We start from the raw sequence: 72,089 nt of genomic DNA, 5'->3' as shown, positions 1-72,089 counted from the left end.
TCTCCCTCTGACCCTCTCCCCTCTCATGCTGTTTCTCTCTCGCTCGCTCTCTAAAAAATAAATAAAATCTTTAAAAAAAAAAAAAAAGAAATCCCCCTATAGTCTTATGGGGATTTCCTTGTATGTAATGTGTTGTTCTTTTCTTGTTTCTTTTGAAATTCTCTCTTTATCTTTGACTTTTAACAATTGAATTATAATGTGTCTTGGTGTAGCCCTTTTCAGGCTCAAACTATTTGGGGTCTTTTGGTCATCCTGAATGTGGATATCTGTTTCTCTTGCATGTTTCAGAAGTTTTCAACCATATTGCTCTAAGTTTTCTTTCTGTCCATTTCTCTTTCTCTTCTGGTATTCCCATAATGTGTATATTATTTCTTTTGATGGTGTCCTGGTAAAGTCCTTTGGCTTTCTTCACTCTTTTTCTTTTTTTGTTGTTATTGTTCCTCTGACTGGATAGGTTTAAATGACCTATCTTCCAGCCCACTGATTCTTTTATTTTTGTTTAGTCACGTGATGTTGAAGCTCTCTATTGAATTCTTCAGGTCACTAATTGTATTCTTAAACTCTAAGATTTTTGTTTAGGTTTTTTTTTTTTTAATTCCCAATGTTTTTTATTTCCTGTTGAACTTCTGTTTTGTTTATGCATTGCTTTCCTAATTTCATTTCATTGTTTGTCTAAATGTTATTGTACATCACTTCTTTTAAGAGTATACTGAATTTTTTGTCAGATAGTTCATAGATCTCCATTTCTTTAGGGCCAGTTATTGGAACTTTATTAGTTTCCTCTGGCAGTTTCATGTTTACCTGATTATTCATGACCCATGATTCTTGATATCTGCACACTTGAGTAAGTTATTTCCTCTTCCAGACACGACCTGTTTCCTTTGCAAGAAACAGTCCTTCATCAGTCAGTTCAGCTTGGGGTTCTAAAGAGGTTAACAGTCAGGATCCCTGGACAAGGGGGGCTTAATACCAAGGTCTCTATTTGGGTGTGGTCTCTATTTGGGTGAGGCCACCAAAGTAGGGGTGCTACTGAAAGAAGGGGGTGGTACCATTGGTCAGACTCTATGGTTGTATAGGCCTGCTGTGGCCTACATTCAAATGGGGCCATTGGCTGGGCTCCCTGACTGGGCAGGATTGCTGTCTATGCTCCAGAGTCTGGTGGGCTGTGCAAGCACTTATGGTTGGGAAAGTTTGCTGTCTGTGTTCTCAAGACAAAGTACTTGACAAAATACAAAATCCCTTCCTGGTAAAAATTCTCCACAAATTGGGTACAGAAAGAATGTACCTCAACATAATAAACCCCATATATGACAAACCCACAGCTAACACTGTACTCAGTGTTGAAAGGTTGAAAATTTTTCCTCTAAGATAGGAATAAGACAAAAGTGACCATTTTCATCACTCCTACTCAACATAGTACTAAAACGCCTAGCCAGAGCAATCAAGGAAGAAAAAGAAATGAAAGGCATCTAAACTGAAAAGGAAGAAGTAAAATTGTCTTTATTTGTAGATGACATAATCTTAAACATATAAAATCCCAAGGCTTCACCAAAAAAACTGTTAGAATTAATAAACCAATTAGATAAAGTTGCAGGGTACAAAATCAAAATATAATAATCAGTTGCATTTCTATATACTAACAACAAATTTTCTGAAAAAGAAATAAAGAAAACAATCTCATTTACAATAGAACCAAAAACAAGGCAATATTTAGGAATAAATTTAACCAAGGACATGATAGCTCTCTACACTGAAAACTATAAGACATTGATGAAGAAATTGAAGAAGACACAAATAAATAGCAAAATATCTTGTATTTGTGGATTGGAAGAATTAAGATTGTTAACATGTCCATACTATCCATAGCCATATTTAGATTCAATGCAATCTCTATCAGGATTCCAATGAAACTTTTCACAGAAATAGGATAAACAATCCTAAAATATATATGGAGCCACAGAAGACCTGACTAGTCAAAGCAATCCTGGGAAAGAACAAAGATGGAGGTCTCACACTTTCTGATTTCAAAACATATTGCAAAACTGTAATAATCAAAACAGTATGGTATTGGCATAAAAACAGATACATAGATCAATGGAACAGAATAGAGAGACCAGAAATAAACTCATACATATACAATTAATTAATCTTTGAGAAGGCACCAAGAACACACAGTAGGGAAATCAGTCTCTTCAATAAATGGTGCTGGGAAGACTGGATATCCACATTCAAAAGAAAAAATTGAACCACTATCTTACACTACTCACAAAAATTAACTTGAAATAGTTGAAAGACTTAAGTGTAAGACCTGAAATCATAAAATTCCTGAAAGAAAACATAAGGGGAAAGCTCTTTGACATTATCTGGGCAATGATTTTTTTGGATATGACAACAAAGCACAGGGGGAAAAAAATGAAATAGGCAATGTACCTCAAACTACAAAGCTTTAGCACAGTAAACAATCAACAAAATGAAAAAGAAATCTATTAAATGGGAGAAAATAATTACAAACCATATATCTGATAAGGGGTTAATATCCAAAATATATAGGAATTCATACAACTCAACAGCAACATAACAATAATCAATAATAATAATAATATATATTATTATATATATAATAATAATAATCCAATTCAAAAATGAACAGAGGGGCACCTGGGTGGCTCAGTAGGTTAAACATCTGACTTTTGGTTTCAGCTCAGGTCATGATTTCGGGTCATGGGATTGAGCCCCACATCAGGCTCTGCTAAGATTCATCCCCACTACCTCTTCCTCCCCCTCTGCTCCACCCCCTGCTCATTCTTGCTCTCCCTCTCGCTCTCAAGTAAATAAATAAAATCTTTTTTTAAAATGAGCAAAAGAGGGCGCCTGGGTGGCTCAGTTGGTTAAGCGACTGCCTTCAGCTCAGGTCATGATCCCAGGGTCCTGGGATCGAGTCCCGCATCGGGCTCCCTGCTCTGCAGGGAGCCTGCTTCTCCCTCTCCCACTCCCCCTGCTTGTGTTCCCTCTCTCGCTGTGTCTCTCTCTGTCAAATAAATAAATAAAATCTTTAAAAAAAAAAAATGAGCAAAAGACTTGAATAGACATTTTTCAAAAGAAGATATTTAAATGATCAAGAGGTACATGAAAAGGTGTTCAACATCACTTATCATCTTGAAAATGCCAGTCAAAACCATGAGGAATCATCTCACACGTTATTATAGCTACCACCAAAAAAACCAAGAAATAAGAAATAAAAAAAGACAGCTTCTCGAAGGCTCTCGGCGCGCCCCGGCCCGCAGGCACCCAGCACCCGCCCGCCCAGCTGCCTCTATGCCCAAGAGGAAGGTCCCCTCCGCCGAGGGGGCAGCGAAGGAGGAGCCCAAGAGGAGGTCGGAGAGGTTGTCACCTAAACCTGCTCCTGCAAAAGTGGAAACGAAGCCAAAAAAGGTGGCAGGCAGGAAAGGATAAATCTTCAGACAAAAAGTGCAAACAAAGGGGAAAAGGAGAGCAAAGGGAAAACAGGCTGAAGCGGCTAACCAAGAAACGAGAGAAGACTTACCAGCAGAAAACGGAGAAACTAAAAATGAGGAGAGTCCAGCCTCTGATGAAGCAAGAGAGAAAGAAGCCAAGTCTGATTAATACCATAAACCATGTCTCATCAGTGGTCCCTGTCGTCCTTCTTGTACAATCCAGAGGAATATTTTTATCAACCATTTTGTAAATGCAAGTTTTTTAGTAGCTCTAGAAACATTTTTAAGAAGGAGGGAATCCCACCTCATCCCATTTTTTCAATGTAAATGCTTTTTTTAAGAGGTGAAATCATTTGCTGGTTGTTTATTTTTTGGTACAACCAGGAAATAATGGGATATTGAATGTGGGAGGCTTTGATTGTCTTGGGGTCAGTTCAACATTCCATAGATGGGGTAGTTTTTATATCCTATAATACCAAGCATGCTAAATGGCAATTTGGAGTCAGCCGTGCATTTACTATGTCTTGAATACTTTAAATTACTTCTATTCCCATGTTGTTTTGGTAGAATTGTTTCCTAAAGTAAACCACTCCTAGATCTAGGCTCTCCTGGCCAGAATTCTTGGGCACTTTGTAACATCTTGGTCGTGGTAGTCCAGTTTTCCTAGTAACTCTGTTAATGTGCTGTGCAAGATTGAGAATTTGAGTATGTAGTGTATATGATATTAAATTGTGAATTAATGGGCTTAACAATGTAACAGTGTATCAGCATTTGAAGATCTTGGTACTTGATATACTGTTAAGGAAAATTTGCCTCCAAATTTTAAGCTCGAAGGTCACTGGAATAACTTTTAGAAAAGAATCACAACTACATGGTTTTTTTAGATTTTCGGTAGGTACGTTAAGAAGGGTACAAATTGAAATGTCTGTACTGATCCTCAAAACAACCAATAAAAACTCAATTAAGAAAAAAAAAGAGGGCGCCTGGGTGGCTCAGTTGGTTAAGCGACTGCCCTTCGGCTCAGGTCATGATCCTGGAGTCCCGGGATCGAGTCCCGCATCGGGCTCCCTGCTCAGCAGGGAGTCTGCTTCTCCCTCTGACCCTCCTCCCTCTCATGCTCTCTCTATCTCATTCTTTCTCTCAAATAAATAAATAAAATCTTAAAAAAAAAAAAAAGAAATAGAGAAAGACAAATACTGTTGGTATCACTTATGTGTGGAACCTTAAAAAAAAAAAGTCAAACTCATAGAAACAGAAAATAGAATGGTGGTTGTCAGAGGTTGAGGGGGTGGGGGAAATGGGGATATGTTGGTCAAAGGGTACAAACTTTCAGTTTCAAGATGAATAGTTTCTGAAGATCTAATGTACAGCATGATGGCTACAGCAAATAATAGTAATACTGTATTGTATATTTGAAATTTGCTAAGAGAATAGATCTTAAGCATTTTCACCTCCTCTACCTGCCAAAAAAGTAACTATGTGAGGTAATGGATGTGTTAATTAACTTGATTTTTGAAATTATTTCACAATGTATATGTCCATCAAATCATCACATCATATACTTTAAATATACACAGTTTTGTCTATTATACTCAGTAAAGCTGAGAAAATTTTTTTAAAAATTAAATTAAAACACTTTAAAAAGTAAAAGTTTAACAATTTCAACTGTTTGTAAAATAATGGTTTTTTAGAGTGCCTCAGTGGCTCAATTAAGCATCCACCTTTGTCCAACTCTTGATTTGGGCTCAGATCATGATCTCAGAATCCTGAGATGGAGCCACCTGTCCGGCTCCACACTCAGCCAGGAATCTGCTTGAGGTTCTCTTCCTCTCCCTCTGCCCCTTCCCCAGCTTGCACTCTCTCTCTCTCTCTCTCTCAAATAAATAAATAATTAAAAAAATAAAATAAAATAATGTTTCCTCTTAACCATTACAGACAAAATCTAGAAAACAATACCTTATATTGAAGAAGCATTCATTTGAAGTATTATTTTCTTTAGTTTAATTTTCAATCTGTTATTTTCTATGAGATCTTGCTAAAATAAAATTTACTACTGTTTTGGATGTGGCAAAGTAGTAGGGGGATGCTATGTTTGCCTCATCCTTCAAACACAGCTAGATAAATATAAAATCATTCTGAACACCCAATAAAATCAATCCTTGGACTGAAAACAGACTGCACAACCAGAGGGAGAAATGGGGCCATGTAGTGGAAGGTAGGAGGTGCAGAGACGCAATTTGGGGGAGAAAAGAATTGTGGGTGCTGTGGAAGGGAGGGAGCCCTGCTCACAGAGAGAGAGAGAGAGCGCAGCACGCAGGGAAATGTTTCCCCAAAACTATTGACTGGAAAACAAGAGGGGCTAATTATCATGAGTTTTTAGAAGCAGCGGAACTCAAAAGACTGAAGTTTCAGAAGTCCATGCTATGTTGGTGGGGAGCCTGGCAGGCATAGATATGCCACTATGGAGAAGGAGGACAGAGGCCTGGGACAAGTGTGGTCAGAGAATCCCCTGGGTCACACTGGGAGAGACTGTTCCCCTTCTTGGAGTGCATTTGGGAAAGGTGGCACTGCCTCTCAGGGGACAAAAGAGCTGATGGGTGCCATTGTGCTGCCCCATTTATTAGCATAGGGGCAGAGACACCTGCTGAGGGCAGCAAGCTGGATGCTGGCTTTTTGCTTTATTTTACTAGAAACTCCAAGCCCCTGCATCTTTCTGCAACTGCCCTCCTGAAACAAACAGGCACCAGTCACATTGCTTCAAGACCCTCCCCTAGAGGCTCAACATGGGTCCGTGCCACACCAGGTCCCTAAAATTTAGAGTTTTGAAACTCATCCAGCATGCCTGAGATAAAACACCAGGAGCACTGTGCTGCTGGTTGGACACACTGCCTGGACACAGACGGTGAAGGCAGGGACCTGATGGATGCCTGGAACACACAAGGGGAGATTGTTCGCTCTTCTGTGAAGCCTTCATGGATGACAGCAGGTGTAAACTGCTCTCTTCAGGGATGAGAGAGCAGGCTGACACCATTTTTTTTCCCCTGCACATAAGCACAAATGGACTTCAGTGAGCAGCACAGCATCCGTAGTAGAAGCTTGACCCATTTACACCAAACCTCATGCCCCTGTGCTCCTCAAGTGCTTTTTTTACTAGGGCAAATATACCTGAGAGCCAGAGTAGCAATGGGCCCCTCCCCTAGAAGATCAGCACAAACCCCCTGCATGCACCAAGTCTACTGAGCATAGGGTGTTGCAAAGATTCATCTCTTGTGAAAATGGAATCTGGCCTCTATTAACAAGCAGACCAAAGCACACCTAGCTAAAACTCACCACACACTGGACAAGGTCCAAACACACCCCACTGCAGGCAGGAGAAACTCTAAAGAGGACTGACCTAAGGGAAAGAGCTGCAAAAACACAACAGCCAAGTATACAAAACTTTATGCTGGCCTAGGACAGTATATGTCCTCTTTTTAATAAAGCCATTACTCAGGAAATGCAAATCAAGACCACAATGAGATACCACCTCACACCAGTCAGAATGGTTAAAATTAACAACTCAGGAAACAACAGATGCTGGCGATGGTGCAGAGAAAAGGGAACCCTCTTACACTGTTGGTGGGAATGCAAACTGCTACACCAACTCTGGAAAACAGTATGCAGTTTCCTCAAAAAGTTAAAAAGAGAACTAACCTATGACCCAGCAATTGCACTGCTAGGTATTTATCTAAAGAATACAAACATAGTGATTCGAAAGGGCACATGCACCCCGATGTTTATAGCAGCGATGTCCACAATACCGAAACTATGGAAAGAGCCCAGATGTCCATCGACAGATGAATGGATATAAAAGAGGTGGTATATATATACAATGGAATATTACTCAGCCATCAAAAGAATGAAATCTTGCCATTCGCAACAATGTGGATATAACTAGAGGGAATTATCTAAGTAAAAAAGTCAGTCGGAGAAAGACAAGTATCAGATGATTTCACTCATATGTGGGATTTAAGAAACAAAACAGATGAACATTGGAGAAGGGAAGGAAAAGTGAAATAAGACAAAATTAGAGAGGGAGACAAATCATAACACACTCTTATCTCTAGGAAACAAGCTGAGGTTTGCTGGAGAGGAGGTGGGTGGGGAGATGGGTAACTGAGTGATGGACATTAAGGAGGACACTTGATATAATGAACACTGGGTGTTATATGCAGCTGATGAATCACTAAATCCTACCTTTGAGTCTAATAATACACTATATGTTAATTAAATTGAATTTAAATTAAAAATAAAGCCATTATTCTTGGAGTAGGAAATACAATAGGCTATCCTACCACACAGAAGAGACCTAGAAAAAGTGCAAAGACAGAGGAATTCATTCCAAAAGAAAGAACAAGAAAAGGTCAAGGAATTAATGGAAAGAGATATAAGTAATATACCCTATCCAGAATTTAAACCAACAATCATAAGGATACTAGTTGGGCTTGAAAAAAGCATAGAAGATGCTAGGGAGTCCCTTACTGCAGAGATAAAAGACCTAAAAACCAGTCAGGCTGAAATAAAAAATGCTAAAACTGAGATGTGAAACTGACTGGATATAATGAACACAAGGATGGAGGAGGACAGGAGCGAATAAATGAAATAGAAGATAAAATTATGGAAAATAATGAAGCTGAAAAGAAGAGGGAAAGAAAAATACTGGATCACAAAGGTAGATTTAGGAAACTCAGTGACTCCATAAAGTGCAGTAACATTCGTATCATATGCATCCCAGAAAAAGAGAGGGAAAGGGGGACAGAAGGTTTATTTGAGCAAATTGTAGCTGAAAATTTCCCTAATTTGGAGAAGGAAACAGACATCCAAATCCAGGAGGCACAGAGAACTCCCATCAAAATCAACAAAAGCAGGCCAACACCAAGATATATCGTAGTTAAATTCGCAAAATATAGAGATAAAGAAAAACATGCTAAAAGCACCAAGACAAAAGAAATCCCTAATATACAAGGGAAGACAAATAAGTTTAGCAGCAGATCTCTCCACAGAAATTTGGCAGGCCAGAAGAAAGTGGTATGATATATTCAACATGCTCAATGGAAAAAAATCTACAGGCAAGAATACTCTATCTAGCAAGGCTGTCATTCAGAATCAGGGATAGTTTCCCAGACAAACAAAACTAAAGGAGTTTGGGACCACTAAACCAGGCCTGCAAGAAATATTAAAGGGGACTCTATGAGTGGGAGAGAAAGACTAAAAGCATCAAAGACTATAAAGGAACAGAAAATCTCCAGAAACAATGAGTTGACAGGTAGTAAAATGGCACTAAATTCATATCTATCAATAATCACTCTGAATGTAAACGGAATAAATGCTCCAACCAAAAAACATAGGGTATCAGAATGGATAAAAAACAAGACCCATCTATATGCTGCCTACAAGAGACTCATTTTAGACCTAAAGACACCTGCAGATTAAAAGTGAGAGGATGGAAGACCATTGATCATGCTAATGTATGTCAAAAGAAAGCCAGATTAGCCATACTTACATCAGACAAACTAGATTTTAAACCAAACACTGTAACAAGAGATGAAGAAAGGCACTATATCATGATAAAGGTGTCTGTCCAACAAGAAGATCTAACAATTGTAAATACTTATGCCCCCCACTTGCAAGCACCCAAATATATAAAACAATTAATGACAAATATAAAGAAACTCATTGACTCATTGATAATAATACAAAAATAGTAGGGGACTTTAACACCCCACTTACAGCAATGGACAGATCATCTAAGCAGAAAATCAACAAGGAAACAATGGCTTTGAATGACACACTGGACCAGATGAACTTAACAGATATATTCAGAACATTTCATCCTAAAGCAGCAGAATACACATTCTTTTCAAGTGCACATGGAACATTCTCCAGAATAGATCACATACTGGGTCACAAATCAGGCCACAACAAATACGAAAAGACTGAGGTCATACCATGCATATTTTCTGAACACAACACTATGAAACTTGAAATCAACCACAAGAAAAAACTTCGTAAGACCATAAATACATGGAGGTTAAAGAACGTCCTAATAAAGAATAAATGGGTTAACCAGGAAATTAAAGAAGAAATTAAAAAACTATATGGAAGCAAATGAAAATCAGAAAACACAACAGTCCAAAATCTTTGGGACGCAGCAAAAGTGATAATAAAAGGGAAGTATATAGCAATACAGGCCTACCTCAAGAAAAAAAAAAAATCTCAAATACACAACCTAACCTTACACCTAAAGGAGCTAGAAAAGGAAGAGCAAATAAAGCCTAGAGCCAGCAAAAGAAGGGAAATAATAAAGATTAGAGCAGAAATAAATGATATAGAAAGTAAAAAAAAAAAAAAGAACAGATCAATGGAAGTAGGAGCTGGTTCTTTGAAAGAATTAATAAAATTAATATATCTCTAGCCAAACTTATCAAAAAGAAAAGAGAAAAATCCTTAACAAAGTAGGGATAGAGGGAACACACCTCAACATCATAATGACCATATACAAAGGACCCACAGCTAATAACATCTCAACTGGGAAAAACTGAGAGGTTTTCCTCTATGGTCAGGAACAAGACAGGGATGCCTACTCTCACCATTGGTTATTTAACATAGTACTGGAAGTGCTAGCTTCAGCAATCAGAGAGCAAAAAGAAATAAAAGGCATCCAAATCAGCAAGGAAAAAGTCAAACTTTCACTATTCACAGATGACAAAATACTCTTGTGGAAAACCCAAAAGACGCCATCAAAAAATTGCTAGAATTGACACACAAATTCAGTAAAGTCATAGGATACAAAATCAACATAAAGAAATCTGTTGCATTGCTATACATCAATAATGAAGCAACAGAAAGGGAAATCAAGGAATTGATCCCATTTACAATTGCACCAAAAACCATAAGATACCTAGGAATAATCTTAACCAAAGAGGTAAAAGATGTATATTTATATGAAAATATAAATTATATATATTTATATAAATACATAAATATATAAAATTATATATATAATATGCTATAAAATGCCAAAGAAAGAAACTTAAGAAGACACAAAGAAATGGAAGAATATTCCATGCTCATGGATTGGAAGAACGAATATTGTTAAATGTCTATGCTACCCAAAGCAATCTACAGATTTAATGCAATCCCTATCAAAATACCAACAGTATTTTTCACAGAGCTAGAACAAATAATCCTAAAATTTGTATGGAACCACAAAAGACTGCGAATAGCCAACACAATCTTGAAAAACAAAAGCAAGGGCGCCTGGGTGGCTCAGTTGGTTAAGTGACTGCCTTCGGCTCAGTTCATGATCCTGGAGTCCCAGGATCGAGTCCCATGTCAGGCTCCCTGCTCGGTGGGGAGTCTGCTTCTCCCTCTGACCCTCTCCCCTCTCATGTTCTCTCTCACTCTCTCTCTCTCCAATAAATAAATAAAATCTTTAAAAAAATAAATAAAACACTAAAAAAAAAGAAAAAAGAAAAACTGGGGGCATGGCTATATTACAAAGCTGTCATCAAGACAGTATGGTACTGGCACAAAAACAGACACATTGATCAATGGAACAGAATAGAGAGCCCAGAAATGGACCTCAACTCTATGGTCAACTAATCTTTGACAAAGCAGGAAAGAATGTCCAATGGAAAAAAGACAGTGTCTTCAACAAATGGTGTTGGGAAAACTGGACAGCCACATGCAGAAGAATGAAACTGGACCTTTTTCTTATACCATACACAAAACAAATTCAAAATGGATGAAAGGCCTAAATGTAAGACAGGAAATCATCAAAATCTTAGAGAACATTGGCCATAGCAACTTCTTACTAGACACATCTCCAGAGGCAAGGGAAACAAAAACAACAATGAACTGTTGGGACTTCATCAAAATACAAAGTTTCTACACAGCAAAGGAAACAATTAACAAACTTTTAGTTTGCCTTTTAGTGCAACCTAGGGAATTGGAGAAGATATTTGCAAATGACATATCTGATAAAGGGTTAGTATCTAAAATATATAAAGAACTTATCAAACTCAATACCCCAAAAAACAAATAATCCAGTTAAGAAATGGGCAGGAGACATGAAAAGACATTTTTTTCCAAAGAAGACATACAAATGGCCAACAGATACATGAAAAAAATGCTCAGCATTACTCATCATCAGAGAATGATAAATCGAAACTACCATGAAATACCACCTCACACCTGTCAGAATGGCTAAAATTAACAAGGTAGGAAACAACAGACATTGGCTAGGATGTGGAGAAAGAGGATGTTGGTGGGAATGCAAACTGGTGCAGCCACTCTGTAAAACAGTATGGAGGTTCCTCAAAAAGTTAAAAATAAAACTACCCTATGACCCAGAAATTGCACTACTAGGTATTTACCCAAAGGACACAAAACTACTGATTCGAAGGGGCACATGCACCCCAATGTTTATATCAGCATTACAACAATAGCCAAATTAAGGAAAGAGCCCAAATGTCCATCAACTGATGAGTGGATAAAGAAGATGTGGGAGTTACATATCTATACACCCTACACGGTGCTATGGTGCTTGATCCCAGGACCCTGAGATCATGACCTGAATGGAAGGCACATGCTTAACCAATTGAGCCACCCAGGTGCCCACATAAGAAACTCTTAAGGATAGAAAACAAACTGAGGGTTGGTGGAGGGAGGTGGGTGGGGTATGGGTTCAATGCGTGATGTGTATTAAGGCGGGCACTCGTTATGATGAGCACTGGGTGTTATATGGAAGTGATGAATCACTAAATTCTACTCCTGAAATCAATATTACACTATATGTTACCTAACTCAAATTTAAAGTTTGAAACAAAAAAAAAAACTAATACAATTTTAAAATAAAGCAGATATAGTATAATCCTATTTTACTAAAAACACTTCCATATTCTTTTTTTTTTTTGATGAAAAGATAGACCACAAGAGCAGGGTGGGGAGGGCAGAGGGAGAGAAAGAAGCTTAAGCAGACTTCATGCTGAGTGCAGAGCCAAACACAGGGCTCAGTATCACGACCCTGAGATTGTGACCTGAACTGAAATCAAGAGTCAGACACTTAACAGACTGAGCCACCCAGAAGACCCAAAACACTTCTATATTCTATGAATCTACCCACTTATCTATCTATATGTTTTACTGTTAGATGTTCGTAAATTGTATATACACAATGATTATTTCATGGTGATATAAAATATTTTTTATTTTTTAAAACTTTCTTCTTTATATTTATTTGCAATTTTAAGTTTGTGTAAATGGTGGGGAATGTCAAGAAGATATTACTGCTCTTTGACCCATGAGCTGGACCCAGGCACTCCGAAGGTCCTCACCCCCTTCCTTTCCTACTCCCAGGGGCTGCTCCGAGGACACAGCCTTGGGCTAGTGACATGATATTGAGAACACTTATACTGTATACGTGACTGAAATCAGCTAAGGCCTCTTTATGAACTTTTATAATTTGGCAAGTGGGTGCAGGGATCCATTCATCTTGCTGCGGCCCAGGACAAGCCTTGTAAGGTCCCCTTGCTCATTAAGCCTGCCACCTACCATCTGGAGTAGCCTGCCTCTCCCTTCGGTCTCTCCCTGACCTCCGAGTACAGGGGCTGATTTCAGATTACACCAGGAAAGCTCCAGAGAGGGCTGCAAACCAACAGTAATGAATCTATAATTTAAAATAAGACAAAACAGGGCGCCTGGGTGGCTCAGTCATTAAGCATCTGCCTTCGGTTCAGGTCATGATCCCGGGGTCCTGGGATCGAGCCCCCATCGGGCTCCCTTCTTGGCGGAAAGCCTGCTTCTCCCTCTCCCACTCCCCCTGCTTGTGTTCCCTCTCTCGCTGTGTCTCTCTCTGTCAAATAAATAAATAAAATCTTTAAAAATTAATTAATTAATTAATTAATTAATTAAATTAAATAAGACAAAACAAAAACAATTGTGAATTAAACAAGAAAATAAACAATGACTAGAAGGGAGTTTAAACAAATTTTTAAGTGATTATTGATGGTGAAATTGCTCTTCTTTGTAATTTTATGTACTGTAACATTTCTAATAATGTTGAACTCTGTCCTCCACATGTTTTAACGGCACATTTTCATGCATGTAAGAATGTTGAACAGACTGTTTTATATCTCATATGTCACACTTGTGGTCATGTGGACACAGTAGAGGGGCACGTACAACAGTTGAAAACATTACGAAACTACAAAAATGTAGTCATTAAATACAGCACATTAAAGCAGAAAAAAATGTATTTTGACCGTCGGAGATTAGGAGATAAAGAAATGTACATGTGTACCATAGATCAATTCTGTATCATTTAATTAGAGCTTAAAAATAAATATATGACACATATATGCTAACGTACTTGATAGACATATATTAAAATAGTATACATTTAAATGTATATGTATAACATTGACTATTTTAATTATATGCCATTTTAATTTAATTAGAAAATGACATATGGGGCCGGGAAATAATCCCTTAAAGAGGGGTGGGTAGTGTTAACTGAAGGCATACAGGACTCATTTGCTGAATGAAGAAAGAATATATGAAGGAACTAACATATATGAGTGAATATATAAATACAGAGAGACAGAGCTACAAGGCTATTCCTCTAGCAGTTTTCTTGTTCTCTGAGTTGTCTCCCTCTCACTCATACCCTGCAAGGCACTCTTTCTCACCCAGCCTGGGCCAAAATGAAACTAATTTATGAAGAAAGTACTTCTCCCTTGTAGAAGTATGCTTGTTGAACCTGATGTTTTCTCCCAGGCCCTGGGGAAGGGAAAGCAGAAAAGCTGAGTACAAGATGATGTGGAGATGGATTCCAACAAGAGAACTTTTGAACATAATGGAACAGAAAGCAGGAAATAACCCAGCTGGCCTGGCTCATTCATTTTCTACCACCTACCCGTTGTCTTTGGGTGATTTAATATCTCAACAGTTCTGAACACTTTTAAGCTCTCCTCCAGACAAGGTAGGGAACTTGGACATCGTATAGGGGCGTTGGAACCACAAAGGGATAATTTTGACCCCTGACCAAGATAGAACTGAACTAACTTGTTCACAAATGAGATTCTCTCGAGAAAAGGCTGCTACATAAGGAAGGAGTGAACCTTAATGAGAGGGGGAGAAAAGTAAGCCTTCATTCTGAGAGCAGATTCTATTGGGGAAATAGCATTTAATCAAAAATATGGCTCTGAAATGGAAAGGCTAATTGAGACTTTGAAGAAATGAATAGCAGTTTCTCTTGTCAGAGAAAGCAATTTCAAGAAAGGAATTCTGAGACTCACCATAGGGTATTGGTAAACATAATTAATGCTTTCACTATGAAATAATTAAAAATAAACAAGAGCAGGGGCACCTGGGTGGCTCACTCGGTTAAGCGTCTGCCTTCTGCTCAGGTCATGAAGCTGGGGTCCTAGGAGCGAGTCCCGAATCTGGCTCCCTGCTCAGCAGGGAACATGAATCTCCCTCTGCCTCTGCTCCTCCCCCGTGCTCATGCACATGCGCTTGCGCTCTCTCTCTGTCAAATAAATAAATAAAATCTTAAAAATTAATTAATTAATTAAATAAATAAACAAGAGCAGAAGGTCTAAAAGTGTGGTCCTGGGATCAGAAGCATAAGCATCACTTGAGAACTGTTTAAAATGCATTCTTGGGCCCCACTTCAGAATCACGGAACCAGGAACTGAGGTGGTGATATGTACTTTAACAAGCTTTCCAGATGATTCTGAGGCAAACTAAAGTTTGAAATCTACTGGTACTGACATCAGAAGCAAGTGAATCATAGCTATGGAAAGTCCCTGACCTTAAACCCATGAATGGGGTATATAACAAAGAGAAACTAAAAAGTCAAATAACCAGAGGTTGACCATAGTTGAGAAGTAAAGATGTCCCTGAATATAAAATTCTTCCTTAACAGTATCAAATGGGAATATGTTGAATCATTTATGTGGCATCTCATTATATTTTTATAGAATAACAACCAGGCTCAATTACACTTTATGTTTCTGCCTCCATGCCCAAATTTTGACAACTGAAAAAGGTCACCTCCCTTGGAAAAAGGTCCAAGCTAATAGCTCACCATCCCTCACTTGATGATAATATACCAAGAGGAGGCACCATACCGGCAGGGGTTCAAGTCATAGCCTACAGAGATATAGCTCTGAACTCACCTCTCAGCATCACATCCCAAAGACTTATCCACTGAGTGGATTTACATTTGCATTTTTTCATGCTCACCAGGTTTCCTACCAGCATCTCCCTCTTCTTGGCCCACCTTCACTAATTACCAATAATTGGTTAAAACTCAGAATATATCATCATTTGATATTGCTTTATCAAAGTGTATTCAACCCAATAGTAAAATATAAAATTAACACGTAAGTGAGCTTTCGATCACCTGCTGCTTGTCTATGCCAACTCAACCCTCCACCATCATAAAGCTTGCTGGAAGTCCATTATAAAAGACAGTATACAATACTCTGTGAAAATAAAACATAAAAATAGACTCAGATACTTCCTGAGAGATTATCAACATATCTAGCCCAGCAGCTGGGGGTACCTCCGGTATTTGAGCTAAAACCACACAGGAAGTCTCCAACTCAAGGAGCTCACTGTGTACCACAAGGCCCAGTGCAGAAATGTTTCGGTGTGTGGAGGCATGGTAACCCTGAGAAGGGCCTCCTCTCTTCCCTCATTTTCATGCAAGGTCCAAGAACAAGGCAAAAGGTAGATTTTTAAAATAACATCAATTCAAGATTTACCTTTAAATCCTTGGCTTACTTTAAATTTGGCCTCTTGGGTATGGATTTTTCCAGTATGGTCAGTAACAAACATTTATATGAGAATCGGAAATTGTATTAAAGTGTCTGATGCTTGAAAACGTTTTTTGAACTTGTTTTTACCTTGTTGTATTTTTGGTCTCCTTTCAATCTTGTGGAAATCTATGTTAGAAAAACTGATTCCCGTCTCACAATCCAAATGTTTGTAAACTCACATCAAGACTTTTTAATAATGGTGTTCCATACTGTAATCTACCTGAATAACAGTGTCAATAATCTATTTCTTACAGGTAGATAATATCTTTTCCAGCAGATAAATACTCGCAAATATTATTTACTCATGTCTGCTCTTCGAAATCTTTAAACAATGAACAATATGTACAAAGTTCAGTATGTCACACTCATAAATAGAATATTTGACAGTTCAAATTGGGTGAATTGAAACTATGAAAAATGTATTATACCATTATGTCTTTTGCATCTGTCACCTTACTTTACATATCTGCTTCTCTCTCTTTCTCTCTCTCCCTCCCTCTCTCTCTCTGAGTTGACCATATGTTCACTAAAGGCAGAAATCATGTCTTACTCACTTCTGTATAACCAGCACACAATGCGATGTCTGGCATATAAAAGGCACCAGATAATTACTGAATAAGTGAATATTTTTATGGTTTAACATAGTAGAGGACAAAGAATTTTAAGTTATGGTAAGTGAAAAAAACTTCCATTCCATTGCTCTGTCCTCACACTTGACTTCTTATTGATAACATGCAATGTTATTCCTAGCTAGTCGTTGTTAAAAATTGGGGCAATAAGGAAAACATGAAGAAAAAAAAACCTTAAAATTGCCTGATAAAATATATTTCTATATATTTCCTTTCCATATTTCTATGTATTTTTGTACATGATAGAGATCACACATTATTTTGCAATCCAATTTTTTCAATTAACATTATGTCAAAAGCATTTGTCATATCATTGGATACTTCATAAAAATAATTTTAAGGCTTTCATATTTTTCAATTGGATGGTTGCATCATATATATCAACCCACCCACTATTGTTGAACATGAGATTTACCATGGTATTTGGCAATTCAAATAATGCTGGGGTAAAAATCTAAGCGTGTAGCATTTGGTTCAGATATATCATTTTCTGAAGACAGATTTCTAGAAGTAGAATCATTAGCTCAAAAAGTACTACCATTTTTAACACTAAAATATATTTTGCTAAGTTTATTTGCAGTAGTGGTCTACTAACATTCCCAATAGCAGTTTATGAATATAGATAATTATTCTTAGGTGCAAGACTTTTCTCTAAATTTAAGAGCCTTGATTTTAGGGCGCCTGGGTGGCTCAGTCCTTAAGCGTCTGCGTTTGGCTCAGGTCATGACCCAGGGTCCTGGGATCGAGCCCCGCATCGGGCGCCCTGCTCCGCGGGAGGCCTGCTTCTCCCTCTCCCGCTCCCCTTGCTTGTGTTCCCTCTCTCGCTATCTCTTTCTCTGTCAAATACATAAATAAAATCTTTAAAAAAAAAAAAAAGGGGGGCGCCTGGGTGGCTCAGTCGGTTAAGCGGCTGCCTTCGGCTCAGGTCATGATCCTGGGGTCCTGGGATCCAGCCCCACCTCCGGCTCCCTGCTCAGTGGGGAGCCGGCTTCTCCCTCTCCCTCTGCCTGCCGCTCTGCCTACTTGTGCTCTCTATCTCTCTGTCAAATAAATAAATAAAAATCTTTAAAAAAAAAAAAAAAAAAGAGCCTTGATTTTAGAGCTTGGTCTGTGTGGTGATGCCATCTGGTGGTCATAGTACAAAATTACAACATCAGAAATGAAAAATCCTTTGGAAACCATAGTAAGCAGAATTAAATTTATAAAGTGTCAGCAGCTATCACAGGTCTTATAAGTTTTCAAAAAGCACTCTTGCTATTTGGATTTTTTAAATTATCAGTAACCAAATAAAATAAAGCTTAAATAAAACTCAGCCTGAATTTCTGGAGCACCTCTCACATGGTGGCTATTTTATCAAATGCTGAAGAAGAGGTGAGTCACAGTTCACGACCTCAAGGAGTTTATAGCTGGTTTTTTTTTTAAGATTTTATTTATTCATTTGAGACACAGAGATACAGAGAGAGAGAGAGCATGAGCGGGGGAGAGGCAGAGGGAGAGGGAGAAGCAGGCTCCCCGCTGAGCCGGGAGCGCGATGTGGGACTCGATCCCAGGACCCTGGGATCATGACCTGAGCCGAAGGCACACGCTTAACCATCTGAGCCACCCAGGCGCCCCAGGAGTTTATAGTTTAATCAAGTTAAAAATCGGGAAGCAAACTGACCATTACAAACCTGACCACAAGCTTTTGCAAATGGAAAATAATATTGACTAATATTTGTAATTTGGATTATTTAAAATGGCCTCCAATTATCTCCCACACCTCTTGGTATTCATGCCATTGCCTAATCCTTTTCTCTGGAGTGTGAACTGATTTCTATATCTCCCCCCACCCCCACCCCCACCCCCACAAGAAACAAACAGCTCTGATGTGAAGAGCCCTATGAAGAGACCCATGGAGCAAGAAATTGAAGTCTGGGGCAATAGCTGGTGAGGTCTAAGGCCAGCCAACATCCACGTGAATGAGCTCTGCAGCAGATCCTTCCTCATCAAACCTTGAGTTGAGACCCCAACTGTAGCCGACACCCTAAGGGCAGCTTTGTGAGAAACCATGAATCAGAGCAACCCAGAGGAGCCATGCCTAGCTGTTGATGCCCAAAAACTGTGAGATTGATTGTAGGGTAATTCATTACACAGAAATAGCTAATTCACTAACAAAGGGAATTTGAAACCTGCTTAAACATTTCAACATTAATTTCAACTTAATTGCTCAAGTCCTATACAAAATTTAAAATGCAGAGACTTTAACTCTTTTGAACACCTCAAATGCCTAAAGTGGCAAACATACGAAATAAGATTATTTCAAAATCTGTTGCTATTCTTATGCTTAAACTCAACTTAAAACATAAGAGTAGTTTTTAACCTTCATTTTGCTTGTTATAGGCAAAATATTTCAGGAAATGTTTTGTCAAACAACTGATGTTTAGTCAGAGTTTGGGACCTGTTTGCTTTAACTTTAATCTAACTGAAACCACCATTGAGTTACCTATTGCTTTAGGGTTGAACTTCAGTTGTTACAAAAATAGCACATTTTATTTTTTTTTAAAGATTGTATTTATTTATTTGTCAGAGAGAGCACAAGCAAGGGGAGCAGCAGGCAGAGGGAGAAGCAGCCTCCCTGATGAGCAGGGAGCCCGACATGGGGCTCCAATCTGGGACTCCAGGATCATGACCTGAGCCGAAGTCAGACGCTTAGTCAACTGAGCCACCCAGGTGCCCCATGTTTACATTTTTCTTAAAAGACCTTTGCTCCTCTCTTTACCCAGGGCATAGAGCCAAAAACAAGTCCCTACTAATAAGTATTTTTGACTCATAACCGGAGGAAAAAATAATAACGCAGATGATGAGATAATGAAAGAAAGGAGAGAGAGAAAAAAAGAAAAGACAGGGAAATGGGAAATAATTTGGTCAAAATTGTGACTACTCAGCTAGGAGTCTCTGTAATCATTTTGCATGTAGTTTCCAAAGGGAGCTTTCATCTTTCCCTGATGTTTGCATGATGGCAGAGAAATAAGAGGACACAAGAGTGTTCTGTCTGATAGCACCTCCCACATCAGGCAGACAGAGTTAAAGAAGAAAATGCACAAGAGAATTCTCTGCTTGGAAAACATTACAAATTCAAACTGTGGGAATAGGGGAGTTCGAAAAATTATCTCTTAATTGGCCAGAGAAAAGATTATAAATCATGAAATACTGTCATTTTAAAACTGTTCTTATGTTTTTGTTTTGTTAAATTACTGGGTAGAAAATAGCACAACTTTCTTTTCTTTCATGAGAGAATAAAAGAATAATGATCCAATATTTAAATCATATGATGAAATGTGTATTATATGTACAACATTGCCGCCACTTCTGGAAACATAAACAAACTTATATAATAAGGGTTTGCGGCTATCACTTCAAAATACCACATTACATATCTGTGCTCTGTGCTATTCCTCATTAGCAGTGTGTTATGCAAAACAGGAATTAATGTCCTACATTGATGTAACATTTACATCAGGCCCTAAACATGTTTCTGTGAAGGGTTGCTTCTCATTATTTTTGTCTCTGATTTTCAGTGTATAAATCTGCACCTTTAGCACACCCTTAAGTAATCAAGAGGGTTAATGTGTAAAAAGTAAAAGAAAATATTATCTATATTTCTAAGCTTTAGCAGCCCTGTATTTGATGTTATTTATATTCTGAACCTCTCCCTAGTTATTAATATCCATTTCTCATTAATAAGTTATTTCCTATCATGGATATTTGTTAATTAATAACCATTTGCCATTCAGCCTAGATTAGGCAGTGATGTGCATATTAATTTTAAATATCTTATACTTACCATAGTTTCCTACACACAGTAGTTTGCTTAATATTTCTTGAATAAAAATGAACTCTAAAAATTTCTTTATTTTTACCTTTGAAGTACATTTTGCATATATGACACTTTAAGTACACACTCTACAGAGTCTTATGTCCGCTGATGGTTTTACCATAATAAATATTCTGAAAGTTTTTTCAAAAGAAGCCTTGGAGCTGCCAATCCTCTGCTTATACTTTTCGCCACTGGGAAATAGTTTTCTTCATACTCATCCAAAGAAATGTCTTCTTTTTTTAAATGCTCACTGCTCTTTTAAGATATCCCTACAAAAGCCACTGATGTGTTTTGTTTTTGTATTGCTTTAATAACAAAAGCAAACTGCTACCAAGTGAGGAAATCAACCTGTTTTAAGTTAACATAAATTATGAAAGAAAGTTAAAAAATACTTCCCGATGGATTCATATGAACAAACATTTACTTAATGTGATCCAAAGTGACTTAACAGAAGACAAAGGAGTTTCACAGAGCGGTAAAGTGGCAGTTAATGCTGACTGGGCTGGAGTGTGAGCAACTCTACAAAGGTCCCATGTGAGCTGACTGCCCAGAGAAGCTAGAAAGGAAAAAGTACAGCTGGCCAAAAGAAACTCGTGCTAGAGCACATAAGGGTGAAACAATCAGCATGTAGCATAGAGAATGAATTACATTAGGGATTGTGGTGTAAAATACCTAGATTCTACTTGGAGATGAGCACAAAGACATGGCAAATAAAGTCAAAAGGAGAAAACTGAAAACAGCTCTCTGCCACAGTTGATCTGCTATATCCTTCTCTTTACATCAGGAGTTGGCATCTGCCCAGGAAACTTAGTATCAGGTTCAACTGTTCTTTTCGTTTTGTCATGTTTTGTTTTGTTTTCTTTGATCAGATTCAATTTGTATCTATACATGGTCTTACTGCTCCTGTAACAGACTGAAAGGCCTATTGTAAATAATTAGCATAGTAATTTACATGGAAGCATTGCACATACCATTTTTTTTTAAAGATTTTATTTATTTATTTGACAGAGAGATAGCACAAGTAGGCAGAGAGGCAGGCAGAAGGAGAGGAAGAAGCAGGCTCTCCGCTGAGCAGGGACCTGGAAGGGGGGCTTGATCCCAGGACCCTGGGATCATGACCTGAGCCGAAGGCAGCCACTTAACCCACTGAGCCACCCGGGAGCCCCATCACCTACCATTTTTAAACACCTATGAGAACATACACATCTGCCTTGGTACCCAGGGACATATCCATTATTATCACTAATTATTATTATCAATCATTATTCTTAATCTATGAAGACAATGCAAAGGTATCCGAGCTAAAGCTAAAGATCAGAGCTATATCATTGTCTGAGGGGAGGCAAACAGCCAGGGCTCAAACCCCAACACTAACGATTAATTAATTGACCGATCTTACTAAGCTTTAGTTTCCTCATCCATAAAATGAGGATGATATATTATCTCACGGGATTGTTACAGTGGTAAAGTGAGAAGATACATGTGTATCAGTAAGTGTCCACAAGGAAAAAAAAATGCCTCTGGGTATTTAAAACAAAGGAAATTTAATTTAGGGAATTAAGAAGGTGACAAAGATACTCAGAAACCACCCAGGAGTCAGTAAGGACACTCAGAGTTTAACAACACTGGGAAGCCTCTGTTACCCCCTATTCTAGAAGGAGGTGGTTTTCCAGAGCCAGGATCACTGGCAGAATCTAGAAGCACAGAATAGGCGTTCAACAAGAGGCAGGAACATAGAAGTAATGGAGCTCTTGCTAGAAATGCAACCTCAAGTCCAGAGGGCCTAAAACTACACTGCCTTCTCCCTCTCTCCCATCCTCCAATTTCCCATCACCCTCTCCTATTGACAAAACCCACCCTGCATCCTGGAGCCTGGTTTTACCAAACACATGTTATGTACCTTCTCAGATTCTCAGCCTCAGCTTCACACATCTCTCGGGGTGTTAACCCCTGGGCTTGCACAGTTGCCCCTGCAATGATCACCTACAGGTAAGGCTATGTGTTTCCCCCGTCTGAAGTCAACAACTGAACAGTCGGGCTCTAAATACCATTTCCAGACTCTGAGAAGCACCACACCACAGGAGATGAGATGGGGATTCACTAGCAGCTGTACACACTACAAGGGCAGGTTACTTGTTTACTCTAGGCATGAACTCTAACTAATGAGAGACAAAAGATGGAAAGGATTTGGCACACGGATTACCTCTCCACTCCTCCCTTCCATGGCCTGCTTACACCTAGGATGTTTCTGTGCAGCCACATTCCCCGTGGTCAAGTGACAGCTTCGTTGCTTCATGGAGCTGTGGCCCGCTCAGTTATGTGTCACCTTGTACTTGTTTCCTGTCCTCTCTCACCCCACTGCTCTTTTCCCTAATTTCCACTGCCCTGGAAAGCATTGATAGCACTGAAGGTTTGCCCTCAGGCTTTGTTTTAAGACACAGGGAAATGCAGCCTGGAGGGGTTAGCTGCCCTGCCAGGCAAAGTTGAGGAGGGGAAGAGCAAAGAACAGATCTGAATACAAACAGACCCAGAAGCTATTGTCATATCCTTATATTCTTATTTAAATCTTATTTAACAGCTTCAAGCTTCAACCTAGTATGAGGCCACTATCTGCTATGCCAAGAAAGAGGCTCTCACACTCTCCTCAATAAGAAGAGACACAGAGCCCCATCAGGCATTGCATCTGCCTCAAACACTGGCCCTCCAAATGATATGGAATCTTCCCCACCAGCTCTAGATGTGGCCCCTCATAATCTGGAAATCTGCCTGCCATTGATAAATTCTATTAACACTTCCTATACAAAATGGCAAGGAAGAAGAAAAGGAAGAAGGAAAAAATATATAATCACTTATCACACAGACATAATAAAAACAGTTTCCAATATCCTCTTTCCCGTGAAGGTCAGGAAGCCATAGTTGAAGTTATCACTATCTCCTCCCACCACTCATTCATTTGCTCTAATGCCTCAACTAGTTGGGATTCTTTATCTAGTGTAATGACCCCTCCTACCTGTTCCTCTCCTACTTTACATACAAGTTTTATTTAATTAGACTGTCTCCATTATGCCCTCCTTTGCCTTGGAGTCTCTGGACTATTGTACTATTAAAAAACCACCTGATAACTAATCCTGCAATACAATAGCTATCCGGGCAGGTGTGGGATGATCTCTCATTGTGATTTTGATTTGCATTTCCCTGGTGATTAGTTGTGTTGAACATCTTTTCACTTATCATTTGGTCATTTGTATGTTTTCTTGGGAGAAGTGTCTGCTCAGGTCTTTTGTCTATTTTTAATTGGACTTTTATTATTATAATTGAGTTGTAGGAGTCCCTTGTCTACTTTGGATATTAACCCCTTATCAGAAACTTAGTTTATGAATATTCTCTCCCATTCTGTCAGTTGCCTTTCAATTCTGCTGTTTCCTTTGCTGTGCAGAATCTTTTATTTTGATGTAGGCTCCCATTTCTAATTTTTGTTGTTTTTGCCTGTGCTTTTGGTAATAGATACAAAAGCCATTACTATGACCAATGTCATAAAGCTTTACCCCTATGTTTTCTTATAGAATATACACAGTTTCAGTTTTTATGTTTAAGCCTTTGATCCATTTTGAATTGATTTTGGAGTGTGATGTAGGATATGCATCCATTTTCATTGTTTTGCACGTGGATGTCCAGTTTTCCTGACATCATTTGTTGATTTCTCCATTGTGTATTCTTGGCACCCTTGTCGAGGATCAGTTGACTGTATATGCATGTGTTAATTTGGGGGCTCTCTGTTCTGTTCTGTTGGTCTATGTGTCTGTGTTTGTGATAACACCATGTTGTTTTGATGACTATAGTTCTGTTCTGTACTTTCTCAGGATTGTTTGGCTTTCTGGGGTCCTTTGTGACAGGATATGAATTTTGGGATTGTTTCTCTCTATTCTGCAAAAATTCCATTGTGAATTTGATAGGGATTTCAATGAATTTGTGGAGAGCATTGGGTAGTGTGGACACTTTAACAATACTGAGTCTTACAATCCATGAATAGACAATAACTTTTTTCTTTTTTTGTTATGTTAATCATCATACATTACATCATTAGGTTTTGATGTAGTGTTCCATGATTCATTGTTTGCGTATATCACCCAGTGCTCCATTCAGTACGTGTCCTATTTAATACCCATCACCAGGCTAACCCATTCCCCCACCCCCCTCCAGAACCCTCAGTTTGTTTCTCAGAGTCCATTGTCTCCCATGGTTCGTCTCCCCCTCTGATTTCCCACCCTTCATTTTTCCCTTCCTGCTATCTTTTTTTTTTTTAATATATAATGTATTACTTGTTTCAGAGGTACAGATCTGTGATTCAACAGTCTTACACAATTCACAGCGCTCACCATAGCACATAACCTCCCCAATGTCTATCACCCAGCCACCCCATCCCTCCCACCCCCCACCACTCCAGCAACCCTCAGTTTGTTTCCTGAGATGAAGAATTCCTCATATCAGTGAGGTCATATGAAACATATCGTTCTCTGATTGACTTATTTCACTCAGCATAATACCCTCCACTTCTGTCCACGTCATTGCAAATGGCAAGATTTCATTCCTTTTGATGGCTGCATAATATTCCGTTGTATATATATACCACCTCTTCTTTATCCATTCATCTGTCGATGGACATCTTGGCTTTTTCCATAGTTTAGCTATTGTGGACATTGCTGCTATAAACATCAGGGTGCATGTACACCTTTGGTTCCCTACATTTTTATCTTTGGCGTAAATACCCAGTAGTGCAATTGCTGGGTCGTATGGTAGCTCTATTTTCAACGTTTTGAGGAACCTCCATACTGTTTTCCAGAGTGGCTGCACCAGCTTGCATTTCCACCAACAGTGTAGGAGGGTTCCCCTTTTTCCTCATCCTCGCTAACATCTGTCATTTCCTGACTTGTTAATTTTAGCCATTCTGACTGGTGTGAGGTGGTATCTCATTGAGGTATTGATTTGGATTTCCCTGATGCCGAGGGAAAACAGTGTCTGTTGGCCATTTGGATGTCTTCTTTGGAAAAATGTCTGTACGTCTTCTGCCCATTTCTTGATTAGATCATTCGTTCTTTGGGTGTTGAGTTTCATAAGTTCTTTATAGATTTTGGATACTAGCCCTTTATCTGATATGTCATTTGCAAACATCTTCTCCCATTCTGTCGGTTGTCTTTTGGTTTCATTGACTGTTTCCTTTGATGTACAAAAGCTTTTTATCTTGATGAAGTCCCAATAGTTCATTTTGGCCCTTGCTTCCCTTGTTTGGGCGATGTTTCTAGGAAGAAGTTGCTGTGGCTGAGGTCAAAGAGGTTGCTGCCTGTGTTCTCCTTTAGGATTTTGATGGACTCCTGTCTCACATTTAGGTCTTTCAACCATTTGGAGTCTATTTTTGTGTGTGGTGTAGGGAAATGGTCCAGTTTCATTCTTCTGCATGTGGCTGTCCAATTTTCCCAACACCATTTGTTGAAGAGACTGTATTTTCCATTGGACATTCTTTCCTGTTTTGTCAAAGATTAGTTAACCATAGAGTTGAGGGTCCATTTCTAGGCTCTCTATTCTGTTCCATTGATCTATGTCTCTGTTTCTGTGCCCGAACCATACTGTCTTGATGATGACAGCTTTGTAATAGAGCTTGAAGTCCGGAATTGTGATGCCGCCGGCTTTGCTTTTCTTTTTCAACATTCCTCTGGCTATGCGGGGTCTTTTCTGGTTCCATACAAATTTTAGGATTATTTGTTCCATTTCTTTGAAAAAAGTGGATGGTATTTTGATGGGGATTGCACTGAATGTGTAGATTGCTCTAGGTAGCATTGACAGCTTCACAATATTTGTTCTTCCAATCCATGAGCATGGAACGTTTTTCCATTTCTTTGTGTCTTCCTCAATTTCTTTCATGAGTATTTTATAGTTTTCTGAGTACAGATCCTTTGTCTCTTTGGTTAGATTTATTCCTAGGTATCTTATGGTTTTGGGTGCAATTGTAAATGGGATCGACTCCTTAATTTCTCTTTCTTCTGTCTTGTTGTTGGTGTATAGGAATGCCACGGATTTCTGTGCATTGATTTTATATCCTGCCACTTTACTGAATTCCTATATGAGTTCTAGCAGTTTTGGGGTGGAGTCTTTGGGGTTTTCCACATAAAGTATCATATCATGTGCAAAGAGTGAGAGTTTGACTTCTTCTGTGCCGATTCGGATGCCTTTTATTTCTTTTTGCTGTCTGATTGCTGTGGCTAGGACTTCCAATACTATGTTGAATAGCAGTGGTGATAGTGGACATCCCTGCTGTGTTCCTGACCTTAGGGGGAAACTCTCAGTTTTTCCCCATTGAGAATGATATTCGCTGTGGGTTTTTCAAAGATGGCTTTTATGATATTGAGGGATATATCCTCTATCCCTATACTCTGAAGAGTTTTGATCAAGAAAGGATGCTGTACTTTGTCAAATGCTTTTTCTGCATCTATTGAGAGGATCATATGATTCTTGTTCTTTCTTTCATTAATGTATTGTATCACATTGATTGATTTGTGGATGTTGAACCAACCTTGCAGCCCAGGGATAAATCCCACTTGGTCGTGGTGAATAATCCTTTTGATGTACTGTTGGATCCTATTGGCTAGTATTTTGGTGACAATTTTTGCATCCATGTTCATCAAGGATATATTTGATGGCGTCCTTGTCTGGTTTTGGGATCAAGGTAATGGTGGCCTCATAAAACAAGTTTGGAAGTTTTCCTTCCACTTCTATTTTTGGAACAGTTTCAGAAGAATAAGTATTAATTCTTCTTTAAATGTTTGGTAGAATTCCCCTGGGAAGCCATCTGGCCCTGGGCTTTTGTTTCTTGGGAGATTTTTGATGACTGCTTCAATTTCCTTAGTGGTTATAAGTCTGTTCAGGTTTTCTATTTCATCCTGGTTCAGTATTGGTAGTTGATACATCTCTAGGAATGCATCCATTTCTTCCAGGTTATCGAATTTGCTGGCATAGAGTTGCTCATTATATTTTATTATAATTCTTTGTATTTCTTTGGTGTTGGTTGTGATCTCTCCTCTTTCAGTCATGATTTTATTTATTTGGGTCCTTTCTCTTTTCTTTTGGATAAGTCTGGCCAGGGGTTTATCAATCTTATTAATTCTTTCAAAGAACCAGCTCCTAGTTTCGTTGATCTGTTCTACTGTTCTTTTAGTTTCTATTTCATTGATTTCTGCTCTGATCTTTATTATTTCTCTTCTCCTGCTGGGTTTAGGCTTTATTTGCTGTTCTCTCTCCACCTCCTTTAGGTGTAGGGTTAGGTTGTGTATTTGAGACCTTTCTTGTTTCTTGAGAAAGGCTTGTATTGTTATATACTTTCCTCTTAGGACTGCCTTTGCTGCATCCCAAAGATTTTGAACAGTGTGTTTTCATTTTCATTGGTTTCCATGATTTTTTTTTAATTCTTCTTTAATTTCCTGGTTGACCCATTCATTCTTTAGTAAGATGCTCTTTAGCCTCCATGTATTTGAGTTCTTTCCGACTTTCCTCTTGTGATTGAGTTCTAGTTTCAAAGCACTGTGGTCTGAAAATATGCAGGGAATGATCCCAATCTTTTGGTACTGGTTGAGACCTGATTTGTGACCTAGGATATGATCTATCCTGGAGAATGTTCCATGGGCACTAGAGAAGAATGTATATTCTGTTGCTTTGAGGTGGAATGTTCTGAATATATCTGTGAAGTCCATTTGGTCCAGTGTGTCATTTAATGTCTTTACTTCCTTGTTGATCTTTTGCTTAGATGATCTGTCCATTTCAGTGAGGGGGGTGTTAAAGTCCCCCACTATTATTGTATTGTTGTCAATGTGTTTCTTTGCTTTTGTTATTAATTGGCTTATATAATGGCTGCTCCCATGTTAGGGGCATAGATATTTACAACTGTTAGATCTTCTTGTTGGATAGACCCTTCAAGTAGGATATAGTGTCCTTCCTCATCTCTTAGTATAGTCTTTGGTTTAAAATCTAATTTGTCTGATAGAAGGATTGCCACCCCAGCTTTCTTTTGGTGTCCATTAGCATGGTAAATGGTTTTCCACCCCCTCACTTTCAGTCTGGGGGTGTCTTTGGGTCTAAAATGAGCCTCTTGCAGACAGCATATCAATGGGTCTTGCTTTTTATCCAATCTGATACCCTATGTCTTTTGATTGGGGCATTAAGCCCATTTACATTCAGGGTAACTATTGAAAGATAGGAATTTAGTGCCATTGTATTGCCTGTAAGGTGACTGTTACTGTATATTCTCTGTGTTCCTTTCTGGTCTATGTTGCTTTTAGGCTCTCTCTTTGCTTAGAGGACCCCTTTCAATATTTCTTGTAGGGCCGGTTTTGTGTTTGCAAATTCCTTTAGTTTTTGTTTGTCCTGGAAGCTTTTAATCTCTCCTTCTATTTTCAATGACAGCCTAGCTGGATATAGTATTCTTGGCTGCATATTTTTCTCATTTAGTGCTCTGAATATATCATGCCAGTCCTTTCTGGCCTGCCAGGTCTCTGTGGATAGGTCTGTTGCCAATCTAATGTTTCTACCATTGTAGGTTACAGACCTCTTGTCCCCAGCTGCTTTCAGGATTTTCTATTTGTCTCTGAGACCCATAAGTTTTACTAGACGTCGGGGTGTTGACCTATTTTTATTGATTTTGAGGGGGGTTCTCTGTGCCGCCTGGATTTTGATGCCTGTTTCCTTCCCCAAATTAGGGAAGTTCTCTGCTATAATTTGCTCCATATACCTTCTGCACCTCTCTCTCTTTCTTCTTCTTCTGGGATCCCAATTATTCTAATATTGTTTCATCTTATGGTATCGCTTATCTCTCAAATTCTGCCCCGTGATCCAGTAGTTGTTTATCTCTTTTTCTCAGCTTCTATATTTTCCATCATTTGGTCTTCTATATCACTGATTCTCTCTTCTGCCTCATTTATCCTAGCAGTTAGAGCTTCCATTTTTTATTGCACCTCATTAATTGCCTTTTTAATTTTGACTTGGTTAAATTTAAGTTCTTTTATTTCTCCAGGAAGGGTTTCTCTAATATCTTCCTTGCTTTTTTCAAGCCCAGCTAGTATCTTTAAAATCGTCATTCTGAACTCTAGTTCTGACATCGTACTAATATCCATATTGATTAGGTCCCTGGCAGTCGGTACTGCCTCTGTTCTTTTTTTTTGAGGTGATTTTTTCCATCATGTCATTTTGTCCAGAGGAGAATAGATGAATGAGAGAACAAAATGCTAGCAGGGTAACAACGACCCCAGAAGAATATACACTAAACAAATCAGAAGAGACCTCAAACCAGGGGAAAAGAAAGGGAAAGAAAGAAAAAAAGAAAAAGAAAAAGATAAAAACAAACAAAAAAACAGAATATGATCAAATATGATCAGCCTGGTGCATAGATCAGTGCCACATACTAGATTTTGGGTGTATTTTCGTCTGTTAGAAGAAAGTGCCTCCCAAAATTTTAAAGAAAGAAAAACTTATATATGTATAAAAATAAGGGTAAATACAATGAAGGGATGGAATATGACTGTAAAAATGAAAATTATAAAAGGAATCGATAAGAAGATTTTAAAAAAGAAAAGGGAGAGAATGTGGTCAGGCAGGAGACTAGAACAAAGCCATACACTAGAGATTTAGGGTACATTTTGATCTGTTAGAAGAAACTATCTCAAAATTTTAAAGAGAGAACAACTTATATCTATATGCCAAAAATAAGGGTAACTACTATGAAGGGATAGAATATGACTCTAAAAATGAAAATAAAAAAGATATTTTAAAAAAGGGATTGATAAGATGTTGGTTGAAAAAGGGAAACAGAAAAATTCAAAAAAAAAGTAAAAAAAAATTAACTTTGAAAGACCAAGGAATCATGGGAAAAAAGCCACGAATTCTATGTGCAGTATTCCCCTAGTGCTGGAGTTCTGCCATTCTCATTGATTGGTAAACTTGGTCTTGGCTGGCTGTTCTCGCTGATCTTCTGGGGGAGGGGCCTGTTGCCGTGGTTCCCAAATGTCTTTGCCGGAGGCAGAATTGCCCCGCCCTTGCCGGTCCGGGCTAAGTAATCTGCTTGGGTTTGCTCTCTGGAGCTTTTGTTCCCTGCAAGCTTTCCGTACAGCTTTGGAGGCTGAGAGTGAAAATGGTGGCCTCCCAGTCTCCACCCCAGAGGAGCTGAGAACTCAGGGCCCCACTCCTCAGTGAGCCCCAGAGAAAAGCAGTCAATCACTCCCATCTCCCCTGTCTCTGGCCGCACTCCATGCTCACCCAGCCTGTGACCAAGCGTTTCTGTCTCTGGCACCCAACCCCATGTGGAGTCTCCAAACCCAGCAGATCCCTGCGGTGCACTCCCACGCAGCTCCTCCCGGGGGAGGAAGGTGAGTCTCCCCGGATCTGCCGCTTGTTGGGTCCCTGCTGGAGGAGCAGTGGCCCGACTGTGCCACAGATCACGGTTTATGGCAACCCCGAGCTGAGAGTCCGGGCCTGGGCTCCGCCTCTGCAGCCGGCTTCCCTGCTCCGATACCTGGGAGCTCTGCCGCACTCAGGCACCCCCGGTCTTTCTGTGACCCCGAGGGTCCTGAGACCACACTGTCCCAGCGAGGGTTCCACCCCCTGCTTAGCCACTGTAGTGATGTCCCTCAGTGGAGCTGACTTCTACAAGTTCCGATTTTGCGCTCCGCTGCTCTATCACTTGCCAGTAGCGGCTGACGGAGGTCCCCCCCCCCCCCGCCATCTATCTTCCCGAATATCACCTCGGATTCACTTCTCTGCACGTCCTACCTTCCAGAAAATGGTCGCTTTTCTGTTCAGAGAGTTGTTGCTATTCTTTTCTTCGATCTCCTGTTGAGTTCGTAGGTGTTCAGAATGGTTTGATCCCTATCTAGCTGAATTCCTGGGACCAGACAAAATTTAGGTCTCCTAAATTTAGATAAAATTTTAAACTAAGCACATAAACCAGATCTAGCACACTGCCCAATGACACGAGATGCTCAAACCTTTTATTAAAACTTTACAAGCTTTTTAGGTTTCATATGAGTAAAGATCTATGTGTGACAACAGGACTAAAAGCTTTCACTTAAGGGGCACCTGGGTGGCTCACTCAGTAAATGGTCTGACTTTGGCTCAGGTCATAATTACAGGGTCCTGGGATGGAGCCCTGTGTCAAGCTCTGCTCTCAGCAGGGAGTCTGCTTCTCCCTCTCCCTCTGCCCCTCCCCCTGCTCATGCTCTCTTTCTCTCTCTCAAATAAGTAAATAAATAAAAACACTTTCACTTGGTGCCTGGGTGGCTCAGTTGGTTAAGCAACTGCCTTCAGCTCAGGTCATGATCCTGGAGTCCCTGGATCGAGTCCCGCATCGGGCTCCCTGCTCAGCGAGGAGCCTGCTTCTCCCTCTGACCCTCCCCCCTCTCATGTACTCTCTCTCATTCTCACTCTCTCAAATAAATAAATAAATCTTTAAAAAAAAAAAAACACTTTCACTGAAGAAGGCAGGAAAATAAAAGCAGTCACACTCAAAACAAGTAGAAGGGAGAAAATAATAAAGATAAAAGATGAAATAAGATAAAAAATGGACAAACATAAACAAATCAATGAGAAAAATCTGGTTCATTGGCAAGATCAATAAAGTTGATAATTTCTAGCTAGACTCATCAAAACAGAAGAACACAAATACAACAATATCAAAAACATAAACAATATCAGAAAAAAACTGACAGGATCATTGATCCTACACACAGTAAACAGATAATAAGGGAATATTATTGTTATGGGTTGAATTGTATCTTCTGAAAAGATATGCTTAAGTTCTAACCCCTGCACCTATGAATATGACCCTGTTTGGAAATAAGGTCTCTGTAGGTGCAGTCAAGTTGAGATGAGGTCATTAGAGTGGGCTCTAATCCAATATGGCTGGCGTCCTTATATGAAGAGGAAACTGTATGTAAAGACAGGGACACACACGGAGAATGCCATGTGATAACAGAGGCAGAAAGTGAGCCATGCAACTGCAAGCCAAGTAATGCCATGAATCAATGGCCACCATGAAAAGCCAGGAAGAAGCAAAGATTCCACCCAAGTCTCAGAGGAAGCATACTGACACCTTGGTTTGGACCTCTGTCTTCCAGAACAGTGAGAGAATAAATCGTGATGGCTTTAAGCTGGTGAATTTGTGGTACTTTGTTACAGCAGCCCTAGGAAATTAATACAACTGTGAAAAACACTAAAACTATACATTTGACGATTTAGGCAAAATCAATAAATTCCTCGAAAGATCAAGATTATCAAAATTGACAAGAAACAGAATGTCTAAAGAGCCCCTATTAAAGAAATGGTATTCCTAATGAAATGTAATCTCTCAAAGAAAATTTCAGACACAGATTATTTCTCTAGTACATTTGAGCAAACACTTAAGGAATGAAAATTCAAATGCTACCCCACAAAATAGATGGATATTCAGAAACATCCCAAATGAATACATAAGGCCAGTATTTCTCCAATACCACAAACAGAAAAAGATATTTAAACAAATTAGGGGCACCTGGGTGGCTCAGTTGGTTAAGCATCCAACTCATGATTTCACCTCAGGACATGATCTCAGGGTCATGAGATGGAGCCCTGCCTTGGGCTGCTGGCTCAGCAGGGAGTCTGCTTCTGTCCATTATCCTCTCCCTTTACCTCTCCCCTGGCTCACACATGCTCTCTCTCTTAAATAAATAAATCTTTTTTTAACATAAATAAATAAATAAATTAATTAATTAATTAATTAATTAATTAATTAAATAACACACCAATATCCATCATGAATATTAGTACACAATTTTTAAGAAAATATTACCCAAGCAAATCTACCAATATATAAAAAATGATAATAAATACAATATGACCACATGGGAATTACCCAAGAAATGCAAGTTTTGTTTAACATTGAAAAACCATAATGCCATCTATCATATTATGAATATAAGAGAATATCTATATAAACATCTCAAGAGATACAAAAATTTATATAACAAAATTCAATTTCCATTCATCGTAAAGTCTCAATCAACAGGAATAGAAGGGAATTTCCTCAACACGATAAAGAGGATCTCCAAAAACCTGCAGCAGACCTGACATATAAGAGTGAAAAACTAAATACCTTTTTTTTGTAACATGGGGAACAAGACAAGCATGACTCCTATCACCACTCTCTTCAACACTGTACCAGAGGTCCTAAGCAATACAATAAAGCAAGAGAAAAAAACGAAGGAAAGGAAGAAGTAAACCTTTCTATATTTTTTTTAAAAGATTTTATTTATTTATTTGAGAACACTTACAACTTAAGAAAAGATTGAACAGGGGTGCCTGGGTGTCTCAGTTGGTTAAGCATCTGCCCTCAGCTCAGGTAGGATCCCGGGGTCCCGGGGTCCTGGAGTCCTGGGGTCCTGGGTGTCCTGGGATCAAGCCCTGTGTCGGTCTCTCTGCTCAGCAGGGAGCCTGCTTCTGCCGCTCCCCCTGCTTGTGCTCTCTTGCACTCTCTCTCTGTCAAATAAATAAAATCTTTTTTAAAAATAAAATAAAAATAAAAAAAGATTGAATGGACACTTCAATAGGCAAAAAACTAAACAGACACTTCTGAAAAGAAGATACACAAATGGCCAATAAATACACAAGAAGTTGCTCAATATTATTACTTTTCAGGAAAAGTAGTTCAGGAATGAATTACTGATACATGAAAGAACATGGATTTCAAAAACACGCTGAGCAAAAGAAGTCAGATACAAAAAAGTACATGATTATGAAATTCTAGAAGAGGCAAAACCAATTCATAGTGACAGAAAGTGTAACACTGGTTGTCTGGGACCAGGTGGGTAGTGAGGGGGAAGAAAGGAGCTTTTGCAGGCAATAGAATTGTTCTATATCTTGACCTGATGGTGTTTAAGAAATGTATACATTTGCTAAAAACCCACTGACCTCATGACTTAAAATGGGTGCACTTTATTGCATGAAAGAATAAGCAGATAAAGTTGATTTTTAAAATGTCAAGGTCAAGGGGCGCCTGGGTGGCTCAGTCCCTTAAGTGACCAACTCTTGGTTTTGGCTCAGAGTCCCAAGATGAAGCCCTGGATAGGGTTCTGAGCTCAGCATGGAGTCTGCTTGAGATTCTCTCTCTCCTCTCCCTCTGCCCCTCCCACCGCTCACACTTTTTCTCTCTAAATAAATAAATTAAATCTTATAAAGAACAATAAAACAAAATGTCAAGGTCAAGAAGACCAAGAAACCTGAGGAGTTCTCCGAGACTAAAAGAGACTAAAGTGACATCACAACTAAATGTATCACATGATCCCACACGTGCAGGAAAAATACCTATGCTGATATTATCAGGACAGTTGACAAAATTTGAATATGGGTTATGGATGAAATCACAGTACTCTATCAATGCTAAATATCCTGATTTTTATAATTTTACTATGGTTATACAAGACAAAGTACTTGTTCTTATAAAATATTTAGACAAAGGGACATAAGGTCCCCAATTTATTATCAATTAGAACAGCAAGGGAGTAGGGGAGAGAGAGAGGAGAATTGTAAAGCACAGGTAGAACAAAATATGAACAAATGGTAACTACGTGCAAAGGTTACAGGAGAGTTTTTATACAATTTTTTCAACTATGAGGAAGTATGAAATTATAGCAAAGTAAAACCATTTTAATGAAAGGTGATTATCTAGATGGGGGGAGGGGAGGCAAAATAACTATTTTTTAGTTCTTAATTGTGCCACCTCTCAAACCCAGAGGCTACTGAAATGATTTATCCCATTTCTCCTACTAATAAGGAAAAGACCAGGCTATCAGAGTTGTCTAATTGGTTCTATGGGTAGGTCAGGGAAAGAGAAAGGGAATTTCTCAGGGCCATTAAAGAAAGGGGAAACCTCTCCAAAGACAAAAGCATGCACTCTTTCTCAAGAAGACAGATGGCATCTGATCTCTTAAATCATAGTCCAAAAGAACATTTCCTTCCTTTTCCCACTCATCTCTGTTTCCACAGTAAAGTAACTCCTAGTAGCAAAAACATTAGTTTGTTAAGTATTCACAAATTATCACAGGAACAAACAAACAAATAAATATCAGGTTCCACTGCACCTTTTCTTCTTGTATATATTGAAGCGGGCAGAGAAAACATCATCAATTCTCTCCTCACAGATACATTTGTAGGTCTTAGAGCACCCAATAGTTGTTATTCTTGTTGAGGTTAAAAATGCACATTGTCCTCTTCCAGAAGAACTCATGAATGTATAGTTACTGTAAAATAGAAAACACACATGGTCAACTGTTTAGGGATGTCTGGGTGGCTCAGTCAGTTAAATATCTGCCTTCAGCTCAGGTCATTATCCCAGAGTCCAGGGATCGAACCCCACATCGGGTTCCCTACTCAGTGGAGAGCCTGCTTCTATCTCTCTCTCTCTCATTCGCTCTTGCTCTATCTCATAAGTAAAATCTTAAAAAAAAATTAAAACCTTCTTGAATAAATTTATGAGCTGGCAAGAAGCAAATTCAGGCTCAGGCTGAGGTTAAGTAAAGGTGGGAACCCAGAAGGGTAAGTGAAGGACTGAAGTCATTTTTTCCCTTAATTGATACAGTAGATTAAATATGAATTCCACTCAAGTTTCCATATGGAAGAAAACCTACAAAGAGTTGAGACCCTGAAGATGTATCTTCAGTGTAAACTACCCTTGAAAAGTCTTCAACCTTGGACTTAAGCAGAAGAAAAAATGAATAATCCCACCTAAGAATCCAAAATTACCAATTATCCCTCATGCAATTTGTATTTGAATATTATTTGAATATCCAAATCCCCTACAGGAAAAAAAAAAAAAAAGGAAGATAAATGAAACTAAGTAGCTTGGGAGGCATGGGCAGAAAGCAAGAGATGTGTTCAATAAGTACGGATGAGGAAGTTAGTAACCTTTGAGACGTGTCAGGTATAGATACTGTAAGTACAGCATGTGCCTGCTGAACATAGGCAAGGAAGAAGGAACCAAGTAGCACTACATGTCTCACTCAAAATATACATTATGCACATAGACACTTACATCTATGAGGTCTTAAATTCACCTCCTACTGGTGACACTCTTACTGGCCCTCTGCCTAACAAACTCAAATAAAATCCATAGCTGCTCATCAGGATCACTGGAAAGCTGCAGCTGTCCCCGGGCTTACATGCTCCCACATTTCCCCACAAGAGAAAATGCATATGCTGGCCACAGAGCCTTCTGTTTGTTGGGCCCCCTTACTCAAAACTCAAGTGATACCCTAGAAACCACGCCACTATCAGGAAAGGGGGATGCAGAAGAGTCAGGCCATCTGAAGATTATGTAACCCAGGATTCAGGTAACCTTTTACCCACTTGCACCTTATCCTGAATGTGATAACTGATCCTATCCCATCCCATTGTGATAAGCTATCCCATTTCTTTCCCCTTGCATTGGGCTATTTGTTCCAAATTGACTTAATTAACTAAATACAATTTGAGCATCTTAATTTGGCCCATGAGCCTTTCTGTTCTGTGCCTCTGAAGTGTTTGCCTGGAAGTGTACTCACAGGCTATGACTGCATCAAGGTAATTTCCTGCATGCCATCTCTTTTAAGTTTGCAGCCACCTTCATCTCAGTCCTCAAATAATTTCCACAGCAGCTCAAAAAGGAAAAAAACACTACACAGAAAATGACACCATGAACAAAAGCCAGCAGAAACTATAGAGTAGACCCACAAAACTGCAAATATTAGAATTATCCGATACCAAATATAAAATAAGTATGTATGACATCTTTCGAGAAATAAAAGACAGCTTGAAAAAGTGAGTAACTAGCAAGATTTAAAAACTTAAACCAGAATCCCTAGAAATAAAAGGTATAAAAGTTAAGATTTTTAAAAAATTATTGAACAGTTTAACAGAAAATTATAACTAAATGGAAACCCAAGAGTTTACAAAATACTTCACTTCAAAATAAAACTATGGGGATGTCTGGATGGCTCAGTTGGAAGAGCTTGTGACTCTTGATCTCAAGGACAGAGTTTGAGCCCCACATTGGGTATAGTGATAAACAAAGAAACAAACAACCCCCCCAAAAAAACCATAGTGAAGGCATATGTGTATGTGTGCGTGTGTGTATACTCACTTAAATTTATATTTATAAATAATATAAACTAATAATATACAGATTGTATGATGGTGTTATGTCCTGATAAACCCAAGACAAATTGAAAATACCAAAAGTCAAAAAATGCATGTAATACACCCACCCTACTAGCTTATCCTAGTGTACCTTAAATATGATCAGAACACTTTTGTTAGCCTATGGTTAGGCAAAATCATCTAACACAAAGCCCATTTTATAATAACGTGTTGAGCATCTCATGTGATTTATTGAATACTACCCTGAAAGTGAAAACCAGAACGGTTGTATGGGTATAGGATGGTTGTTAAGTGTACTGGGTTGCTGATCCTTGTGATCAGTCAGGAGCATCACTGGGAGCTCCAGCTGCCTCCACCCAGCATCAGCATCACAACAGAAGATCACACTGCACATCACCAGCCCCGGGAAAGATCAAATTAAAAATTCAAAGTACAGTTTCTACTGAACGCATATTGCTTTCACACCATTGTAAACTAGAAAAATTGTAAGTCAAACCATTGTTAGTCAGGGACCATCTATAAAGAAGTTTCAAATGAACTTTGGGGATCCTCCAAATACTTAACTTGTGATTGTGGGAGGGATCACTATAGCTGATTCAGGAGGGTCCAATTCCTTCATATCACTTTATGATTTGCATTTGTTTTGGGTACCTCATAATGCATACTTCTGAGCATGTGTTTAGCATCAAAATTGTGTTAATAATCTGTATGACATTTCTCTTTCTTTTTAATTATAATTCCTAAAACATGTTCTTCATCATTCTACTTATTCTTACCAATGACCTCTGTGTGAAAACCACGTGAAAAAGAGAAGATTCTTTTTAGATACAGTCCTCCCAACCCCAACACCAATGTTGGAGTTTGAATGCATTCCAGAGACTTACATCCCAAAAGGTGGACCAGTGTCAATCCATTTCCATTTTTGTTCTCTATCATCATATGATAATCCAATCCAGTAGTTATTCCTATAAGTTTGGGGTTGAATAAAGGCCTGTAAGGAAACAAAACATATCATGTGACTAGCCCCATCTGTTAGATTAATGAAAAGGAGGAAGGTGAAGGTCCCAGCTGTTTCTATGGACAATAAATACTCTGCTACACACCACACCATGCTTCATCTCTATTCCTGGAAAACCCTCCCTCCTCTCCATCCTCATGCTTTTATTTTCCAAAGTAAGTTTTACCTCAAAGATTATTTACTTAATGTTAAAAATTCCTGCCACTCTCATGGATTATTTAAACACGAAAAAAATTTAAATCTAAATATCTAACACTAGACTTGTTAAATAATGTATGTCACTATAAAACTACTCAAAACCATGCTCCAGAAAAATATTTAATGGTGTAGAAAGTGATCGTTACTTATTATTAAATGAAAAAAGGAATCTTCACAACAAATTTATTAAAATAACAACTATATGTGCTAAGTTGTGCATCAAAACCCTCAGCCTCATAAGAGAAAGGCTTGCTGTAGTTTAGTAGTTGGAAGGGGTGAAGGGAAAATGGGCAGTATTTGGAAATATTTACTATGTCAAAAAATGTAATATAGCAAAGTGACATTTTACGTAATGTCTGATTAAATGGCTGAATGTATTTCAAAATATAGGCTTAAATTTAAGTGAGTTTTACTGCAACAAACATTTTATGACTTGATATCATAAATCCTTTTATGTTGTGACTTAAAACATCTATTAGATTTGCATATAAATGTTATGTTGTTTTCCTAAGGGATAAATAGAGGTTTTAGGCTGATCTTTGAAAATACTTCTCTGTAAAAAATATTTTGTGTGTGTGGATAATTTTTACTAGTAATAAATTAAAAGATAATTTTGATATTGTCACTTTATTTTCTCTTTTTACAATTCCTTTTGAAAGATATACATCATTTTACAATATATTAGAATATTGATCAAGAAAATGTTACCTACCGATGCCATGAAAATCACCATGAGGCTAACCTGTAAAACTGTTATCACTTTTATATTCCTCATTATTATCTCCTTTTTGCAGGTGGAAAAACTGAGATCCAGAGGTTGAGTAATTCAACCAAGGTCACACAAATAATAGGTAGCAGAAGCGGATTTGCCTGATCCCAGGCAATCTGGCTCCTGGATTCCTAATAGCACCTACTGGATTAGGTTCCTCCAGGCTCTTAGTTGCCAGCTTGCAAGGATAAATAACCACTGCTTCCAGGCTGCAAATACCAAAGGGTTAAGGGCTCCATCGAAGGAGAGGCACACTTCTCAGTGAGCTGTTCTGCACACACCTTAGAAAAGGAAATGAATGCAAAAACCCAAACTGAATCTTCAAGGGGGTTTCCATTTTGGAAACAATAATGGTCATCATGATAAATAATATATATTGAATGTTTAGAAAGTAGCAAGATCATATATGCCTATCAGTAGGCAGGGTTTTCCAGAACCCTTACCTTTCTTACCCACACAATTTTTGCTCACTCAACAGACACAATACAGAGAATACCTGAAGGTCCCTCTTTCTGGCCTCCCCCTGTCCTCAGTATCTCAACATCTCTCAATATCCTCAATATCCTCAACATCTCAATACCCTCAACATCACTCCAAGCATGAGAGACAGTTAGGAAAACAAAAGTGAATGTAACAGTCCATGATACCAGTTCATCTTCATCATTTATCTTCAAAAGAGATGAATTATAACTTTGGCAAGTCTGTTTACATCCGTTCCAGTTTTTACTTTCAGGAATAAAATAATAACACTTTATTCCACAACAGGACCAGCGGTTTTCATAGAGTTTGCCTACAACATATGAGGTGAAACATTATCTGGTATTCTGTTAAACAGAGCAATATACTTACCAGCCCTCCATAATTAAATAAAATCTTAATAGCTATCAATAATGATAATATTAGGTTCATCAAGATTCTGGAATGCCAAAAGATATCTCTTATATTCATTGCAGCATTATTCACAACAACCAAGACATGGAAACAACCCAAGTATCCATCCATAGATGAATGGATAAAGAAAATGTGGTATATACATACAATAGAATACTATTCATCCTTAAAAAGAAGGAAATCCTGTCATATGTAACAGCCTGGGTTACATACATACATACAATTACCTTGAGGATATTAAGCTAAGTGAAATAAGACATTCACAGAAGGACAAATACTATGCGATTCCAGTTATATGAGATACAAAAAATAGTCAACTCAGAAAAACAGAAAGTGGAGGGTGGCTGCCAGTGGCTGGGGGAGGTAAAAATGAGGAGCTTTTGTTCAATGGGTATATAGCTTCAGTTATGCAAAATGAGTAAGTTCTAAAGATCTGCTGTACAATATAGTACCTATGGTTAACAATACTGAATTGTGCATTTAAAAACTTGTAAAAAGGGTAGATCTTGTGTTAAGTGTTCTTAACCGCCCCCCCAAAGAAAAAGTGACATGGGAAAGCTTTTGGAGGTAATGGATATATCTACTACCCTAATTGTGGATGATTTTACAGATACATGCATATGTCCAAACTTGTCAAATTATATACATTAAATATGTGTATTTTTTGCATATTCGTAATACCTAAAGCTATTTTTTAAATAATAAAAGTAATTTTTTAAAAAGATTCTGGAATGCCTTCTAAATAAAAGAAACATGATTCTTTAGAATTTCTTCTTTTCCTCATATATCTTATAATGTACCAAATTTTTAAAATACTATTGATTCTTTTTTTTTATTATTTTTATTAACATATAATGTATTACTTGTTTCAGGGGAACAGGTCTGTGATTCATCAGTCCTACACAATTCACAGCGCTCACCATAGCACATATTGATTCTTTAATAGCAGAGAGGATAAATTCCTGGTACCATATCTAAATGATATTAAATATGCAAAATTGTTTTATAAATTCCAAATCCTAAACAAATATTTTATCACTTATTGATTAACTTGGTTAATTCGTTCCATCCATTTGCATGACAACGGAGTTTATTGTATGGGATTTAATATCCTTATCTCTTGGATGTTTTAAAGGGTATTATCACACAGAGTTATACAAACATCAACACTTCAGCAAACTCTGCAGAAGTACTGCAGAGCCTGCAGGGAGTGTATATAGACCAAATACCTGAGGTCAAGGCACAACGGAAACACATACAACAGAATTACCTTTACAAGAGCACCCAAATAAAAGGCCTTGTGCCCATTTAACCTAAGTATATTCTTACTAATAGCCTCCATATTTCATGTCAGCCACAAAGTGGAGTGTCTAATTTGCCCACAGGTCCAAAAGGATCCACGTTTTCAGGGAAGCTGACACACTATTTCACCTCCCTGAAGCAGTCAGAATGCAAGAACTGCCAGTGAGTTTGGGTAGATACAGAGCTCTGTTAATCCCAACACGGCTCCTGGGGTCTCAGTCTCACATTTGACGTAGGCAAACCCAAACACTCATACTGCATCTTGAGTACAAATAAAAAGGTGTTTAGTAGACCTAGATCACTAGCATATACCATCAGCCTGCCTATCAGGCCTCAAAGCTTCTGGAAGGGGAAGAAATAAAGGCAAATCATGCAATCTTCCATTCAAGATGCCCTTCATACCTTCATTTTCTTTCTGACATCTCCTATCTGCAAACAGTAAATCCTGTTCCTTTTTCTGCTGAAGCGATTCATTTTTGAGAATGTTATATCCTAAAGTCATATTTGTCAAAAGTCGCTCCTTTAAGTAGCTGTCATTTTGCAAAATGTGGTGCTCTCGAGTCAGGTTTCCTATCATTTCCCCCAGCTGATGATTTTCTTGAATATACTGAAAAACTAAAATTAATAGCATAGATATAATACAAGGGTACTCATATACTTGAATGTTAAAATTCAAGACAAAAGAAAAAGTCTCACTTTGACAACCAACCCCTTTCATTACTTTAAATGGTTAATGTGACATTTAGAAAGTAACACCTCAATAAACCGACCGTAGAAATGGAAACTTCAAACTTCACACTATTAGCAACTTATGTGTAGAATAAATAAAAGAAGATATCTGAATAAAATTATAATAGTAACATCTTACCATTCAGTTCAGTTTCTTTTTAACAATTAGCATATCATTTATAAATAGGTCCCAGAGTAAAAACCAGTCAATCAACACTTAGCAACACATTTTCTATATATGAAAATCTGCACTAGGAAACATGAAGAAATACCATCATTGTTACTGAAGGTGATCGAATAGAAAAGGGAGGAAGATGTAAATAAGTACATTTATTTGAGTGGCACGTTAGTGATTTTCTCTAAAGATGTCAAGAAATTCAAATAAAAGATAAGAGTTGAATTCAAGATCATCTAAGGTACACGTACAGAATCAATCTTTTTACTAAACTCTATCAGCACAGACTTGGAAAAAAAATCAAGAGAAAGTCATAATTTCTTGTGAACAGTTGTTTCTCAAAGAATGTGTATCTAATATTTACAATGATCTAAACTCAGAAGACATTATATGACTAAGTCCTGTATCTGAATGAATGCTATTATGTATTCTACAGAATGAGACAGTTCATTAACCTACAGAGTCATTGGAATAGGTGAATAAAATGAAAATGACACTGTGACATGTCTGGGACATTCCATCATGATAGCCAGGGAACAGTTAGTATCTGTGCAAATAGTGGTCACTGCTATTACTCAGACTTGAAAGTTGTATTTTAACTACTCACTCTTTGTCCCCAATAGGGCGACTGTCACCGATAGTAGTAAACACAAGATCCCAAGAATCACTGCAATGAGATGCCAGGTCACTGAAAACCCTTTATATAAGGAAGAAAGATAATCATCAGGGACAAAGCCTTGCTCACTGCTAACCTTAACCTGGGATACCATTTGAAACAGAGATAACCTTCTCTAAAAATTTTACAAAAATATATCATACAAATTGATTTAAATTTATGACCCAGTAATTACAGTTTTAAAGTCTCAGATTTCTGACTGATATACACCCACTGTAGAAATCCTACGCACAAGAACAGTCCTCTAGGATTTTAAAAGCACTTTCCCTACTAAAGCACAGATGGCCTAATATATAGATTTGTCCAATCACTATGTTGTACACCTGAAACTCATGTACATTGTGCATCAATTATAATTCAATTTAAAAATTCAACAAAGTTTTTTTAAAAAGCACAGTTGGCAATAGATATAATACACTTTTATAAGAGTCCACACTGATGTGTATACTCCTTCCTGTGATCACAACTAATCATGAAGAAGAAGGAAAAAGCAGTCAGTATTCTTGAGGAATTGGTAGCCAATAGTGGATATTATGAGGCTGGAAATGTGATTGGGGTCCATCCTTAAAAGAGTTTCTACAAATCAACTTTCCCTTCTTTTTCATCAATCCTATTTTTCCTTAGACAATATTTATCCTCCTACTTTTGAGGTCCTGGGTCTGAAAATTGTATCTCTGATTGTCACTAAATTAAAACAATAAAAGTTAATCTCACTTTAGAGTTTGTGACAATATTTGAAGGTAGAGAGTGAGGACGGAAAGAAGAGAAAAAAGTGAACGCTCCTTTTGACTAATCTTCTGTTTCTTCATTACCAATTAAGGTTTGATAAATATTTAAGTCACCTAAAATATCTTTTTGTCTGAATAAAAACATTGTTTCTAACAAATATTCCCATTTTTCAAGCATTCTCTAAGACCTTTGTTTCTCTAGGAAATTCAGTGTTTTCTTTTTTTTTTTTTAAAGGTTTTATTTATTTATTCATGAGAGATAGAGAGAGAGAGGCAGAGGCAGAGGGAGAAGCAGGCTCCCCGCGGAACAAGGAGCCTGATGCGGGACTCGATCCCAGGACCCTGGGATCATGACCTGAGCTGAAGGCAGATGCTTAACCGACTGAGCCACCCAGGCGTCCCTCAGTGTTTTCTTGAGACTCTAATCTGTCCTTTACTTTTAAAGGCCTCACAAATTCCTCTTGACCAAATTTGAATAAAAACACTTTATTAGCTTTGCAAATTTTAAAGAATTCATTAATTTCTCCATTTTCACAAACATAAAAATATAAAACAAGGCTTTGCTCTGCTACTCTACACCATCATGGTTTCTTATTACTATTTGAAAACAAAAGGACAAACAGGAACTTTTTTCAAATGTCAGTTTGACAATCCATAAGAGATGCTTAAGATATATACCTTTGCCATCATTTTTCCCAGGCCTTTGAGTCCCACCTGGCCTTAATCTATTTGGTGACTCTGAAGAAGACTGAAGAAATCTCAGGGTGGAATAAATCACTTGCTGATCGCTCATATCTACAGTAAGAAGGGAAAGATGCTTTAAATTAAAGCCTCACAACAGGACGATTTCTGTCAAAAGAAAAATTCAAATCTCAGGCTGTAGAAACATACCAGCGACATACCTAGAGGCTTGTGTGTGTATCTGTATGAGTGAATGTGTGTTTAACTCCTTCAAGCGCATAAAGCATGTGGACTGATCCTGATTTATATAAGAAATGGAAAATCTTTCAATATTTCTGTTAAACTCATTTATACTCCTAGTGATTACTGCCATGATTATTAGAAAATATCGAAAGAATTTTTTTTTAAATGTCCCAATAGATTGAATAGGCTGGGTCCTATGCAACCAGCCAATTTAGCTCAAAATGTTGAACATACATATACGTATTTTATTCATTTATATGTCAGAGAGAAAGCGAGAGAGTACAAGCAAGGGGAGCTTCAGGCAGAGGGAGAAGCAAGCTCCCTGCTGAGCAGGGAGCCCAACACGGGACTCAATCCCAGGGCCCCAGGATCATGACCTGAGCCTAAGGCAGATGCTTAACCAACTGAGCCACCCAAGTGTCCCTGAACATACATATATAAATGTTGGACAAATTTGGCACCAGTATAAATTACTGAGACACTTTAAAAGCTATCAATTCAAAAAAATGAAAATTCTGTTTGAAATTCCAAAAAAATATATATATCTTGGCCTAAAAAGCCTTAATATACATGTTCAGATATACATATAAATATTGAAAAGTTCTTGCATTCTTTCAAATATAACAAGACTCTACCAGAGTATGTTTCCCAAAGTATAACCCATAAACCATCTGCAAAAGAATTATTAATGGTTAACATCGCAGATTGGTCAACAATTCAGACTCCAGTGGCCCATGTAAGATATGCTGAATAAAAATCTCAGTGGAACCCATATACCTGTATTTTTAATCCCAAATGATTCCATGTATATTTGAATTTTAGAAATAACTTTCTAGTGTGTGATGTTGCCAGAGAAGCCTCTCTGAAAATAAAATTTGTCAACAGGCAGTCATTAGTTAATATCCATAAAGGATTCAGTCTATTAATGGATATCAATATAAAAAGAAATTATTAGGGTCGCCTAGGTGGCTCAGTTGGTTAAGCGACTGCCTTCGGCTCAGGTCATGATCTCAGGGTCCTGGGATCGAGCCCCGCATCGGGCTCCCTGCTCGGCAGGAAGCCTGCTTCTCCCTCTCCCACTCCCCCTGCTTGTGTTCCCTCTCTCACTGTCTCTCTCTCTGTCAAATAAATAAATATAATCTCTTAAAAAAATATAATAAAGAAAAAGAAAAAGAAATTATTAAATAATAAATCTTTAAAAGCTACCCTGATTCTGATATTAATCAGTGTGAAAAGATGATATCCAAGAAACAGAAAATCTGGAAAACAAATTACACATGAAACTCTATTCTCCTTAAATTTTTTTATTAATTTACAAAATTTTCTAAACTTATTCACATTTTCCCTAATTTCCTAAGGAAGAGGAGTCTTTTCTATTACACAATCCTTTAAGGTGGATAACATCTACATCATTCAACACAAAGCAAAAGTCGCAGTGTATCGAGAAAAAGAAAATAGCTTTCCATGAATTTTGCGCTACAGTTTTCACATCCTTTAGAGTTAATGCAGTTCTAATGTAATCATTAGAAAATGCTTTTCTATCAATCCCCATATTTACACCAAGCCATTTATAATAAAATGCCACCTTCCTAGAATCTTTTTTTCCCAGAATCTCTTTGTTATTAAGTGGCGCTAGTAGGAAACTCAGATAACAAAGATCTGGGGGAACAGAAGCAGACGTTACCTGTGTCTATGCCATGCAGGGATGCAGGCAGAGAAAGCTGATCCAGAAAAGAGGTGGAAGAAGTTGGCCTTTTTGATCCTGGATCCCTTGTGTGCGTGAGGGGCTGTAAGACAGAAGGCAGAAATGATTGTCTCTGAATGGTACTCCCACTCAGAAATTTACTGCCCCTCCTCTTGGCCAAAGTGCTGAAAGGAAATTATATGAAAAGGCTGATGCTGAGGTACATCTTCCTCCATTTCAACTAACCAACCACTTCATACTCTTTGCAAAATAACGTTCAAAATCACTATTTGAGGACTGAAAATATAAACGAACACAGCTTTGGAAAAAATAAGAACTAATATCTTCAACAAAAACTAGCCTATTTAAAAGAAACTACTAGCAAAAACAAATGATTAAAGTGCATAAGTATACATATACCTAAGAAATATTATAACTAAATTCTTTAACTCTTAAAGAGTCTGTCTCTTAGAAACTTTCTCTTACATGCCACTATCTGAAAAAAAAGATTTTTTTCCACTTATGTGTACAATCAATAAATGTATTTTAAAAATTATTTTAAAACATCCATTATCCCACTACAAAAATTTTGGTGTCTATTCTTCCTGTTTCTTATCCACACACTATGATTACTGTGAAAGTTGGCATTATTCATACATAATTTTTTTGATTTATTATTTTTTAATAAATGTTTCCTTACTTAAAAAATATTTATCTAAAATGTGATTTTAAAATCCATATATAGTCATTACCCACACAGATTATGCCACAATTTATTTAGGCAATCCCCTACTGTTGGACACTTGAGTTGTTTTCCAATGTATTGCTAGTACAAAAAATTTATGGCCTTACATTTGAATGCTGTCTTAGGAAAAATGTTTAAACATGAAATTAGGGGGGGTTAATACATTAAAGCACTTTGATACATATTGCCCAATGCCTTCCAGTGAAGCTGCTCCCATTTATATACCACCAAGGTGTGTGAAAATGCTCACATTTTATTTTTTCAAAAGATACTGTTGAATTATTCCTCTACTTGAGTTTTGTACATGAATCTTACTTCATGAAGAACTACAAACTTCCAGCTAAAAGAAATTCATTTCTGTAACTCTGTTTCTATGAGCCAGACCTTACCCAAACCTCACTGAAGTTCATTTTCATTTAATACAGGCCTTGTCAATCTTCTGACATACAGCTCTATGAAATCAACTAAAGTTGCTCTTCAAAGGAGATGATTATGGTTAATATGGAGTGTGGAGGAAGAGGAGAGAGGTGGAATGAGAAACAGAAATTGGTCATGAAGAGACAGCTCACCCTTACTTCACCAGGGTCTGACCAAGTTCCTTACTTATTCTTCTCTTTCCTTACCGACTTCCAGCCACAACTAAACCATTGTACTTTAGAAGGATTTCCCATTCTTCAGGTTGTTCATGCCTCCCACCTCTCCTCCAAACTACTTTACAAACACAGCTACTGAATGTTCTGACCACTAGGACCAATCTAGGTTATGTTGCTATTCTTTGGCCCTCAGCGGGCCCACTTCTGTCCCCAAAGCACTCCTTAATCTCTGATCACCACTTGTCATCACGTGCAAGCACTCAGCTGAAATACCCCCAGACACTAATTTAATTCAATAATATAAGTTTCATGGGGAGAGTCTGGACACTTCAAGAATACTGGTTACTGGGCATTTTCATCTCTTTACTCCAATCCTGGATTGGCTTTGTTAATCTCAAAACAGAGAAAGATTCTAGCCCTCTATTCTAAAGCCATACATACATACATACATACATAAATCAACCAACCAACCAACCAACCAACCTCTGCTGAGAGAACATAGGGAGTAAGGGTGAGAGAAGTATTAAAGTTGATCAAAGAGGTGGCAGAGAGAGACACTGTCATTTATTGAAAGACCCACTATATGTATAACCATATCAAACCCTCCCAAGGCTGATAGCCATTTAATATTGCCCCCATTTTACACATGAGGAAACTAATGTTAAGAAGTTAATTGACTTGCCAAAAGATACATTATTGCTAATTCTTGACCCATGTTTAAAATCAGGCTCATTATATATTGAACATTGTTATTTGAGGTCAAGGTTCAAATCCTCCCTAGATATAAAAATGTCAACAAGTCACTCCCAATCTTCAAGACCTTTTCCTCATGTGTTCAATAAGAGTAACACTCCCTTCATAGGCTTGGAAGAATTCAGTAAGAGTAGCACTAGAGAGGATTTCTCAGACTTCAAAATACATAAATATTCATTTTTTTCCCTCTCTCTCTCCCAAGGTTCTATAAACAGTGGAAGAGCCAGCACAGCAATGCAGAAATCCTGACAGGCTGAGCTGGTTTCTCTGTCCTCACCTGTCAGGTTTGGACTGCAGATGCTTGGAAGAGAGGGTGTGGGCAAGGGCAAGGGGCACATTCCTAATATTTAGGAGCTGGAAACATGTGGCAGCATACTGCACCTCTATTCTGTGACCTCGGATCTTGTTATTACCATCTTACCGTCCCATGCAGTTACTAGTAACGCTGAACCTTTATTCTGTTTTGATTTACATCCTCAGAGCTGGTGAAAGGTGGTCAGTTCTCATGATGCAGGCCAGACAGGTGCAGAACACTGTTTTAAACCACCATAGTTGTCTGTCCTCTCTACATACACTCTGTAAGCTGAGTACCACGTCCATCTGGTTCCTTATTGTAACTGCAGCACAGACAAGAGATGTGATGCCCACATGTGCACTTGATGAACAAGGTGATTCAAGTTCAGAGGAATTGGTTTCACTTATATGTGGAACATAAGAAATAGAACAGAGGACCACAGGGGAAGGGAGGGAAAACTGAACGGGAAGAAATCGGAGAGGGAGACAAACCATGAGAGACTCTGGACTCCGGGAAACAAACTGAGGGTTACAGAAGGGAGGGGAGTAGGGGGACAGGGTGACCAGGTGATGGGTATTCAGGAGGGCATGTGTTGGGATGAGCACTGGGTGTTATACCCAACTAATGAATCGTTGAACACTACAACAAAAACCTATGATGTACTATATGCTGGCTAATTGAACATAAAAAAATAAACTAGATTTTCTAAAATAAAAAAAGGAGGAATTGACTATAAAATCTAGATTTTTCGGTTTTAGACAAAAGCAATTGAGATGAATGACTGGGAAGCCAAATTGTGTAGCAGCTCCCTCCAAGCTCAAGTTATTTGGTTTGTTACTAAGCTCTAATTTCTGGAAGAGGTAAATTTCTTCTTAAAGGAGAAGACAAGATAATGACAGCACTGACTTCAGGTGGGACTAACAGAAACTCCTAGCATGGCCCTTTGATCAAAGCAGCACAACATTGGAAGCACCAAACTTCATCTGAACAACCACTGGTTCATAAAACAGAAAGATGAAAAATTTGAAGAACTTTGAATGTTCCTATACTTTGTCATCCAAATTCACTTATGTGCAAGACACACATAACACATACACACATGAATATATAAAGCATTTACTTATTTACTTCCTGGCTGCTTTGCTGTAAAGCCTCTGTTCATTTGGGAAACCACACATTTTACCCCAACCACTATTGACCATATTTACTTTGTCAGCTAGCTTGGTTCACAGCTTCTAGTCACACCTTCAAGCTTTCTCGTCACAACTTCAAACCTCAATGGCTTATCATTTCACACCATCATGCTGTTCTTCCACTTGTAGGCCAAAGGGAAGGATGTCTAGAGGAACCACCAGCGCCCAGAGAAGGATGGTCTGCATCCCTCTAACTGAGAAGAGCACCTCACCTCGCCGGGTTCCCACCTCCACAGTTAGACTTCATGCCTAACCTTCATGACACTGAGCAATGCTCATTTTCTGGCTCTTGCTGCAAAAACTCAAAAGACCTCCTTTGAACTTTCTTGTTCCCCTAACTAGTTACCTCATTTGTCCTTCTTGTCTTTACAATAAAATCTGTTCTAATGCTCTAGAGGTAAAATCCTTTATATGGGCCCAACTGCCCTCCAGCAGTCTATCAGACAGTACCCATCCTTCCTCCAATTTCTAAATAACTAAATGAGACCACCTCCATCCCAGGAAATAAGTAAGCTTGAAAAAATTATGGCAAAAAAGGGACTTCAGAGGGCTATTTGAGCTCTCTGCCATTAAAGGTAACCTGTCTATTCACAGGTGGAAAAGGAAAATAGATCTGCAAAGTAGGGGCATAATTAAGAATTCTGTTGTATCAGTTAGTGTTCCCTCCACTATCTCACAGAGTTCAGACTCTGAACTTACCCTCAAATCATTCATTTACCTTTGTTGTTTATTTTTTATTAAATTTTGTGGATGTTCTATTCTAGTGCATTACCATATAATGATAGGAAGCCAATTATTAAAATAACCAACAAACTTGATCACCCAAAAACCTGCACATAGGTATTTATAGCTTTATTTATAATCGCCAAAATCTGGAAGCAACCAAGGTGTCTTTCACTAGATAAATGGATAAGCTGAGGTCCACCCAAGCAATGGAATATTATTCAGTGCTAAGAAGAAATGAGCTATCACGTCATGAAAAGACATGAAGGAAACTTAAATATGTAAGTGAAAGAAGTAAAAGAAGTCAACCTAAAAAGGCTACATATCGTATAACTCCAACTACATGACATTATGGAAAGAAAAAACTGTGAAGACAATACAAAGAGTAATAGTGATGATAAGGGTCGGTGATGAGGGTAGGGAGAACTGGATGGAGCACACAGGAATTTTAGGGTAGTGAAAATACTAGCTCTGATACTATAATGATGGATATATATCATTATACATTTGCCTAAACCCATAGAATATACACTGCCAAGAGTGAATCCAAAAGGAAACTATGGGCTTTAGGGTGATTATGATGTGTCAGTGGAGGCTCATCAAATATAACAAATGTACTACTCTGGTGGAAAATTTTGGTTAACAGGAGGCTATGCATGTGCGCGGGCTGGAGTATATGAGAAATCTCTGTCCCTTCCTCTCCCTTCTCTGTGAACCTAAAATTGCTCCCAAAAAAGTCTTTAAAAAAAAAAATCACAGGGATCAGTAGTTGAACTTACAGCACAACCCATGTTCACAGGTCTCACATATTTCAAAAACTCCTTTTTGCTGTCCCATTATCTATTGCTTTGGTTGAGCAAAGTTAAAGTGTCTACTTGAGAAATTAGGATCACAGCTGTGATCCAAAGGACACATCCTTATCCAAAGTGTTTGAATATACAGCTCTGTGGCAGGACTATGTGCATGTGCAAAGCTCATGGTAACTGAAAGGTTTTCCATAGCTACAGAAATGAATCTCTTCCCCTTCAGACTAAGTTACAAAGACAAAATAATCTGATGGCAGTAAGTACAAAAGACAACCACCTCAAACTTTTACAAAGCATCTACTCTGTGGAAAATATTGTGCTAGATGCGGGGAAGCAACACTCCATCCCATAAAAGGGCCAAAGGAAGGATGGGGCACTGAACCAACACTTGGAAAATAAGTTTTGATTATTGCAAGAAGACTCTTTATTATGGGGAGGAAGGGAAGGGAACATGTATCTACTGACCTGAGTGCTATAACATTCCAGTTTCATATAAAACTAGTATTATACAAAATTTAATTGTTAGTGATCATTGTCCACCAGCAGCTTACAATCTAGGAAGAAGCAGTTCAAACAAGGTATAAGAAAGTCAGAGACAATATAAAATATTTATCCTAATGATGTAGCCTCCAATCTTGGTTTGAATGTGAGAAACTCAGTAGACAGTGGGGACAGAACATAACAAGTCAGCACAAGAGGGAAGTCAGAGAATGATGACAAGGAGTTAACACATTAAATCGAAGAATTATTTCTCTCAACTTTGCTCCATCTTGATCATCTTACTCAATGTCTTACTCAGGAGACACAGAATATTGAGGAGCAAACAAAAATTGTGGGCCCACAGATTAAAAGAGCAATCATTTCTCCCTTCTTCCTGGAGGTTGACATCTAAGTATAAGAAAATTACATGATTTGACAACGCATATCCATCAAGGTCTACAACTTGAACAGAAATGTTTATTATCGTTAAGAGACCTGGAGGTGGTAACAGTATAGTCTTGCACAGTGGAGATCAGGTGACTTTTCAGGACAAACCTGGAGGATGGCCATGGATTGTTTATATAGTGTGAAAGACCAGACAGGACTCCATGGCAAACACGCTGCCAAGACATGCTCTAGAGCTACAATATCCAAAGGGTAGCTACAAGGCACACTGGCTATCTACATTTAATCAAAATTAAATAGCACTAAAAAAAAAAAATGGTTTGTTGACAGCAATATACCATTTTATTCTTTTTTTTTTTTTAAGATTTTATTTATTTATTCATGAGAGAGAGAGAGAGAGAGAGAGAGAGAGAGGCAGAGGCAGAGGGAGAAGCAGGCTCCCGGTGGAGCAGGGAGCCCGATGCGGGACTCGATCCCAGGACCCCGGGATCATGACCTGAGCTGAAGGCAGACGCTCAACTGACTGAGCCACCCAGGCGTCCCTATACCATTTTATTCTTACATGAAAAATCAACAGGACATGATTTAGAACAGACTTACTTCAGTAAAAAATTGTTCAGGATAGAATCTGAATTGGCAGATGGATATTCATTTTACAATTCTTGTAACAATTTCTATGCTTGAAATTCTTCATAATAAAATTTGAAAAAAGTTTAAGAGAACTATAAATTCAGTTGTACTAGCCACATCTCAAATACTTAAGTTGCCACGTATAGTACCTAGTGATTACCTTATTGGACTACAGAGACATAACGTCTCTATTATCTCAAAGAAATGTACTGGCCAGAACCACTCTGATTCCTGAACCGAGCTCAGGAATACTGGCAAACTTCAGAGACCAACTCTTCCCAATAAGGTCAGTTCTGACTGTCCCAGGGGGGAGTGAATTATCACTACCAGGACTGTACACTTTTAAAGAGTAGGGGTTCAGATGGGGGATTAACAATCCCAGGGGCATAGTTGCTAACAGGGAAGTAATGAAAGACCAAGTCTATCAGAAAGAGGTTGCAATGGGCGCCTGGGTGGCTCAGTTGGTTAAGCGATTGCCTTCGGCTCAGGTCATGATCCTGGAGACCCGGGATCGAGTCCCGCATCAGGCTCCCTGCTCGGCAGGGAGTCTGCTTCTCCCTCTGACCCTCCCTGCTCTCATGCTCTCTCTCTCTCTCTCATTCTCTCTCTCAAATAAATAAAATCTTTAAAAAAAAAAAAAAAAAAAAAAAAGAAAGAGGTTGCAGGACTGAGAATCATGAGTTAAACCTATGCTCATTAATAGTTAGAATACGGGTGCCTGGGTGGCTCAGTTGGTTAAGCGACTGCCTTCGGCTCAGGTCATGATCCTGGAGTCCCGGGATCGAGTCCCGCATCGGGCTCCCTGCTCAGCGGGGAGTCTGCTTCTCCCTCTGACCCTCCCCCCTCTCATGTGCTTGCTCTCTCTCATTCTCTCTCTCTCAAATAAATAAATAAAATCTTTTTAAAAAAAAAAAAAAAAATAGTTAGAATACACACACACACACATGCATTAAAGTGTCAATTTTAAATAACTTGTAATGCTGAGAACTCATTTAGTTCCTACAGAAACACAAAATATATTCCGTAATATCTTATTGACAAAAATCTACTGTGAAATAAGGAATAAGGGCATAACAGAAGATGTGTTTCACCTGGGGTGCTGACTTGACTCTTGTAACCCTTTAGGCAATTACTGATTACACCAAAAATATTTAAACTTTAATAAATCTGAGGGGTTTGGGATACATGTGAAAAATCCAGAACCTTCTGTAAACAACTTCTATAGGCACCAAAAATTACGTCCCGTTAGGTATGGAAGAAATAAGGAGAGATCTGCAATTGCCTTTAATGGATGAAAATCTGGCAGCATTCTTCTGCCTGAAAGAACTTCTGCCATAGGATGTACCTACTAGAACAATTCTTTATTATCTTAAAGTGAATAAAGAGACTTAGCCTTCTGAAAAAAACAAACAAACAAACAAACCCACTCTCCATCCGGGCTTTGATATGTTTTATTAGAGCAAACTCTCAACAAAAGGTTCCTTTTATTTACAGAATTTCATGTGTGAGGACTGTCCAGACCACTTGGACCCAAATGAGAATAATCATTAAGCCTGCTTATGTATTTCCTTATTTTTAGTTGGCATACAAAAAAATTTTCACATTTATAAAAATCCCAATAGGGTAAATGACAAACCCATCCCTTAATTAAATATAAAAACAGCTGCAAAAACATACAATTTAGATTGGTTTAATCTTGAAATGTAATCCAATAAGACTAAAAACTAAACATTTCAGGTCCTGTACCAAATAGTAAAATACTCGAAGGCCTTCAGGATCCCTAAAATTTAAAAAGGTAAAAGTTACTTTTTTGTTCCTAAGATGAAACACATAATTTTAAAGTTAATTCCCAAAACAAAACAAAACAAAGGAATTCAGGAGAAAGGATTTGTTGCAACTAAAATGAACATACTGACTACCATCTCTGTCTTTTCTACAAAATTCATTTTTGTATTCATTCATATTTATATTTCATTCATATTTAAGGTGTTTATTTTCTTATAAAAGAAATAGCTATACATAAGAACGTAGAAGACAGATAAAATTATAAAGACAGAAAAAAATAATACCCCTAATACTATAAAATGTCACTCCTCCCAGGATAACTATAAATATTTTGGCATTTCTCTATTTTCTTAACTAAAATCATTCCGTGCCCTTTTTAGTATTACTTTTTCCTTCATTTGTGAATTATCAATAATTCTCTTTGTTAAACATTTGGATTTCTCCCCAATTATAAGACTTCAATGACTGGGCGCCTGGGTGGCTCAGTCGTTAAGCGTCTGCCTTTGGCTCGGGTCATGATCTCAGGGTCCTGGGATCGAGCCCCACATCGGGCTCCCTGCTCGGCGGGAGGCCTGCTTCCCCCTCTCCCACTCCCCCTGCTTGTGTTCCCTCTCTCGCTGTGTGTCTCTCTCTCAAATAAATAAAAAATCTTAAAAAAAAAAAAAAGACTTCAATGACCATCTTCATGAATACAGCATTTTCATTATTTGAGAGTATTTCCCTAAAGTAGATGCTCAGAAATGAAATTACTAAGTCAAAGATGAATTTATTTTTTTTTATTTAGTTAATTAACATACAATGTATTATTTGTTTCAGGGGTACAGGACTGTGATTCATCAGTGTTATGTAATATCCAGTGCTCATTACAACCCTCCCTAATGCCCATCACCCAGTTACCCCATCCCCTCAGCCCCCTCCCCTCCAGCAACCATGAATTTAAAATGTTAGCAGCTTCATGATGTAATGAACACTGGGTATTATATAAAACTGATGAATCACTGACCTCTACCTCTGAAACTAACAATATATTATATGTTAACTAATTGAATTTAAATAAAAATAAATTAAAAAAATAAAATGCTAGCAGCTTTTGATGCATAATTATCAAACTGTTTTCCAAAAAACACTGTACCAATTTAAAATCCTAGTTAGGGTATGAATGCCACATCCTCATCAACTGTGGGAAAATCAACTTGATAGTTCAAAAGTATCTGACTGGTCTTTATGAATGTAGCCTTTTGTATCCAATAGTGACTATGCATTCATTCCTTTCTCCCTTCCTCTAATAAATATTTACAAAGCACTTCTTGTATGCCAGGCACTGTGCTAACTGGTGACACAGCAAGATTCTCATGGAGTTCACATTCAAACCAGAAAAGCAAGCAAGTAAGTTCTTATAAGTTAGGGTGATAGAAGAAAGAGCACTAAGAAAACATTCTGAGGCATAAGACAGAAAAGAAGTGGAAGCATAGAAATTTTTCGGACAAAAACAATACTATGTCCTACAAAGGCCCAGAGGAGATAAACTTGGGAAGACAGAGGAAGCTAAAGCCATACTTAAATTATACTGACTTTCTTCAATTTCTTTCAAATATTAAACTCAAGGAGGAGAATGATGTGGTATTAGGCTAATGAGGCTGATATAATCCAATAAGGATTTCTTTTAAGTTTTATGAAACTCTATCCAGATTTTTACCAAAAATAGCTATTAAAATTTGGTTGCTGTTATGCATATGGTCAGATTAAGATTTGGCAATCAGAAAAATACACTGCTAAGTAGTTGACAGCAAGTCTTCAATGACATAAAAGTCAAAATTATATCTGCAGAATAAACCGATAAATTGCCACTGAAATAACCCTAGAAAACTGGCTATTGTTCTAAAATGGCCCTTTCAAATAAATTATGTCAATTTTTTTTTTTTTTTTTTTTTTTTTTTAGATTTTATTTATTTGTCAGAGAGAGAGAGTACAGGCAGGGGGAGCAGCAGGCAGAGGGAGAAGAAGGCTCCCTGCTGAGAAGGGAGCCCGATGCAGGACTCAATCCCAGGACCCTGGGATCATGACCCGAGCCGAAGGCAGACGCTTAACTGACTGAGCCACCCAGACATCCCTAAATTACGTCAATTTAGTTAAAATACTTCAGCATACTTACTTTGACTGATTTACATCAATAAGAGAACCTATTTTCGATGTTGTAAAAGAAATATGTTCATCTCCAATTACAATTTCAAGCTCCTGAAAAAAATAAAATAGATTAATGTAGTTAATATAAAACTCCACTCAGAGGTATTGGTATTCTTGTTACCAAGAGGTCCCAATTTAGCTGCAAGTTTTCTAGCAGTCATAAAGAAGAAAGAAAAGAAAGAAAGAAAAAAGAAAAGAAAAGAAAAAGGAAAAGAAACTTAACCTGACAGACATAAACTATGTCTGTAAAATAAAAACCTCATCAACTGCTCAGGAGTCCCCAATATTAGGATTAACCAAGAATTGCTTTCCAGAGATCTCATAAATAAGACACTATAAATATGAATGATATATATAAGAGTACACATAAACATTTCTTATGTCAGTAGAAACTGAAGACATAACTTTGAAGCACAATGCTGTAGATATGGGTATAAACCTCTTTTTAATAAATAAATACAAGCACATTTAACCTTTCTACCAGGCTTTATAAATAAAATGCACAATACTAATAGCACCACTTGGGCATCTACTATGTATGAGGCCCTGCTGCTGGGGACTTTACAAACATACTCTGTAATCCCTAAAACACCCTTCTCAGGGTATTTTACAAATGCAAAATACAAGACTCATAAAGCATAGGAAAAAAACACTGATGTATTTACAATCACGAGTAAGTGATGGTATTGATATTTTGAGTCCTCAGCTGTTAAGACTGAAAGACTCATTGTGATTTGACTTCACAAAGCATTGAAAATTAAGACCTACTAAAACAAATACAACATACTGTAGACATTCTTAGTGTGCCATAATTATTGTAGAAATTGTTCTCTAGATTTTATCTGCAAATCTAAAACCAATAATTATGAGGCTATGTGTGTAGTGATTTATCAGGTTAAATAACAAATGCCATTAAAGATGGTCTTAGCTCTGTATTTCATTATGGGACCTAATTATGCACAGTTTTTGGCACACACAAAATGGAGAACTAACTAAGGCTCTCAAACGATCATAAAATCTTTGACTTAAAGACCCAATAGATGATTTCTGGAACATGCCTACCCCTCCCCACCAACCAAAACATATAAATACATCATCAAGTCGGTAGATGAAAATACTGGGTTCTCCCTGAGTCTAAAATAGATAAAAAGTTTACTGTTGTAGTGTCTGTTTTTTAGTACGTATGTACCTACAGCATAAAACAAACCGAGATTTAAATTTACTTTTTAAAAGTATTTACAATGTGTAACATAAATACTGTTAACTATTACCTTTGCTTTCCTAAATAATACTTCTTTAAATAGAAGAGGTAAATGACTGCTACAGAATGTCAGCATCTATTTGATTTCTCCACATTTTCTTCTAGTCAAAGAAGGGGATATAAAGTATAATTCTCAGGAATATATAAAAGTGAAATTAAGTATTTCTTCCTCCAGGAGTTGTATCTCATTTCTTCAAGAGTTGAAAAAACCCAAACTGTCTTTCTACAGAGTGAAATTAAGCCTTCAAACTTCTCCAGAAGCCCTTTGAGAAACATTAATTACTCTGAAGGGAATAAGAAGCAAAAGCAATGATCAGTTTGAAAAAGAAACCAATCAAATCCCTCTCTTGGGCACAAGGGTACAAATAAAGAGTTCTCAAAGTTATAAAAATGAAGAAAGTGAATTTTACAATCAATAAGAATCCTCTCTTGAATTTCACAAACACTGTACTTATTCTTAACAGAAGTAATTAATATACAATAGCAATTATCCATTAACAGTATGAAAACATCCTAACTTTAACCAGTGAGGCTACAGAGAAGACTGCTCAGAAAGATGCCTAAGTTTAGAGCTCTGCACTGACTCCTTTACAATTCAGAGGTAGAACAGAAAATGAAACTAAGTGAAATAAAATTAAAGAGTATTTACCGGGTGCCTACTAAATGAAAACCAAAGAATCAAGGAGGAACTATGCTAAGTAAATATGGAGAAACGTAACAATTATATCACCAATTTCCAACATGTATGCACGTAAAGAACTGTATATGAACCTGTCGGCCAACTCTGTCAGGGGGAGGCCACAAAGCATCATCTTCTTTTGTAATTTCACTGTCGTCAATAATCCTCTTCAGTTCCTCCATTACACTCTTGTGCACATAAGCCTGAAAACAAGTTATAATAAAAATTCCACAATGTCTATTACTTCCCACAACTCAGAATGAAATCATAATATGAAGTTACAAACCCTAAATAGTCAAAGAGAATATCACAGAAGAATCTAATACTGATCCTAAAAGTACAAGATGGGAGATAATCACTCATCCTTATGATTTTATTAACTCTCTCGCCCTTTCCTTTAATATGTATTTGTTTCCAAATTTAAAAAAAAAGATAACTTACACTAGCCCCCTTTTAAAACCCTGGATCCTGCCTTTTAACACGGGACTCAAATACCTCTGAGTGGTTAACAATGATAACAGAAAATCTGTGAGGTGAACAGAGACAAATACAAGTAGACATGACAGTCACTGCTTTGAGCTTTTTCTTATCCTTAACTTCTGGGCCTTTCATTTAAAATTCTGTAAAATACTGTATTTAAATCTTGACTATCAATTAGTTTAAATAGGGAATGGGATAAAAAGACAAAGCTAATTATGAAATGAATGAAATTATATGTTTAAAGGTGGAACTACAACTTAATATAATCAGATTGCTTCTTTGGCTGTTACACATGCTACATTTAGATCTATTTAAATAGACTCCTTTTTCAATCTATAAACTGGCTTCTTTACAAGCAATACAGCCTGAGATGTACTTTTGTAAATTCAAAAAAAGACATGAAGAAAATGGTCTAAATGTAAAAAATTAGACATCTGAAAAGAACTTACCTCCTTTCTGATCATGACATCATTTTTGTAATTGCTGTTGTTGGCATATCTAAGCTTTCCTGTGGGGAGTGGAAAAAAATTCAATCTATAACAGCAAAAACCACTAAAAAAAAAAATAATAAAGAAATGACATTGTAAGCAATTTCAAAGGTACAGACCATTTTATACTACTACTTTTATTAATATTTCCACCCTTTTAGCATAAGATCAATGCTAGACCTGTAAACACTCAAATATTTGTTGGTAAAAAGTTGGCTAAAGTTGAAGCCAGTCATTTTCAAAACTTTCATACCTTCAATAGTTGAATTTTTAAACAATCAACATAATTTTTAAATATTTCATGCCTTCAATATAATTCAATATAATAGGAGGGGTCATTTTTTTTTATTATGTTACATTAATCACCATACATTACATCATTAGTTTTTGGTGTAGTGTTCCATGATTCATTGTTTGCATATAACACCCAGTGCTCCATTCAATACGTGCCCTCTTTAATACCCATCCCCCCACCACCTCCCCTCTAGAACCCTCAGTTTGTTTTTCAGAGTCCATCGTCTCTCATGGTTCGTCTCCCCCTCCGATTTCCCCCCCCCTTCATTCTTCCCCCTAGGAGGGTCATTCTTAAGGCTCATTTGCTTAAGCTATGTCATGAACTAGACAGGGAATCTGAAAAAGGAACTAACATTTCTTTTTAAAGCCTATGTTATATATCTGTATTGGCCCTAAGTGATTTACCCAGAAAATTTAATCTAATTGGTAAAACAACACTTAATAGGTTTTGTTCTCTCATCTATTTATAGTTGAGAGAACAGAGTTAAGTAACTTGCCCAGGGTCAGAAAGATTCATTTCTAGGTCTACCTTCTTCCAATACTCATGCTTTCCCCAATACTCCAAAAATTATTTCCTTCAAATTAATATATGTACACAATATGGCAATGCTACTATTTTAGCACTGTGACTAAGATGCATACGAACTATGTACTGCTTCTAGATAAAAGCTGGTCAGTTTGTTAGCTGACCTGTATTTAATTTTAATCCATCATGACTTTTGTACTCCCTGATGCATGCTTCTCATCATGGCTATGGTCAGTTGCTCAGACACAAATGTAATGTGGTCCTGATCTCTGAAATGATAGGTTTCCGTAATGAGGTGACCCCCTCACTACTAAAGGAAATATGTGGAATGGTATGGTGGCAGATAACCGGATGAGAATCACTGTTCTAGCATGAACTCTCCATGATAATATCCGCCTACTTAATTTACGTGACTGGCTAAACATGATATAGGCAAGCTGAAAGCTGTTCAAAGGCAAAGGCACTAAAAAGAGTATCACCTAAGAAAAGAATAGATGGAGAATTCAGATAAATTTGGCTCCTTAGTTAAATTTAAAAGAGACATGGTAAGAACAAGGGGGAATAAAGTGATTAAGGTTTCTGAACTGCAGGGCTGTAGCTACCTTGAGTTCTTCCTTAAATGTCTGATACTCTTCCTAACATGTGATGCTTCTCCACTTTTTTTTTTCACTCTCACAGAACTTTGTCCAAAGCATAATACACCACTTAATATCCACACTGTTTTATGGCTAGTTTCATGTCTGTGTCACCCACCAAGACATAGTTCCTTCAGAGAAATTAAGGAGACTTACTCATTATTGTACCCTCAATTTTTGTGTTTACATGTTGCCTTGCACATAACACGCATTCAAAGAAAGAAAAGTCTATGCAGGTGGACCATCCCTGTTCTAAGCAGAGTTCAGTATACAGTAACTCTCTAAAGAGAATCAGGGCTCTCAAATGATAGAATAATGCTGCACCTACAGGGCAGCAGACAGTCCCACCTCACCCTTTGCTCATGCTGTTTTCAGCAGTCTGAATGGTTTTTTTCCCCTCACAGGCCAAGAAAATACCTATTCTCATTTCAAGACTCATCTTGAAAGAGAACTTTGGCTACCTATATTATTATGATCTCAAACCCACCTTCGCCCCATATTTTTTTGGCAAGTATTGTTGGCATTTTGGAGACAGTCTTTGAGATGCTAGTGCACTATCTTCCCGGTGCCAGCCTCTCTGAAATAAATTCCTTTGTTGTCTCACCACCAGTAGATTCTCTGCCTTTGGATTTTGTCAGCGGTGAGCCCCCAATCTGGTCTGTTTGGGAAACCCAGAGCAGCCCTGCGCACCAGCTACAATTTCAACTGTTACCTTCTCTAGGAAGCTTTCCTGGACTCCTAACCATTCCCCCCTTTTTATTCTTAATGCATCCTATGGGGAACAACAACTATATTTAAGCACCCAAAACACATAATTACTACACTCATGTTCCTACACGTGGAGCTCCCTTCTTCAGTTCAGCGCACCGGAAGCCATCTAGTTTACTTGACGTCATCCTTGAACATTTTAAAGAACATCCCATCACGCGGTTGTCCAAGGGATGCTTAAAATCTTCCGGTGACCGGCAATTTTCGGACTCCCCCGTTCAACCATTGTATTCATTTAAGCGCTGTATGTAAGGCCACGTGTCTAGGAAAAGGGATGAGACCTACTCTGAAGACTCTGATTACCCTGTGTTCAAGTTTTCAGTATCTGGCAGGATCAGATTTTCTGAATTAACTTACACCCATTAATTTTCTTTTATTCACAGGTCCAATTAATGCTTCTGATAGTCTTCGGTTCGGATTTACTTCGGCTCTAGCAAGTGACCTCAGTCCCCAATATATACTTGCAAGCCCACTGAAGCGGAATCACCCCACTTCGCCTCCTCCGCGTCCTCTCCACCCCGCTTACCCTAGCCGCGCACCGAGCTAAGCTGCGGCGGTGGCGCCGCTCCTCTGCTCACCGTCTGGCCGAAACTCGAACTCCAGAAACTCGTGTCCAAACTTGCCCTTGTGACCTACGTAGTAGCGCAGGTAGAAATCGCTGGCCATAGCCATTTTTACCCCCTAAAGCCAGCCCAAGGCCTGGCCAACGTGCCGCCGGGCGCCTGGTAGCGACGTCATCGCCCGGGATAAATGCGTCACTGCGGGCGCGCCTTCCCGGTCCCAGGTCACCAAAGGAAAGAGGGAGGGCTAACTCTCGTTCCAGAGTCTTGGAGGCGCCGGGGCGAGAGGAACATTTTTTTCCCCAAAATTAAGTGGATAAGATTATATTAGCAAAACACAGAAGTGTGGAAAATGTGATCGCATTTTTTATGGGTTTAGAATTAAGGTTTGCAAGTCGCTTTTACTTTTCGGGTCTCTGATTCTCGCGGCATCCTGTCCTCACGAGGTGGGTGTGGCATTATTCCCCTCTAACTGGTGGAATGAGAAAGATAAAGCCCAGAATCAGCATGGTAGACCGGGATTACCTCTCTTTACTCCAGTTAGATTCCTAACCGGAGTTTTGCCCTCTGGACAATGACTGCTAGTTATCCGGCAGCTAGAAGCCTAGAATAGAGACGAAGTAGAAAGAATCCATCAGAAAAGAGGTCTGACGTTTAAAAAGCACATTGAAACGAAAGATCTCTGATAGTCACGGTATAAGAGTTCCTCTTAATAGTAAAACTTTCATCATTCAATAAGGGTTGATCTTTAGTAGCCTGTGTAGTTTTGGCAATTTGACTTAAAATCAAATGGTTTAGCCCACGTTTTTTTTCTTTTTTTTTCTTGATTTTATTTATTTGAGAGAGTATGAGCAGAGGGAGGGGCAGAGGGAGAAGCAGACTCCCCGCTGAGCAGGGAGCCCTATGTGGGGCTCCATTAGGGACTCCCGGATCATGACCTGAGCGGAAGGCAGAGGCCCAACCGACTGAGCCACTCAGGCGCCCCAGCCCACGTTTCTTACCAGAAAGAATTAAATTGGGGAGATGAAGGAATGCTGCAATGTGGAATGGGTTTTGAAGGAGGTAGAAAGACAAGGTGAACTTTTACACAAAGTCTACTTTTGAAATATTATTGATCACCTTGTTTTTACCAACAGAGTAATTCTGTTGGGTGACCTTTAACCTTCAGCAGGATTTAGAAGAAAGAGTGGCAGTCAGAAGACCTGGGATTTGTTCCCATCACTTACTTCTGCTAACCTTGGTTACTTAGTCACTGTCTACGCCTGTTTGTTCACCAACCAAATGAATATCCTACAATCAACTTTGCGAAGCTTAGGAATTGTTGAGAAGATCAAATGAGATAATAAATGTATAATAGCTTTAAAATTTATAAAACATAATGATTTTAACAGGCGTTATTAAAATGTGCCAGAAATGGATGGACACTGGTAATAATTTTAGAGCCCTTTACACTTTTAGTCCAGAGAAGAAAGCAAACAGTAGATAAATATTAACACAAGGAAGCAAACCTTACAAGAAAGAATATTTTTATTCTTTCATTGAGGAAGATGCAGTCACAGCAATAATGGAGCTTTGGATGCCCCACTCCTGCTCCTGACTCACCAGGGTTCACTCTCGCAGAGGAACAAGTCAGTCAGGACGCCGCTCCGCAGCCATGACTTTTAAAGACACCAGGAAGACGCCCAGGGAACCAGAGATTCACTGAATTAGAATTACTCTAACCAGCCGCAAGGTAAAATCTTTGGAGAAGGTATGTGCTGACTTGATCGAGGCACAAAGGAAAAGAATCTCAAAGTCAAAGGACCAGTTCAGATGCTTACCAAGGCTTTGAGAATCACTACAAGAAAAACTCCTTGGACCCACAAGCTACTCATTGATTTGCACAGTCCTTCTGGAATTGTTAAGCAGATTACTTCCATCACTATTGAGCTAGGAGGTGAGGTTGAAGTCACCATTGCAGATGCTTAAATCAACCTTTTTAATAAATTGATTATCAGTTGTTTAAAAAAGGGGGAAAGAAAATTTTTAAATGCTGGTAGCACAGCAGAAAAAGCAAGTCATTTTACTGGGGAATAGGGGAAACTGAAGAAAGGGAAGTATCAGGGAAGTATTGTGACAAGAGGTACAATTTGAATCAGACCAAGTTGAGTAAGTTCAGTATATGTTCAAAGGGAGAGAAAGAATTCCAGGCAGAAAACAGCCTGACCAAAGACACAGTGGTATGAAAGTGTGTGATTTGGGAAAGCGAAGAAATTCACTATAGTTAGAAGATAAGGTTCATGCAAGTAGAATAACTAGAAAGGCAGACTGGGCCAGATTATGTTGAGTCTATATGAACACTTATATAACTGTCAATATAGATATCTATATTAACCATTGTATAAATGTTAATACAGAAAGATTATTCAGTTCCTGTATATACTGCCATTATGGAAAATATGCAAGAGACATAAAGCACTATCCCTTACCACTAAGGTGACTAACTGTTCCAGTTTGAACAGGACTGGGGAGTTTCCTGGGGTGTGGAACTTTCAGTTTTAAAGCCTGCAAAGTCTCAGGCAAACAGAGATGAGTTGGTCAGTGTACTTACTACAAGAATAACCCACAGAAATTTGACCACAATATCCCATAGTAGCTCTGAAAATATAAGCAGTAATCCATTTGGTTTGTTTTTTGGAGGGAGCCTCATTCAATATCTTTAGATTCCCTAGTGCATGTCCTCCAGATTTTTGGCACACATACCAGTGTTCATCTTCATGCTTACGTAAGAGAGCTACAGGTACCAGAATTTACTACAATGTAAGTAGTGCATGTGGAATGCTCAGTGTTGAGGTCTTTATCTATAGGCCAGTTATTGTCTTTATTCCCTAAAAAGACCTCTGAGGTAAAGACAATCCTCTCTAACCCTATCTGTCTTTAAGAGGAAATGTGAAAATATATGTACTTAATCCTTTATATACGAAAAAAGCCTCACTCTCTCTTGTATCTGATAAGGATTGCAGAGTGATAAAGCATTTGTGTTTTGTGGTCTTCTTGGATGTTATACAACAGAGATGTGGAAATGTTCTGAACGGCTCTTGAGCACTTGGAATGTGGCTGGCAAGACCAGGAACTGAAGTTTTTCTTTTTAAATATTATTTCATTTGTACGAATTTAAATTAATATTTAAATAGCCACGTGTGTCTATTGGCTACTGTGTTGGACAGTGAAGTTATATAAGAACCACTTCATACCCTTTTACTTGGGCTGGAAATAGTGAAAATATTTTTTGGACACTGAGAAATCTCAATCTCAGTTGCTGTAGGGTTCAAATTAGAGCATACTTACCAGTATCACCAGTTTATTTATGAAAACAAATGTTTGGGCATCTTAAACGAAGCCAAATAAAGTACTATTTTTGCCTTTGCTAATGCAGCCTATCTGTGGTTAGCTTTAAAATATCCTTCTGAAGTAGTTAAGAAATACACGTTTTATTTCCAACTCCAGCTGAAATTAAGACTTAATGATTTAATCAAATACATAATATTCATTGATAAAATAATGATTTTCCCCTCAGATTTTAAGTTTATTGCTTTCAGCTTCACGGTGATGAATCCAGTCAGAGGGCTATGGTCAGAGATGATTATTTCTTAGAAGTGTTAATTTAATCTTTTAAAATGTTCTGATTTTTCCTGCATCTAAAATTCTCTCTTCTCTTGATCTCTCAAGTCTGCTCTGTCCTCACACTTTTCTTTTGCCTTTTACCTCACTATTTAAAATTATCAAATCATTCCTACTTAAAATTTTCAGAAATATGCCCTGAATTTCCTGAGATAAACACTGGAGAGGATAGGTTTTTGTTGTTGTTGTTGTTGTTGTTGTTGTTTTCATTTGTTTTCTTTATTTTATCAGTAGCTTTTAAATAGTTTGAATTTGTATTTACAGAACAAAAGCTGCCAGGGCTATCTCATTCCATTAAATGGGTCAGAGTAATAAACCAAGAATATTATATAATCTAAATCAACATTCTAAGGTAATTTAAAAAAATTTAATGTCAAAATGAGATGGTTTGTTTCAGCCTTTATGCCATCCACCCACCTTTCTCTTCTCTCTTCTAAAATAGACTTCTTGGGGCGCCTGAGTAGTTCAGTCAGTTAAGCCTCTGACTCATTTACAGGTCAGATCATGGTCTCAGGGTCAAGGGATTGAGCCCCACGTGGAGTCCTGTGTGGGGCTCCACGCTCAGCGCAGAGACTGCTCGTCCCTCTCCCTCTGCGCCTACCCCTGCTCTCGAGCATGCATACATCTCTGTCTCTCTCAAATAAATAAATAAATAAATAAATAAAATATTTTTTAAAAATAGACTTATCTATGGAATTTTAACCATAAATGTCTTTTTACATTCAGTGGTATTACTTTTTTAATGAGAAACACCATCATGCAGAAACACAAAAATTTTCATACCGTTGTTTCTCAGATATGTTCATATGTGGTGAGCACTATTGCTAGATTTTTTTTTTTTAAAGATTCTCTTTAGGGCTCCTGGGTGGCTCAGTTGGTTAAGCGACTGCCTTCGGCTCAGGTCATGATCCTGGGGTCCCAGGATCGAGTCTGACATCGGGCTCCCTGCTCAGCGGGGAGTCTGCTTCTCCCTCTGACCTTCCCCCCTCTCGTGCTCTCTCTCATTCTCTCTCTCAAATACATAAATAAAATCTTTTTTAAAAAAAAGGTTCTATTTATTTGAGAAGGAGAAAGAGCACAAGCAGCGGGGGAGAGGCAGAGAGAGAGGGAGAATGAGCAGACTCCCTGCTGAGCAGGGAGCCCGACGAAGGACTCGATCCCAGGACCCTTTGATCATGACCTGAGACGAAGGCAGATGCTTAACTGACTGAGCCACCCAGGCACCCCCTATTGCTAGATTATTATGACATGATGATATATTTAATTCCAGTATTCAAACTAATAATTTTTCCAGTATATGACAATATCATATGCTTCTAACATATAGTATGACCGCTAACTCTTATTTCCAAAACAAGTAAAAACAGTCTCTAAATTAAGTATAATAGGCTACCCTCCCACTTTTCCATTGTATTTGCCATACTCATTTGTTTAAATGAGCTATAAGATAAAGCAAAAATTTAATAAAAATTATTACAGCAAGGTTAAGATTAAGAAGATTCTATCTACTAGTTTACTTTTTCTTTAAAAATAATGAAAAAATTGGGGCGCCTGAGTGGCTCAGACAGTTAAGCGTCTGCCTTCAGCTCGGGTCATGATCTCAGGGTCCTGGGATCGAGCCCCACGTCTGGCTCCTGGCTCAGTGGGGAGCCTGCTTCTCCCTCTGCCTCTCCCCCTGCTCGTGCTCTCTCTCTCTCTCTGTATCTCTGTGTCTCGAATGAATAAATAAAATCTTTTTTTAAAAAAGTGAAAAAATTATTCAATTTTAATAACAAAACACCTAAATCTACCATGAAAAACACTAGTGTTCTGCATGAGTGTGATTTGAAACTACTGGTTCAGACTATTCTAAGTTAAACTACATTTTCAACTTTCAGTTAGACACTGTATCCAGGTGCGTGTTTGCTCAGTTCCTAGCTATGTTAGAGGCTTTTTTAAACAATAAAGCATAAATTGGAAAAACAAGATCCGGGGAGGGTGGAATCAAAACAATAAAATAAATCCTAGCCCAGATTAAACTTAATTGAATGGTAAATATTTTTATTCTCTTTTCCACTCATTAGCTCAGAAATACCTGGTTTGGCTGACCAGTTAAAATGCCAAAAATAGGGGTGCCTGGGTGGCTCAGTCGTTAGGCGTCTGCCTTCGGCTCAGGTCATGATCCCGGGGTCCTGGGATCGAGCCCCGCATCGGGCTCCCTGCTCAGCGGGAAGCCTGCTTCTCCCTCTCCCACTCCCCCTGCTTGTGTTCCCTCTCTCGCTGTGTCTCTCTCTGTCAAATAAATAAAATCTTTAAAAAAAAAATAAAATAAAATAAAATAAAATGCCAAAAATATAATCCCCCTTTTGGAGAAAGCCTGGCCAGATAATGGGAAAGACCCAGTTTTCTTAGAATAAATAATCACTGTATCCATTTTTCTAAACCTATATCCAGAAAAACAAATAAAATCAAGGGTAAAAATTTTAAATAGCAATTGTCTGCTGCTTTCCCTCCTACCAAAACAACTATTAACATACAGTATGAAAGAGCAATGCTCTGATTAATTATGCACCACTTTCCTCCTAACCTCAGTATGCCCCCATCCACTTGCCGACTTGCAGTTCCTCAAACAATTTATGCCTTTTTCCTTGCCCCAGGGTTTTCACACATATAGCCCCACTTCCCTCTCCCAGATGGCTCTTCTTCTCACTCTTTGTCAGGTTTGCTTACCTACCCGTAAGGTCTGAGTTTAGGGGCACCAGGGTGGCTCAGGTCATGATCCCAGGTCGGGCTCCCTGTTCAGCGGAAGCCTGCTTCTCCCTCTTCCCACTCCCCCTTGTGTTCCTTCTCTTGATGTGTCTCTCTGTCAAATAAATAAATAAATAAAATCTTTAGGGGAAAAAAAAAAGGTCTGTGTTTAAATGCCATTTCTTCAGGGAGGTCCTCATTTTACATTTCTTTCTACTATCCCGTAGTTTTTCTTCGTAGCACTTACCACAATTTGTAATTATACCCACACAAACATATACCTAAAGTCTCTTACTTTCTAGACTGTAATCAAAAGCTCTCTGTTTTATCCAACATCTGGAACAGTGCCTGGCACAGTTGGCCCTAACACTCACCTTTTTTTTAAATATTTGGATTAATACATAAATATTTTGTAAATTTGACTTACATGAACAGACAAGCAACAACAATGAGATTCCATAGGACTTTATCATTTTGTGCCAAGCCGCTGTACCTCCCTTCTCCCTATTGCAACTTAACACCCCCTTAAATCCTTACTAGTCATGTGGTACTCCTACCGGGGCAAGACTCATTATTCAGCTGGATGACTAATCATGACCTCATTCAGATTCCGACTTCTACAAAATTGTCAACTGCCAGTCAACTTTCTATAGCAGCCTTCGGTGTCCCTCCCAGAGCACCCAGAGTGTTCTTTAAAACCATAGATCATGCTGGGATGAGCACTGGGTTAGTTATACTTAACTAATGAATCAGTGAACACTACATCAAAAACTAATGACATACTATACAGTGGCTAACTGAACATAATAAGAAAAATAAAAAAGCAAAACCATAGATCACAAGTTCAAGTACATTGTCATCACCATATTTTCAGTATTTTCAAATTGTAGAAGGCTACTGTCATTATCCAGAAGCTCATACAAAAGTGATGAGCTCATTATTTTAGTCATGTGGTACTTGTACCAGGCCATCCTTCAGTATGTCCTGCCTTGAGGTGCGACTGACAGACTGAGGTTCTCTTTCTGGCTACAGTAGATTTTATTATTTTTTTTTAAAGATTTTATTTATTTGTTTGACAGAGACATAGCGAGAGAGGGAACACAAGCAGGGGGACTGGGAGAAGGAGAAGCAGGCTTTCCGGGGAGCAGGGAGCCCGTTGCGGGGCTCGATCCCAGGACTCTATGATCACGACCTGAGCCGAAGGCAGACGCTTAACGACTGAGCCACCCAGGCACCCCTGGCTACAGTAGATTTTAAATGAAAAAGATATAAAAGATTCTAGGATAGGCGGGGCAAAAAGAAAGGAAACTACCATTTACTGAGCACATATGAGCCAAATACTGTACAAACATATATTCTTGTTCAGTCCTCACAACAACCCTGTGAGGTAGGTAGGTATTATCCCCACTTTACACCTGAGGAACCAATCTTCTGACAATGCAGATTGTCTCCTGAATTTTTCTGTTGACATTAACTTCCATTTATTTACTTTTATCCTATTGTAGAGATTTGGCAGCTGTATACTAGAAAATCCTACTTTACTCAATAAATATTAATTTAATGAAATAAAGTTTCACAGTACATCAACGAATGATTGAATCAGAAGCTACCATCCTTCTGTCTCAGATTACATCCTTTTCTAACCCTTTTAAAGACCTTCTGGACTACTAAGCATTCTTGCTTGGCTTTCACATTTCCTACTTATTAAATACACACATAGTACATAGTACATTGAACTACACAGGGATTAAGTGTGCCGAACCCTGCACAGTCAGAAATCTGCGTATGACTTTGACTCCTCCAAAACTTAACTAGTAATAGCCACTGTTGACCAGAAGCCTTACCGAAAATATAAACAGTCAACACATATTTTGTATGTTCTATGTATTACATTCTGTATTCTTACAGTAAATTAAGCTAGAAAAAAAAAAGCATAAGGAAGAGAAAATACATTTACAGGCCTGCACTGCATTTATCAAGAAAAAAACTCCATGTATAAGTGGACCCACATAGTTCAAACCTATGTTGTTCAAGGGTCAACTGTATATTCATCACAGCCTAATGGGCTCTCTAGGCTCAGTCTCCCTAGTTTTATGGGGACCAGGAAGCTAGTCTGATGAACAATAGCTGTTGAATGTTCTTAATCGTGAAAGGACCTCTCCAGCTTCTAGTTAAAAGTAGTTCCAGCCAAGTTCACTTGTCTCATAATTAGATAAAAAGAGACTATCTACCTCTTATCTATACCCAAAAGGAAACTCTGAAGTTTTCCTACATGGTCCTCCTCCAGTCCTGCATGAACGGACCAGGACTGAAGAAC

The 72,089-nt window shown here is 38.2% G+C and overlaps 2 protein-coding genes and 1 pseudogene across 3 annotated transcripts; 1 reads left to right on the top strand and 2 right to left on the bottom strand.

Annotated features, from left to right (window-relative positions):
• The first annotated feature begins 3,315 nt into the window (after positions 1-3,315).
• Positions 3,316-3,624, top strand: LOC110581067 (annotated as a pseudogene).
• Positions 3,625-34,272: 30,648 nt separating this feature from the next.
• On the bottom strand, positions 34,273-45,287 carry LOC110580946 (killer cell lectin-like receptor 2). Its single transcript, XM_021690642.1, has 7 exons — positions 45,173-45,287; positions 43,698-43,787; positions 42,589-42,801; positions 40,641-40,783; positions 38,893-38,999; positions 35,956-36,114; positions 34,273-34,354 (listed from the first exon to the last, which is right to left on the bottom strand). The coding sequence occupies exons 1-7, from the start codon at positions 45,285-45,287 to the stop codon at positions 34,273-34,275; spliced, it is 909 nt and encodes a 302-aa protein (XP_021546317.1).
• A 4,400-nt stretch (positions 45,288-49,687) lies between these two features.
• Positions 49,688-63,571, bottom strand: MAGOHB (mago homolog B, exon junction complex subunit). Of its 2 annotated transcripts, none has more exons than XM_021690565.1 (5): positions 63,404-63,571; positions 60,564-60,622; positions 59,727-59,837; positions 57,663-57,745; positions 49,688-49,810 (listed from the first exon to the last, which is right to left on the bottom strand). In XM_021690565.1, the coding sequence occupies exons 1-5, from the start codon at positions 63,495-63,497 to the stop codon at positions 49,759-49,761; spliced, it is 399 nt and encodes a 132-aa protein (XP_021546240.1). In that variant the 5' UTR covers positions 63,498-63,571; the 3' UTR covers positions 49,688-49,758. The 2 variants fall into 2 exon arrangements, with proteins under 2 accessions (XP_021546240.1, XP_021546239.1); XM_021690564.1 differs by lacking the exon at positions 49,688-49,810 and adding an exon at positions 55,159-55,505.
• Positions 63,572-72,089: the final 8,518 nt, after the last annotated feature.

Source organism: Neomonachus schauinslandi, chromosome 5, assembly GCF_002201575.2.
Source record: "Neomonachus schauinslandi chromosome 5, ASM220157v2, whole genome shotgun sequence".
NCBI classification, from domain to species: domain Eukaryota; kingdom Metazoa; phylum Chordata; class Mammalia; order Carnivora; family Phocidae; genus Neomonachus; species Neomonachus schauinslandi.
Note: the sequence above shows the minus strand (reverse complement) of the source record. Positions and strands in the feature narration are given on the sequence as shown.

What these genes read in the sequence shown, in the direction of transcription:
- LOC110580946 (XM_021690642.1), bottom strand. Translation starts at nt 45,287, where the DNA reads ATGAGCGATCAGCAAGTGATTTATTCCACCCTGAGATTTCTTCAGTCT. An exon ending in CGCCCTATTGGGGACAAAGA is followed by an intron (nt 42,802 to 43,697) that starts GTGAGTAGTTAA and finishes TATTAATTTTAG; the next exon opens with TTTTTCAGTATATTCAAGAA. An exon ending in TAAATGATGAAGATGAACTG is followed by an intron (nt 39,000 to 40,640) that starts GTATCATGGACT and finishes GTTTCCTTACAG; the next exon opens with GCCTTTATTCAACCCCAAAC.
- MAGOHB (XM_021690564.1), bottom strand. Translation starts at nt 63,497, where the DNA reads ATGGCTATGGCCAGCGATTTCTACCTGCGCTACTACGTAGGTCACAAG. An exon ending in GTTCGAGTTTCGGCCAGACG is followed by an intron (nt 60,623 to 63,403) that starts GTGAGCAGAGGA and finishes CACTCCCCACAG; the next exon opens with GAAAGCTTAGATATGCCAAC. An exon ending in ATGTCATGATCAGAAAGGAG is followed by an intron (nt 59,838 to 60,563) that starts GTAAGTTCTTTT and finishes ACTTGTTTTCAG; the next exon opens with GCTTATGTGCACAAGAGTGT.